Here is a 72089-nt window from a genome sequence, read left to right on the forward strand (position 1 = left end):
ATACTTAGTTCACTATAAACATTGCTCTGATACCAATCTGTCACACCCCCAAACCGGAACGGCGGAAACGTTCGGGGGCAGATGACTTCATGTGGTAACGTAACAAATGAATACATAGTAAAGAAATCAATACAACCATCATATATATAATTGAAACCAATTACAATATGATGTCAAAATATGAACGTAAACTGGTGCCCCAGCGTTCCTTCTTCAAAAGCTGTTTAGTACCTGTAATTACTGAGTCCCTGGGACATACAAGTAGTTTTGAAAGAGTATATCAGCATTTAAGCTGGTGAGTTTCATAAGCATTTAATGATAGTATTTGTATGAAAATGAAATGGTTCATTTTCGTTTGTTAGTCTCTAGAAAATCCCATATTTCCTATTGGTATAAACGTAGCCTTAAATCAAGACCACTATATGTTAAAAAGTTGATGTTTTCCATCTCTGAGTAGTGGTTAGAAGTTCCAAACTTATATCACAATTGGGTTTTTCATGCATAAAGTAAATGAATTTATTTTCGTATAAAACCTCCATTAGATATGAAAACCCCCGTAAATCAATGTGTTTTTAATACTCTATGTGAATTTTATAACCATGCTATTGACAAGGAATGCCTATACACAACGTTCTTCAGGCATTGGAATGTTCTGACGTTTGTCACCCCAAATGGTGTACTGTAGCTAACAGTCAGGGTGCAGGGTTGTCAATCCCGTATAGATCTATACACAAACACTATGCTCCCCCTCCAAGGGATTCTGGCATATAATACAGGACTTGAAATGTGTACTCGAGCGTATGTGAAGTTTAATGTCTCACAAAACTTAGTATAAAACATATTTACGTGTGAAAATGTTCGTTTGTTCTTGTATATGAAAGTAGCTTCTTGAAATAGTATTTCCATGTATGTAAAAGTTTGTAGTATTCTCGTAAAACTATACCTATTATAGTTTCCTGAAAGTGTGTTTCGTTTGTATAATAAACCCTAGTGAAAATGTTCACTTGTTATGAAAAGTATAGTTTTTGTTGTGCCAAAACCGACACACATAAATATAGTATAAGCAGAGTGTCTGTTTTACATAAATACCTAAATCATTTCTCATTTCAAAAGATAAGATGTTATCGTGGTGAAATTTGCATATGAAAGTTTTACTACAATAGTTATAAATTCGCATATGATTCCGTTGATAAAAAGCGAATAATGAAACTTTATATAACACACAATAATAATCGAGTGTTTTACTTGTATTCGCCCCCCCCCCCCCCCCTTAAAAACATATAAAAGTACTCATAAAACATTTAAATGTGTGAATTGTAGGGGTATGAACTCACTTGAAAGATCGGAGAAGGCAGGATGAAAACCGGACATAATTTCAACTCGAGAAAGCGGATTTTCTCGGGATTCTCGGGAATCTTGAGAGCACAAACGACCCTCGGTACTTGAGCAATGTGACCGGGACTTCGGGATAGCACGGGCACGGAAAACGAGGCAAAAATGCAAGAGAGATGAGAGAGAATGGCCCTTTTCTTCGGAACCCTCGCATCCCTTTTATAGGGGGTGTGAACCGCTTCCGTACGTGGGGCGTACGGGCGTACGCTGGGCGTACACGTGCGTCATGCATGCACGCATCCTCGACTGCATTGGACCTCTGGATGGGACTGGACGTAGCTCCACATAGGGTACAACATGGACGATCCAAGGCCAAGGCCTTGAGTACGCTGGGCGTACCCATATACGCTGGGCGTACTCGCGTGACTCAGCCTTCAGATAATACCGAAGTTTTCATTAAAAATTATATATTTAATATTTAATAAACTTGAAAAAATCATATCTTCTTCATACGAACTCCGTTTTCGAAGTTCTTTATATTCACGCGTAGGTGAGACTTTACTCTACAACTTTCATTTAGATGCCATCGGAAAATTTTGAAATTATTTTTATTATTTATTTTTAAAAGGTCGCGGTAAGAAAATTTCTTAAAAAATTCATAACTTCATTATCTGACATCTGTTTTTGCTAGACTTTTTACCGTTGAAAAACCATTGTCGAGACCTTCGATTCTCATTTAGGTCATTTTGGTCAAAAGTTGCTCGATCTCTGTTTCGAGTTTTTAGTTGTCCGTTGCTAAGCCGAACTTGGAAAAATTCATAATTTTCTTATACGAAGTCAGATTTGGGCGTTCTTTTTACGTACGATCACGGTTTATTGACATCTAACATAATAGGTAATTTAATCAGTGATTTTTGGATATTTTATTTTCGAAGTTAATTTCATTATAATGAGCGTGGTTACAATACTTGACTTTTTAGGTCGTTTAGATAGAGTTCAAATATCAGGTTGTCACAACCCAAATGTGACTATATGTCTCTAAGCTTAATTGTGTTGTTCAACAATCTTTAATACTTCTGTTCTGTTCTAGAATGATATTGACCCCTTTGTATTGGTGAATGTATATGTATATACTTAATTAAATATTTTAGTATTTAAAAGTATATATTCTTGGTCAGAGTGTTTTAGTCCCGAAGTGTTTATAATTCGTATATCTTTTATGGGTTGATATACTTGATTCACTATAAACAATGCTCTGATACCAATATGTCACACCCCAAAACTGAGAACGGCGGAATACGTTATGGGGTGGAGAACGTCATGTACAGTATCATTACAATTGCATAATAGTAAAAACAAGAAACAACAACCATTTCATATATATAGTGATAATGATTATAATTGTGTTCTGTAAAGTTAATAAAAACCAAAAGTATAACAAAACAAAAGATGAGTCTTGTATATGCTCCATCTTCTTCCAAAAACTGCCCTGTACCTATCTATCTTTGACATGAGGATACAAGTTATTTTGAAAACGAATATCAGCATAAAGCTGGTGAGTTCATAAGAGTTTAGTGTCATTGTAGTGTAAAAGTGTTTGCAAACTTATAGTATAAAACTGAAATTTGTATTTATGAGTAGTAGAAATCCCTAGAAAATCCTATATTTTCTAGAAAAGTACATCTGTAAGTAAATCATTTAAGAGTATAAAAGTATTATCCTTAAAACCAATCAATTGTAAAATTGTAGTAATAGTTCTCACGTGAGTAATATGGATGAAGAAATGTTATGCCCGCTAACAGTAGTAGTGTTGTAACTTTAGTTAGTAATAGATCTTTAATTACTTCGGGATATTAGTTCAGACTTAAGTCTTAGTGGATTTATTTGGATTTAAGTTTAACTTCTCATGTGATCAATTGTGAAGTAGTAGAGTACCAATGACCTTCCCGGTCATGCGTAGTGAAGTAATGTAGTGCCACCCATGGGCCTAGTCGGCTCGGACTGTAGTTAACAGTCGGGACGTAATAGCGTTAGTTCTGTATAGATCTATACATATAGTGTGGCTTTCATTTTGGGAAGCCCTGGTCACATGGTGCAAGTACAGTAGAGTGCCTTATATATAGGTATAGAGAGGTAGTGTGATATACTTAGTATTAGTGAATTCTCTTATGCTTTAGTATGATAGACTTTTAGTATAGTAAGTAGAGTGTTCTCTCATGCATGCATTAGCTTGTAATATTAACAGTTTATGGTGTGTATAGTAGTAGTAGAGGTAACTAGTAGTAGCCTTAACTATACCTATTATAGTTAAATAGAGTATGTGAATTCTTGCTTCTGATCAACAATAGTAATGAATAAGATAAACACATTCATATCTAACACAAATATATATTATATATAATTAAGAATTCAACGACAGTCGGACGGACAACCAATACCCTAAAACCACATCAAACAAGAACAGGAAATAAGGCCAGCTATCGGTCCTAAGTCCTTCAAGTTTTATTTATATAAATATATTAATGTAGATATATTTTTAAAAGAAAAGTAATTGAAACATAGTTTTGAAAATAGTTTAACAACAATTTAACTTTAAAAGCGCATTAGATAATTAGTTAAAACAGTTTTATTGATAAGTATCTAAATTGTAGAGAAATCCCTTTTTGATGATAGATTGTAAACCACATATGATTTGATAATAAAACATGTAGTAATGTAATTGTATCCCCCCCTCCCCAAAACATGTAAAAACAATTAAAAGGTTCATTAAGGGTTATGAACTCACCGGACTAGAAATGTGCCGACTAGGATGTTTAAACGTCGAATTGAGGCTTGAAAACGTGCGAGGTTCCTATGTAATATTAAATGTTACACAATATTATCTAATTAGATTTAAATCACTAATTAATAGAGGATATACATTCCTAGTCGCGAAAACACTTCAATTCAAGTGTCTGGAGTGATCCGGGTGACATGTTTGGACATGTATGCTTTGGATAAGGAGTTTACTGTCCAAGAGTAAACTCTTTGGAGAGATTTTGGCCCTAAACACCTCATACCCATGAGTTTACGGTCGTAAACTCATGGATGAGGTTCTTGAGTGCCAAATGGCCTTTTACCAATTGAGGGATGATGCTAGGTTTTGTTCTAAGGCATTAGAAACGGACTAATTCAAACATATGGACCATTTGATGAGTTTACGGCAGTAAACTATGAGTTTATGGCCGTAAACTCTCACCTACACATTCATTATGTGTTTTGAAGGCCATAGGTTAATCAGAAGTGGTTCTACTCATTTTTACAAGTCAAGGGGTGAGTTTAGGGCACCATGTAACCCCTTTATAGGAGTTTACGGCCCAGGAACCCATGTATGAGGGGTTTACGGCTGTGAACTCCTTATGGAGTTGTTTTAATTGAGTTTAAGGTCCCTAACTTGTTGGTGGTTGCTTCTAGAATTTATTCCAAGGCTTATGAGGTGTGTAAGTGGCATTTTAACACCCAAATATGAGTTTACTCTCCATGAAGGTGAGTTTACGGCCCAAGTATGTTCTTGGGAAGTAAACTCATGTTTACTCTCCAAAAATTCGTTTCAAGGTGTTCTAAGTCCAGTATATTAAGTCATATAGCCATATCTAAGTTCTAAAGGTCCATTGGAAGGGTTTAAAGGCTCAAAAACCCCTTATATGTGTGTTTACGGCCCAAGCATGTTCGAAGGCCCTAAACACATGAAAATGGTCCTAATTGATTGTTTAACCACGAATTTGAAGGTCTAAGATGCTAATCTATGAGTTAGGGAAGTTACCTTAGTGATTTGAAGCTTAAAAAGTGTGATTTTTGGACCTAGATCTTGGAGTGAGGAGAGAGGTTAGAGAGAGAGTGAAAAAGTTTTCAAATGAGGCTTAAACCACTTTAAATATGGTTTGGATTTGAGACACGGTGGAATTCTACCCGATACTGATGTTAACCGAGGCTTTTGGTCGCACCCGATTAAGTTGTCGTCACCCGATATGGTCAAAACTAAAGTTTTTCTAATTACTAGTTTGAGATGTTTTCTTGTGTTTCTAACATGTTTGGATACTTACAAAGTCAAAATAAAAGTCTTAATTTAATTGACCTAATCCAAAAACGGAAACGGAATAATTCGCTTAAGATGAGTTTTACGGACGGAACGGGTTGTAGTGATGGAACATCTTCAGGTTGTCACAGAAGAGAAAACTTTTCTGGACTTCAAATGTTACCATTGTCAATGTCCATGGAAGTTTGGAATGTAGATCTTCCATTCATATTTTCTTTACCAGTGCACCAAATCATTGCAGATTCAGCAGCAATCAACAAATAGGTAAGATCAATAAGGGTCAGGTCGAGGTCTGTCATATAGTAGTCTTTAAGGAACTTACTATATGACTCAAGAAGTGATTGAAGAACTAAGTCAATAGCCAGCTTCCTCGAGAAAACGATACCTAACATTACTAGCCTATCAATATGCAACTTCATCTCCAAGACGTGAGCACACACAAACTTTCCATCTTTGTGTTTTCTTGCCAATTGGGCTTGAGTGATCTTGAACTTTTCAAGTTTACGAACACGTAGGTCGGGGAGAACTATTGGAGGAGGTAGAGGAAGTGAAGTATCATCTTCATGAAGAAAACTTTTTCCAAAAGATTCGGGAAGACCATAGTTGTCAGAACAACACATCTACAAGGGAGAAATTCAAGTTATTTGATTTAATCCTTAATATATAACCCAAATGAAATATAAAGGCTAGGATCCAAAACAATAATTCAGAATTTGGAAGAAGGATGTCTTAATCCAATTGTAAATTATTTGTCATTAGGTAAATGACGATTTACCAATTCCACTATGAAATTTAAACGAATTAGTTTTTAAATGAAACTCGTAGATCTTTTGAGATTCATTGAACTTTTCAAGGGCATGTTTAATCTCGATTATTCCCTTCATGTTTGTGACTAGAATACCGAGGATCACACACAAGGTGTGAATAACCAAGCAAATTAGCTTGGGACTCTCGAAATCCTCTATCATCTAATCAATGTGTCGGTTAGCCACACACGCTCAATCGATCTATGATAATCTTTGAGCTACCCATTGTCATTCTTCATTAGTCTCATATTAGTGTGCTGGTTAACTACACACACTCCACTAACGACCAATAAGGTGTAATGTGCAATTTCATGGGTTAGCATCAAATTCACATTTTTTCCTAAAGTAACTAAGATTTGGGAATTTTATAAAAACGTTCAGTTACTTCGTACTATCATCATAATTTTAATGGAGGTTTGTGTCCTATCCTACCTGTTCAGCTAACGACCTCCACTAGTCAAGGAAGCGGTGAGTGAGAGTGGACACCCATTCAATCTTCATTTTACAGGAAATTCCTTATACCCCCTTTATAGATCAGATTTGTGAATGAGGCCTACTAACGGTAAGACTGACCTTTTACGTATACATATATAATATATTCAACTTTTAATTTTATATAGTATAAGGGTATATTTTACACTTTTAAAATACTAAGTGGTTTAATCTATTAATAAATTAGACTTTTTATTTAATTAAATTCAAACCATTTTATTATGGATTTATTAATTCAATCTTTTAATTAATCACTTAATTAATTTAATAAAATCCGTAAGGATGTAATTTGAACTATTCAAAAATTACCAACTTCCTAAATTTAGGATTTCAAAATTAAAACTATTTAATAAAATTTCAATTATAAAACCATGAGGTGCACGTTTTAAACTTTTCAAAATCCTAAGGTTTAAGAATTTAATATTTCAAAATTAAAAGTTTTAATTAAATTTTAAATTCTGAAACTTGAGAGCAAATTTTGAAACTTTTTCAAAAACATCTAGATCAAATTTAAAATAATTAAAATAATCATATAATTTTATCTTTATCAAAAATTTGACCTAATCCAATCCTATTTGGTAAGATAATTCAAATCAAATTTTACAAATAACTAATATATCATATAATCTTGTAATTATCTTAAAATTTGACAATTATCCTTCAACTAGATGAGGATATTCATTACCATATCATAAAAATCAATTTTGATACGAAAAAACAATTTATGGTAATTATCCTTATCTAATTTAGCCATGAAACCCGAAAATCTACCAACAGACGAATCAACTTGTCGAGTCAGTGCATGGACTCGTCGAGTTGGCCCAACTCATCGAGTCCCACTATAGACTCGTCGAGTTCATGCTGCAGACTCCAGATTTTGACTTCTTCCAACTTTGGCAAAACACAATAGCATCACATGTAATAGAAAAACGACCTACACTCTGATACCACTGATGGGTTTTGAGCACTACAACATTCCTATGGAGTACATGCAACCATAATACTTTGGGTCTAGGTTTTTCTCAAGTTATACATGCAAATTCATATCCAAAGCATGAACCCTATTTCTAGGATAGATAATTTCGAAATTCATGTGTATGAAAGGGTTTTATCATTACCTCACTTTTTATGTAACAATAAGAAGAACTCATTAACCTTTGAAAGCTTAGTGCCCCAATTTTTGCACCTCTAATGGAGTCACATACACTCTTGCAAAGAATGAGTGAGGAGAGATGAGGAAATTTGGATTGGATTGGGTTTCATAAAATAAAGCATTCACCAAAGATCTCATGCTAGGGAGGGGGGGGGGGGAGTTATGGTTGAGGCTATTAGGGTTTTTAGGTGGAAACCATAATTTCCTTGCTTAGGCCTTAAGCAATCCATAAACCCCCATATGATATGCCTTGGACGAAAAAATCTATGGGTTTCCCATATATTTTCATCCACCGCTTATCAATAAGGTCCATTAGCCCAAATTACAACTATTAGTGATTTACATAATTAGTCCCTCCATTATTAATCAGTTCCTTTAACCCCAAAATTAATACTAGATTAATTTCTGATTAATTACTAATTAGTAATATGATTTTCAAATAATATATTAATCATACAATATATTAATAAAATCATTCTGAGTACCAATTTATTATTCATATAATAAATCCTACTCTCTCTCTCCACTTGTCATCATATCAAGTTACATGAGTGAAGGCAACCCAAAAGGACCATGCTCATAATTGAATCAAGTACATACCAAAAATAGTTATGGGCTTAAACACCTAATCCAACAATAATCTCATTAATAAGTATAATGATATAAAAGTACTAGAACCTTCTTTTAAGATCCCACTCTAGTTACTTTAGAAAAAGTGTGAAAAGTATGTTAATCCATGAAAATGCACAAAATACATTATATGTCGTTAATGGAGCGTGTGATTAACTCACACAATAATAGGGAATCTAAAGAGATATGATGGGAATCTCAAAGATTATCATTGTTGATGGAGCATATGTGGTGACCGACACGTCAATGTGAGATGATAAATGGCATTGAGATTTCTAAGCCGGTTTGTGTGGTTATTCACATCTTGTTTGTGATCCTTGGCATCCCAATCAAAAAAGTAAGAGCATAATCCGAGATAAAACATGTCATTGATCAGATTCAATGAATCTCAAAACATGTAGGAGTTTCATAAGATTGGAACTGGTAAAAGTCTTACCTACCTAAAATAGATTCGAAATTGATTACGTATCCCTCCTCAAAGCTTAAATCAAAAATATGGATCCTAGCCTTAATTTAAATTTTGGGTTAATAATTAAGGATTAAAATCAACTAACTTGAATTCTTTTTTTCTCCCGCTATTTAGAAGTCTTAAGAAGATAGAAATCATCTTCCTCATTCCTATGGAAATGGTTTTTGTCAATCTTCTGGAGATGGTCTTCTCATTTCAAGCAAGAGTGAAATTTTTTTCCCCTTCCTTAGGAAGGGGTAAATTGGACACCATGCTTCTTCAACTCTTCCACGTCCTCCTGTGACTCTCTCAATTTCACATTTCCTTTAATTTGAAAGATATAAGACTACTCTATCCCTATTAGATCAACATGGAAACTCTGTGTGAGCGCATGTTCTGGAAACAAAGTCATACATTGACAAGTTGGATAGGATGTGTGTCGTTTTCCCAAAAGAGCAAGTCTTTGATTTGGTTCTTCTCTCACTTTCAAATTCATATGATTAGATCACTGAGAACTTTTATATGTGGAACATCTATCTTACCCTAATTTAACCGACCCAAATGTTGATTGTTTTTAAAGAAGAAATACCTAAGAGCATATCTAAAGCAGAGATACTTATTGGGACTAATTCCAAGGTTTCCATGGACATTGATAAGGGTGATCCAGAAAATATTTCTCTTCCCAATGGAAAGGGGTTGCCCAAGATCAAACTGTTTAATATATGGTAAAGAGAAAGGCTTGTTCTGGAATCGTTTCATGTGTTAACAATAAATAGTCAATTTGTTTCTACTATCAATTTAAGGGACATTGGAAATGGAGTTGTCAAAATACCAGAAAGATCTTAGAGATAGTAAATTCAAGTTGAATAGACTCATAATACATGATGTGATGATCACATTTTGATGGTATAAAAGGAGCTAAGAGAAAGAAGGAAGCTTGAGTAAGGTGAGGTAAATCTGACCATGAGAAATGGACTTTGGTCACATGGTTCGAAGATCAGAACTTGGAGCTACTACTAAGGAGTTGGGATAATTTAATAGATTGTTATTACTTTGTAGAGATGTTTAGAAACATAGTTTTCATTTTATACGTTGTAAGAACAAGTTCCAACTTTTCGTTATTTTTCAATAAAAGTGAAATTTTGGTTTATCTAGTTCCCCTATTTTGTATTTTTTTGCAATGACATCTATGAAAGTGTTTGTTACATTTATAATATTAGCAATATTAATTATGGATATGATTTTTATGATTTCACTTGTGGTATTGTCATAATTAACCAAGTGAAAATAATTCTTATCACCAAGTTTCAAATTGGATAGAAACGTGGAGTCATGCAATTTGAATTGTGTGATGCACGAGAATCTTGGTCATTGGGAAAGTATGTCTAATTCATTGATCACATGTTTATTTGAGGCAAGTGAATGACTGATGAATCTAGTACATGTTGATATGGACTATTCAGATCCACTACGAAAGATAATAACTCTATTCATCATGATTTTCTAATGTTTCAGTAAATATGGTTGTGTTTATAAGATTAAACATAGTTCTGATAATTTGAACAAATTCAAAGAGTATCATAATGAATAAAAAGAATATATATTTGGTAGAGAGATAAAAGTTTCTCCAATAAGAAAGGAAAGCAGAGTACTTTAGCATCATGTTTTATGATCAACTTAGTGATTATGGACTTATATCACAATTAATCCTCAAAGAACATCTTAGTGCAATTGTATGACTAAAAATAGGAATCAAATATCGTTGGAAATAATTCAATCAAGAGACGAGTCATACTTCATTCCAAATCAAGTTTGCGAGTCATACTCTAATAACTACAAATCGTATCTTTAAACTCATTTCATATTAAAAAGGTTGATAACACCTTGTAACCTGTAGAGTAATAACATTATCTTACCCTAACACAATTAAGATTTGGAGTTTTGATGTTTTTCATTGATCAAGAAACAAAAAATAAACTGAGAACAATTATATGAAGTGTTTTCTTGTCGAGAATCCGCACAAACTTTTGAATATTTTTTTTAGCTCGTTAATGAATGTTCCTCGAGAGAAAAACTCAAATGTCAAAGGGTCATTGAGATTCATATTGATCTTGAGAGTTTCAAGAGTCAATCGACAATAAAACTTTTAGTTATCACAAGCACGCGACCTAAGGTTGATAACCTATTGTGTTTGGTTGACACATTCTTATTCTTGTGCACTTCTAGTTCAGTTTAAAATGCTTATGAGTTCTATATTTTTCATTTATCTACAAAATAAAAAGCGTGTTGGTTAGTAAAAGTACATTTATCAATATAGGTGAGATGCTAACAACATAGAAGCATTTGTAGGCCCTTGTGCTAACAGAGGGCAAGAAATTTAGAATATCGAAGTGTAGTACATGAAGGCAAGCTAAATTTGAATTTGGTTGTTTCCTAAACCTTGAATTATGATTATAGGATGGAAATGATAGATTCACGTGGATGGGAACGTATGTACCATAAAATCTAATTGGCAACGGTTTCGCTCTAGTTCACAAGAACGATTGTGAGGAAATACTTTCTCTAATAGATTATAAGATCTGATAAAGATCAATGTGAATGTTTGTTGTATTAGTTGCATTTTCAAATTCACAAGATGATTATAGCTCCCCTCTTCAAATTTGGAATTGTGAGGAATGGAAGGAATTGTTTGAACTTTCATGGCAAATGTTTACACGTTCTGAATGTGTCTAAACATACACATACTGTAACACAGTAAATTTCAAAACAAAATTTTCAATTTTTATAAAATATAATTCACTTAATATTCATAAAACAACCATGTTTGAAATTCAATCCAAGTAATACAAAAATCACAAGATCTCAAAATCATAAAATCCCATGCGTGTGTACTGATCAAGCCAGCACCTTCCCACGGTCGTCACTAGTACCTGAAACGAATAACATCAAACACTGTAAGCTCAAAGCTTAGTGAGTTCCCCAAAATACCACATATAACACATATTAGCCACTCGAGGCTATAAGTATGTGGGTCTGTACACCCAAACTCTGTGAACCCTCAGGTTCTAACTCTGTAAACATGCACAGCATAAATCACAAAGAATAATGCAGCGCAACACATAACAAAAATATAGCATACAAGCACGGTATCACATAACTCTAGTTACCTACTTAAGGTAAAGTATAGTGAGAAGACTCACCTCGTGTATCTCGATAGTTCACAAATCCCTGAACCCACTCGTACTCGATCCCCCGAGCTATAACACTCCTATAATACAATACATCTCTAATTAACATTTTCACAACTAAGGTTGACTAACCCCACTAAGCCAACACAGGTCAACTCTGGTCAACGGTCAACTTTGACCGGACTCGGCGAGTTCATAAGAGCGACTCGACGAGTCTACATGTGTTCGCTAACTCCCTCGGATTCTCGCTTGGCACGTCGAGTACTCCTCTAACTCGACGAGTTCCACCTGGCATGAATTGCGGGGCCACCGTGACTCAACTCGCCGAGTCTCAAAACAACTCGGCGAGTTCCAGTTTGACTCAGTCCACCTGTCAACCCTCTCTGACTCTCCCTGACTCACTGAGTTAGCCCTTAACTTGGGAAGACCACTCACTGAGTGGTTATGGACAATCTTCATGCCACTCGCCGAGTCTGTTCTTCGGACTCGGCGAGTCTACGCCATGCATAAGCTCAAACTCACTCCTGTGGTCAGATCCGTTCCAATAACTCCTAGATCCAGTCCTTCCAAGCACATTCATCACGTAAAGTCACAATCTTGGTGCTCATGCAAAGGTCCAAAGGCCTTATTTGATGACATGATCTCTAGAATGCTATTCTAAGCTCATGGCCTCCATTAACACAGGGAAAAGGGTCTCTGGACCTCTTTGGGTCTAGATCTAAAGTACTAACATAAGGAGAGGCCAATTACTCCATGGATCTCTTCCACAAAGAAACCCTAACTCTAAGATTCATAACAAGGACTAAGAAAAGAACGAATGGTTACCTCAAATGAAGTCCCTGAGCTCAGAAATCACTGGATTAGCACCTTCTTTGGTCTCCTCTTGCCTTGATCCTCTTCTATATGCAAAAATACCCACAAATAATCAAGGATCTTCCTCTTTTCTCTCAGAAAGTGCTCACAGGCTCTTTAGGGTTCTCTCTGGGTTTGGTGGCCGCAAATGACGGCCATAAACCCTTCATTAAACAGTGTGGACTCGCCGAGTCTACCCCTTGGACTCGCCGAGTCTAGAAGCGAACCCGCGTCCAAAATCACGATCCTACTCGGCGAGTTTGAGCTCCAACTCACCGAGTCCCCTCACAATTCACCAAAAATACAATAATAATAAATACCTGAGAATCCGGGCTATTACAATTCTCCCCCACTAGAACTAGACTTTGCCCTCGAAGTCTCGCTCTGCAAATAACTCCGGATGTTGCTCGCGCATCTCACGCTCCGGTTCCCAAGTCATCTCGGACCCCTTCTGATGCTACCACTGAACCAAAACCAAAGGTACCTCCTTGTTCCTCAGAACTTTGATTTTCCGATCTCTGATTGCCACCAGTCTCTCGGCATAATTCAGGCTCGCATTCATCTGAATATCCTCTAATGGAACCACTGCTGACTCATCGGCTATACACTTCCGTAATTGCGAAACATGGAAAGTGTCATGAATCTGCCCCAACTCTGCTGGCAAATCCAAACGATAGGCTACCCTGCCCACCCTCACGACCACCCGAAATGGACCAATATATCGGAGCCCCAACTTGCCCCTCTTCCTGAATCGAATCACTCTTTTCCAAGGAGAGACCTTAAGGAGCACAAAGTCGCCGACCTGAAAATCGAGTTCGGACCGGCGTCTGTCCGCATAACTCTTCTGTGGACTCTGAGCGGCCAATAACCTCTGTCTGACCTGATGGATCTGCTCTGTCGTCTAAAGTACGATCTCAGTGTTGCCCATAACATGCTGCCCGACTTCTCCCCAGCAAATGGGGGTCCGAAACCTCCTCCTATACAACAACTCAAAAGGTGGCATACCAATGCTCGAATGATGGTTGTTGTTGTAAGAAAACTCAGCCAAGGGCAAGTACGTATCCCAACTCCCCCCCGAAATCCATCACACATGCCCGGAGCATGTCCTCGAGTGTCTGAATCGTCCGCTCACTCTGTCCGTCTGTCTGGGGGTGATAAGCGGTACTAAAATGCAACCTAGTACCCAGCTCCTCATGAAACTTCTTCCAGAATCTGGAAGTGAAACGTACATCCCGGTCTGAGACAATAGAGATCGGCACCCCATGCCGAGATACCACTTCCCTCACGTACATCTCTGCTAACTTCTTTGCGGAAGAACTCTCGCAGATAGCAAGGAAGTGAGCGCTCTTCGTCAACCTGTCCACAATCAGCCAAATTGCATCAACTCCCCTAGCAGTCCTTGGTAATTTGGTGATGAAATCCATGGTGATCTATTCCTACTTCCATTCAGGAACCTCTAACGGCTGCAACTTACCATGTGATCTTTGGTGTTCGGCCTTAACCCTACGACAGGTTAAGCACCTCTCAACAAACCACGCAACATCCCTCTTCATACAGGGCCACCAATACTCCTTTCTCAAATCCAAATACATCTTAGTAGCCCCAGGATAGATCGAGAATTTCGACCGATGAGCCTCTTCCATCAAAATGGTACGCGTTCCTCCCACAAACGGTACCCAAATACGCCCCTGAAATGTCATAAGCCCCCGACCATCGGTAAGGAACTCCGATACCAACCCAACAACTCGCTCTCTCTTCTGGTTCTCCGACCTCACTGCCTCAGCCTGTGCTCCCCGAATGGTGTCCAACACCGGAGCCATCATGATCAATCGCAAACATACATCTCGCAACGGGGCGCTCTCCGCCCTACGACTCAGGGCGTCGGCTACCACATTAGCCTTGCCCGGATGGTACAGGATCTCACAAACATAATCCTTAACCACGTCGAACCACCTTCTCTGCCGCATATTTAGGTTGGGCTGATCCATCAAATACTTCAAACTCTTATGGTCCGTGTATATCGTACACCGAACCCCATACAGGTAGTGATGCCAAATCTTGAGAGCGAACACCACTACCCCCAACTCTAGATCATGGGTGGGATATCTCGTCTCATGAGGCTTCAACTGCCTCAATGCATATGCTATCACATGCCCTCTCTGCATCAGCACCGCTCCCAACCCCAAGATCGATGAATCACAGTATACAAAAAAGTCCTCCATTCCCTCCGGGAGGGCTAACACCAGGGCCTCGCATAACCTTTTTGCGAAGCGTCTCAAAGGAGGCCTGCTGGTCGCGGCCCCATGAAAAAGCGACACCCTTCCAGGTCAACCTAGTGAGTGGCACTGCGATCTTAGAGAAATCCCTGATAAATCTTCGATAATAACCGACCAACCCTAGAAAACTCCTGATCTCGGAGGGTGACCTCGGCACCTCCCAACTCATCACCGCCTCAACTTTGGCTGGGTCGACCAATATCCCTTCCTGGTTAACAAGATATCCTAGGAACTGGACCTCTCGCAACCAGAAATCACACTTGAAGAATTTGGCATAAAGCCTCCCGATCTCAGAACTCCGAGGATCTCCCTCAAATGCTGCTCATGCTGCTCTCTAGATCTCGAATATACCAAAATGTCATCAATGAATACAATCACCGACCGATCCAACATCGGGCTGCACACCCGGTGCATGAGATCCATGAACACTGCCGGGGCATTGGTGAGTCCAAAAGGCATCACCACAAACTCATAATGCCCATAATGTGTCCTAAACACTGTCTTCTGGATGTCCTCATCTCACACCCTCACCTGATGGTAGCCAGACCTCAAATCGATCTTAAAGAACCAAGATGCTCCCTGCAACTGGTCGAACAAATCGTCGATCCTCGGCAACGGGTAACGGTTCTTGACCGTCAGCTTGTTCAACTCCCGGTAATCAATGCACATCCAGTGTGAACCATCCTTCTTCTTGATAAACAGAATAGGCGCTCCCCACCGCGAGCTGCTCGGCCGAATAAACCCCTTCCCTAGCAGTTCTTGAATCTGCGAGGATAACTCTTGCATCTCTGGAGGTGCAAGACGATAAGGCACCTTGGCGATAGGTGCGGCCCTCGGGACCAAATCAATACCGAACTCTACTTGCCTCACGGGAGGCACACCCAGCAACTCCTCTATAAAGACATCTGAGAACTCACGCACTATAGGAACCTCCTCCACCGACCTCGGCCTCTCGGAATCAACCCGCGTATCCGACACGTATGCCACAAAACCCTTACAGCCCTGCTGTAGACACTGCCTCACCCTAGCGGCCGAACAAAATGCTGATCCAGAAAGGGTACCCTCGCCGTACATTGTAAGAACTCCTCCACTAGGGTCTCGTATGGTCACCAGCTGTCGCTCGCAGTCAATAACCGCACCGAACCTGCTCAACCAGTCCATGCCCACAATGAAACAGACATCCCCCATGGCAATAGGAACCAAATCAATCGGGAACTCAACACCAAAAATCTCGAGTACGCACCCACGGATCACCTCCGTGGAATATATCACCTTCTCGTCAGCTATGGAAACTCTTAGAGGCCGACTCAGCACCTCGCGACTAACACTGATGTGCTGACTAAAAGCCAAAGATACAAAATACCGACTCGTACTCGAGTCAAATAATACCAAGGCAGGTACATAATTCACAAGAAAAGTACCTACGTATAACATAATATAAGCATAATATCTCAACATTAAAATAGATACACGAAAGAACACATACCAGCCATGACATCGGGCGCTGCACGGACATCCTCCGCGGTCAACTGAAATGCTCTCCCTCGTGCCCTTGGCGCCTCGGCCTTTACTGGCCGACTCTCGGTAGCTCTCATGGTGGCAGGGGCAGATCCCTGGGGTGCTCCCTGAGCTGATCCCCGCAACTGCGGACATTCCGCCTTCCGGTGTCCGGTCTGGTTGCAGTGAAAACATACTGCAAACCCCCTGGGGTACACCTTGGCCATATGCCCCTCCTTGCCACATTTGTAGCAAGATCCAGCTCTACATACTCCATCATGAACCTTGCCACACTTTCCACATGTGCAGCCCTTCTGGCTCCCTGATTTGGGATCAGCGGGCTTGGCCCGCTTGGCTGCCGGCTGGAAATGTGCCGGTCGCCGATCCCACCTTGATGCTCAAATATCGGCTCATACGTTCCTGCTCAGTGGACACGTGCTCAGGGAAGAACATCTTCCTCTCGTGGAACATCCTGGTAATCACCGTAACAGACTCAGTGCCCTGCTTGATGGTCAGAAACTCCTGGGCCAAACGCTCCCTCTCCATCTGGGGAACGTACTCATCTCGGAACATGGCAATGAACCTCTCCCAGGTCACCGCCGCAAGCTCAGCAGGAGAGAAGTGCGCTGTCAAAAACTTCCACCAGTCCTTTGCTCCCAAGCAAAGCTGGTTCAGCGCGAACCGTACTTTCAAATGCTTAGGAGATGAGCAAGTGAAGAAAGACCCCTCTATGTCAGAAATCCATCTCATAGCCGCCACTGGGTCCTAGGTCCCATCAAACTCTGGTGGTTTCGTGTTGCTGAACTCACAGAACAGAAACATATCACCACCCTGCGGCCTTGCAGCAACAACAGCTGCGGTGGCCGCCGCAACAGCAGCCTCAGAAAGAGCATCATAACGCTCGTCGAAAGTCTCAATCAGCGTGGTCTTAATAGACCCGAACATCTATGGTATCTCTGCCTTGATGGCCGCAGCCACCTCCTCGTGAATGATCTGACAGATCTCCTCATCACTAGCCCCAACGCCCTCTAGCATATGACGTGTCCTCATCATGATCAACCTCTGAAATACAACATACGATAAATTAGAATCCATTCGAGCATACTCACACTCGACAACTCATCCCTCCTTGATCCTTGGCATTCCGAAGATTCTTACTTGGACCGTACACCGCCCCGGTGCTTTTAGTACTACGGGCCCAATACACCCCAAATCCTCCTCTTTGAATCCCAATTTCCAAGTACTTTATCACTTTCTAACAGATCTCTCATAAGCTCTTCGCTGCTACCTATTCACTCACAAGCATCTCATAGCAGCTCACTTCTCCCTAGGCTAAGGCATCACAAATCAGGGCACTCTAGTCCTAATAGGAATACCTAGCCTACTTAGCAAGAGAATACATCATAACAATCTCATAAACATATAATATAAGGGTATTTTGGGAAATCGCCGTTCGGGCGCTGACTGATCGTACACACGTTTCTTCTCTGAATTTCTCTAGAAATCTTTTACTTTTAGAAAATTTGATTTTCTTTTGAAAATATTTTCCAAATCCTCAGTTTGAGTTCAAATACTCCTGAAGGTGTACCCAAATCCCTCAAACCAAGGCTCTGATACTAATTTGTAACACCGTAAATTTCAAAACAAAATTTTCAATTTTTATAAAATATAATTCACTTAATATTCATAAAACAACCATGTTTGAAATTCAATCCGGGTAATACAAAAATCCGAAGATCTCAAAATCATAAAATCCCATGCGTGTGTACTGATCAAGCCGACGCCATCCCACGGTCGTCACTAGTACCTGAAACATATAACATCAAATACTATAAGCACAAAGCTTAGTGAGTTCCCTAAAATACCACATATAACACATATTAGCCACTTGAGGCTATAACTCTGTGGGTCCATGCACCCAAACTCTGTGAACCCTCAGGTTCTAACTTTGTAAACATGCACAACATAAATCAAAAAGAATAATGCAACACAACACATAACACAAATATAGCATATAAGCACTGTATCACGTAACTCTAGTTACCTACTCAAGGTAAAGTATAGTGAGAAGACTCACCTCGTGTATCTCGATAGCTCGCAAATCCCTGAACCCACTCGTACTCGATCCCACGATCTATAACACTCCTATAATATAATACATCTCTAATTAACATTTTCATAACTAAGGTTGACTAACCCCACTAAGTCAACACAGGTCAACTCTCGTCAACGGTCAACTTTGACCGGACTCGGCGAGTTCATAAGAGCGACTCGGCGAGTCTACACGTGTTCGCTAACTCCCTCGGATTCTCACTTGGCACGTCGAGTACTCCTCTAACTCGACGAGTTCCACCTGGCATGAATTGCGGGGCCACCGCGACTCAACTCGTCGAGTCTCAAAACAACTCGGTGAGTTCCAGTTTGACTCAGTCCACATGTCAACCCTCTCTGACTCTCCCTGACTCACTGAGTTAGCCCCTTAACTCGGGAAGACCACTCGCTGAGTGGTTATGGAAAATCTTCATGCTACTCGCCGAGTCTGCTCTTCGGACTCGGCGAGTCTACGCCATGCATGAGCTCAAACTCACTCCTGAGGTCAGATCCGTTCCAATAACTCCTAGATCCAGTCCTTCCAAGCACATTCATCACGTAAAGTAACAATCTTGGTGCTCATGCAAAGGTCCAAAGGCCTTCTTTGATGATATGATCTCTAGAATGCTATTCTAAGCTCATGGCCTCCATTAACACACATAAAGCTTGAGGGAAAAGGGTCTCTAGACCTCTTTGGGTCCAGATCTAAAGTACTAACACAAGGAGAGGCCAATTACTCCATGGATCTCTTCCACAAAGAAACCCTAACTCTAAGATTTACAACAAGGACTAAGAAAAGAATGAATGGTTACCTCAAATGAAGTCCCTGAGCTCAGAAATAACTGGATTAGCACCTTCGTTGGCCTCCTCTTGCCTTGATCCTCTTCTATATGCAAAAATACCCAGAAATAATCAAGTATCTTCCTCTTTTCTCTCACAAAGTGCTCACAGGCTCTTTAGGGTTCGCTCTGGGGTTGGTGGCCGCAAATGACGGCCATAAACCCCCTTAAATAGGTCTCATACCCCGGAAATTAGGGTTTCATTAAACATCGTGGACTTGTCGAGTCCACCCCTTCGACTCGCCGAGTCCAGACACGAACCCGCGTCCAAAATCGTGTTCCTACTCGGCGAGTTTGAGCTCCAACTCGCCGAGTCCCCTCACAATTCACCAAAAATACAATAATAATAAATACCTGAGAATTCGGGCTGTTACACATACACTATCAAATGAAGGTGTATAGGCTTTTATGGGAGAATGTTGATGATTCCCACACTTTTAGGGGAGAATGTCACAGAAGAAAAGTGTGTTCCTTATCAGATCCAACATTTAGGGGGAGAATGTTGAGTCAAGAAATATTGAATTTCATGATGTGACGTTTCTGATTAAGGAGGTGTGGAAGACAAAGATAGGGAAGTCGTGTTATCTATACTAAATGTGAAGAACCTTTTATATATGTATGTATTTTAGTGTAAAGATTGAAGTTGTACTTTATTCCTTAGTCACACTATGTATTTTGAGTCTGTTGAGGGGACTACTATAAATAGTGCTATGATCTGGAGTGTTGGTAAGAGAGAGTTTATACATTGCCAAACTTATACACCTAAGATTACCTTCTAGAAATCAATTAAGCTTAACATAATTATTTACATTTTGTATTCTTACAATTACTGTTTGATTCATGTTGATTGTTCTTAACATCTTAATGTCATTTCCATGGGATCCTACAATTGTAATTGTCAGCCTCCTCGCATACATTTTTCAACTTAAGATGTTTTGTTGAAAACGAGACTTCAGGGCCGAATTTCCAAAAAACGACGTCTTATAGTTTAATTTTTTTAATGGTTATTAAAAGTAAAACCACAAGAGGGGTGTTTCACATACAATAGATGATTCCACTAGATGAGAGGTCGTCACATAATGTGGAATGATTCTGATGTATACCATACAAACACATCTAGTGATGCTGTAGCACTTGGTCCCCAGTACGTAGTCCTTGCTATTTATTTCTTTATATATTGCCTTGGACTCGGCGAGTTGATGGGCCAACTCGCCGAGTAGGAGTGGGTCAAGGAGCGGGATTTGGACTCTGGACTCGGCGAGTCAGTCCCCGGACTCGGCGAGTAGGCCCTGGTTGGGCAAAAACCCTAATCCGGGTGTCTACACCCAATTTAAACACTCTATCTTGGCCTCCTTTGTCCCTAACACTTCCAGAGAGCATTAGAGTTAGACCCTAGCCCCCCTTATTGATCTAGAGAGAGTTTTTGGCCTTGTGAAGGAGATTGGAGCTTGGAAGGAGAAAGGGGTGGTTGAACAGTGCAAGGAAAGGATTAGATCCGAACTCTACGCAAGGAGAAGCTTCCATTCAGGTAGAAAAGTCTTTACCATGATCTTTAGATCATTAGTTGCCATTTTGGTCCCAAATTGGTGGTTTTCAAGCCCTGGATCACCAAGCTCCATGTGTGGTGCTTAATGATCCGAAAGGACTTCTGATTTGGACTTATTGGATGAATTAGTAGCATAAAGTTCTTGTGGTTGAAGTGATTAAGGTCCCCATTGAGTCTATGACCTATTGAAGAGCTTGGTTTTGGCCTTTTTAGCTTATAGGGCCATGCATGCACGTAAAGTTTGCAACTTTACATGATAAGCATGCTCAAGGGACATGGATCTATGGTTTTGAGGCGTTGCATGTCTCAGATTTGGCCTATATGGGAAATGGGTCATAGGGACCCGGTGAGTCCCAAGGAGGAACTCGACGAGTTCCATGAATATGGCCTTAGACTCGGTGAGTCCTATGAAGATTTCCTGGAACTCGGCGAGTTGTTCTTCAAACTCGTCGAGTCGGGTCATGAGTCAGTTCAATCGTCTCAAGTCATGAATGAAGAGCGATTCAGTGAGTGGGAAGAAGGACTGGCTGGGTAGGATCGGGTTACTAGGAAAAGGACTCGGCGAGTCCAAGTCATGACTCGACGAGTCCAGTCAAACGGACATTAACTTTGACCAAGGGATTGACCTTGGGCCAAGGGAGGGTCAGTCTTTTGACCTAATGGTATTTATGGGTGTCTAACCTATGTTTATGGTTTATAGTCGGAGGATTTGCGATCCCACAGTTAGACACTCACCAAGCAGATTTCAGCAGCTACTTTTAAGGTGAGTTACCCTCCAGTAGCGGTGGGTCTATGGCCACAATGCCGGCCCACCAGTAGGGAAACGTATGATAGATGATTGTCTTTGTGATATCATCTAGGTCTGCTACAACCTGATATGTTATATGCTAGCATGATATGTTGTATGTGGTAGTAGTAGAGTTCGCTTGTTAGGACCGAAGGGTATTCGGACACCCCAAATACGTTTGATAGTATGGGATGATATGTTTGCATGCTGGCTTGTTATGTTACATGCGATAGAGGTAATAGGAGGGGACTAGTCCCCGAGTTCTGTTGCTAAGACCGAAGGGTAGTTCAGGCACCCCAGATATGTCTGATATATGTTATGTTATGATATATGTGATAGTAGCAGTAGGGGGTGAAATAGTCCCCGAGGTTCGGTCATCAGGACCGAAGGGTAGTCAGCACCCCAGAATGGCTTGACATGGGTAGTCAGCACCCCAAAATGGCTTGACACGGGTTGGTCGGCACCCCAGAATAGCCGTACCGGGTAGGTCGGGCACCCCAGAAATGCCTGGAAAGATGTATTTTATGTGATTGTATGGTATGCTGTATGATGGGGGAACTCACTAAGCTTCTTTCTTACAGTTTTCAGTTTTGGTTTCAGACACCTCTTCTTCGAAGGGGAAAGAGCTGGTGCGGTAGCGGCCCATCACACACATGCTTCGTATTCCGCATCACGAGATCTTCCTGGGAAATTGTACTCTTACATTATTATGTTTTTATGAAATGTTTTCCAGACATGTGATACTTTTATTAAATGTTATGATCAGTAAACGTTTTAATTTGAATGCTTGCAGAATATATGTTTTTTTTTTAAAATGAAATTTTTGGCTCGTATTTTTGGGGCGTTACAAGTTGGTATCAGAGCCCTGGTTTGAGGGATTCAGACACACCTTCGGGGGTGTTCGAACTCAAATCGAGGGATTGAAAGAATTTAGAAAGAGAAAATGTTTTCTAAAAGGCTAAGTAAAGGGTTTTAAGGAAGAACAAAGTGTGTGATGTGCGCGACCGGCCGAGCTCAAGTAAGTATTCCCCAATGTACCCATACAAGTTTATATATGTTTATCAGTTCCTGTAGAACAGCATGCTAGAATAGGACTGAGGATCTAGGAGTAATGCCTTATGTGCCTGCTTTGTGTGCCTCAGTATATGAAATTGCATGCTAGGATTGAGTAGACAGCAGTAGGATAGCCTGTGTAGGTTATGCCTGATAGCATGAGCTGAGCGTTGTATGCTAGTACAGTTTTCCCATTACGAGCATAGAGTTGCTTGAGATTGTTTTCCTTATGTCCAAATGCTGCTTGCTTTGTGCTATGTGGGCTTTGAAGTGATGGGAGTTAGCTGTTAGGTGAATACGTTAAGGTCACATGTGATCAGGGTTGAATAATATTAGAGTGTTGGATTTGACTCTATTGCATAGCTCTTGTTTGAGTCCTAACCGTTGTAGAGATGAGTCCCTTACTCGAAGGATTATCCGAGCCTTGTCACATGTGATTGTATTCAGGTAATAGTTAATTGGCATCACCAGGAGGCCTTCAGCAGCTGAGGACTGGGTTGGGTGGAGTCAGAGGTTTCCTAGGGAAAGCCTAGGATAAGAGTATCAGTGATTAGTGGTAGTGGAAGGGACCTGGTTGAGTCAAGGCGGTCTTTGGGGAAGGTACGGATAGATGTGGAAGGTAGTATGGGCCCGTACTACTGAAAGCAGAGGATCTGTACCCGAACCGATGAAGGCTAAGATAAGACCAGGGAACCTGTGGTGAGTGTGATCCCTCCAGGGGTATCAGTATCACTAACAGTTGCTATTTCTTTTGTATTTCAGAATGGTGGTACAACGTTCGAGGCCAGCAGTTGGCAGTTCATGAGAGTGATCAGGTTCCGAGCCAGTAGATGAGAAGCTGCGCGAGTTCATCGCGTTTGAGATCACCAGAGGTATCCTTGAGTCGACCCCCATTATCTTCGGGTCGATCAAGGAAGGGATATTGGAGATGATGGAGGATCGCCTCCGGGCATTCAGGAGCGACATGGCATCTGGCCAGTCGGGATCTCGCACGCTGTCCTTCAAGGAATTTCGGGGCAGTGGTGCGCAGGATTTTCATGGGGAAAAGGCCCCCATAGCTGCCAGACAATGGATTGCAGACATTGAGTCTGCACAGATGATTAGCTTCTGCCCCGAGGGGACGAAGGTGAGATATGCAACATGATGTTTACGTGATCGAGCTAGGGATTGGTGGGAGTCCGTGAGCGACTCGTTGGGAGCCTCGGCTGTCGAGGCTATGTCATGGTCGGACTTTGCGACCAGGTTCAGGGCGGAGTTTGCGCCAGCTGTCGAGCTGCAGCAGCTGGCCAGAGAGTTTTTGGACATGAGACAGACGACGGAGACTGTGGCGGAGATCACCGCCAAGTTCCGGGAGAGGGCATTGTTAGTGACCCAGTATGCGGGTGATGAGGACATGAGGAGGACCCGCTACCATGACATGCTCTGAGCTGATATTCGAGAGCATGTCAGTTTTTCAGCTTGCCCTACCTTCGACTCTATGATTGCTAGGGCGAGGAGAGAGAGATAGATCTGGAGCACGTCTGGAAGAGGAAGACTGAGGAGGGACAGACAGGAGGGGCTTCAGGGAAGAAGCCTAAGGGATCAGATGGTAGGCCGAAAGGCCAGTCAGGACCGAGCCGCTGCAGGAAATGCGGCAGGCCTCATGAGGGGGCACTTAGATTGAGATCGTCGGGCTGCTATAAGTGCAGGAAGGTGGGGCATTTCAGCAGGGATTGTACTTCCCCTGCACCTGTGATACAGACGTCTGAGTTGCTGTGTTTCAACTGCAACCAGAGGGGCCACAAGAAGGCCAATTGCCCCCAGTTGACATCATCAGCACCAGTTAAGGCGCCAGCTCCAGCTACCCTGCGGATTACAGATGGTCGTCAGGGCAAGACAGAGGCTCCAGTGGTGAGGAGCCGGGCATTTCAGCTGACTGCAGAAGAGGCACGCGCCGCACCCGATGTGGTGACAGGTATGATTCTTTCCCTCTACTTTATTTTATGATGTTATGTTATTGATATGTGCTCTGTGTATATGCATTAGGATCGTTCCATGTGAACGGTATTCCGGTTCAGGTGTTGTTCGACTCGGGTGCCACCCGGTCATTTGTTTCCCTTGCGCTTAGCAAAAGGTTTATTGAGTCCTCGGGCATGTTGGATTACCCTTTAGAGGTAGAGATTGTCGATGATCGATCGGTGCGAGCATCAACAGTGTTCAGGGATTGTGTTTTGAGGTTATTTGAATAGCGTTATCTGGTGGATTTGGTTCCCATACTGTTGCGGGGAAACAAGGTTAGTATAGGCATAGATTGGTTGAGCCCTAATGGGGCGGTGATAGATTGCGCATAGCAGCTAGTGCGAGTCAGGACCCCAAGTGGGGGGAGAGTTGGTGATCCACAACGAGAGGCCACAGCGTGGACCTATAGTATGTTCAGCAGCGAGAGCTAGGCGCTACCTTCAGCAGGGATGCACGGGGTATGTCGCGTACATTATGGATACCCGGGAGACGGGTAAGGCGACAGTGAGCGAGGTTCTGGTGGTGCGAGACTACGCTGATGTGTTCCCGGAGGAGCTTCCTGGAATTCCTCCGGAGCGTCAGGTAGAGTTCAGGATCGACCTAGTTCTTGGTGCGGCTCCGATAGCCAAGGCACCCTATCGGTTGGCTCCTCCCAAGATGCAGGAGTTGTCTACGCAGCTGCAGGAGCTGCTAGACAAGGGATTTATTCGTCCGAGCAGTTCACCCTGGGGAGCCCCGATCCTATTTGTGAAGAAGAAGGATTGGTCGCACCGGATGTGTATAGATTACCGGGAGCTGAATAAGGTAACGGTGAAGAACTGTCACCTACTCCTAAGGATTGATGACCTCTTTGATCAGTTGCATGGAGCATCTTGGTTCTCCAACATCGATTTGCATTCAGGCTATCATCAGATGAGGGTTAGAGAGGAGGATATTCAGAAGACCGCGTTTCGGATGCGTTATGGCCATTATGAGTTCGTGGTGATGCCGTTTGGGCTCACCAATGCTCCTGCCGCGTTCATGGACCTCATGAACCGTGTATGTAGACCGCTGTTGTATCGGTCTGTGATAGTTTTCATTGATGACATCTTGGTTTATTCCAAGACTCAGGAGGAACATGTGGATCATCTGAGAGAGGTTTTGGAGACCCTGAGGAGGGAGAGCTTATACGCCAAGTTCTCTAAATATGAGTTTTGGTTGTGCGAGGTGCAGTTTCTTGGGCATCTCGTCAACCAGAACGGGATTTTAGTAGACCCGGCCAAGATGGAGGCTGTGATGAGGTGGGAGGTTCCGAAGTCTCCATCTAAGATTCGGAGTTTCCTAGGATTAGCAGGCTACTATCGGAGGTTTATTGAGGATTTCTCCAAGATAGTCGTACCCCTGACACGGTTGACTAGGAAAGCCGTGGTTTTTTGATGGGGGCCTGAGCAGCAGGCAGCGTTCGAGACTCTGAGACAGAGGTTGTGCGAGGCGCCGATCTTAGCCCTGCCCGAGGGCGTGGAGGATTTTGTGGTATATTGCGATGCGTCGATCTCAGGTTTAGGCGCAATGTTGATGCAGAGGGGGCATGTCATTGTTTATGCCTCGAGGCAGTTGAAGCCTCACGAGGCAAACTACCCGACACATGGTTTGGAATTGGGGGCGGTGGTTTTCGCCCTCAAGATATGGTGACATTACCTTTACGGGGTTCGTTGTACCATTTACACGGACCACAAGAGTTTGAGATACCTCATGGATCATCCAAATCTGAACATGAGGCAGCGTCGATGGTTGGACGTGGTGAAGGATTATGATTGCGAGATCCTTTACCATCCGAGGAACGCCAATGTGGTGGCCGATGCGCTTTGCCGCAAGGCGGCACCGATCAGGGATGTTTGCATGAGGATGACTGTGGTGACTCTCCTGTTGGAGCAGATTCGGGAGGCTCAACAGGAGGCTATGAAAGAGGAGCATCGTAAGAGTGAGCGTATAGTGGGGGAAGTCACCTCCTTCGATTATGATAGCCGGGGATTATTGACACTACACCGCAGGGTGTGGGTGTCGTATCATGGAGGCGTGCTCCAGATCTTGATGGAGGAGGCACACAAATCCCGATTCTCTATTCATCCAGGGGCGACGAAGATGTATCGGGATCTTCGCCTGGACTATTGGTGGCCCTGCATGAAGCGGGATGTGGCGTGGTACGTCGAGCGGTGCTTGACCTGCAGGAAGGTCAAGGTCGAGCATCAGAGACCGCACGACAAGATGCAGCCGTTGGATATCCCGTTGTGGAAATGGGAGGATATTACGATGGATTTTATCACAAAGCTTCCCAGGACTGCGCGAGGAGTGGATTCTATATGGGTCATCGTGGATCGATTGACCAAGAGCGCCCATTTTATTCTGATTCAGGAGAGCATCTTGGCCGAGAAGTTGACCGATATCTATATCAGAGAGATAGTGGCACGGCACGGGGTGCCAATGTCAGTGAGATCAGACAGAGATGTGCATTTTACTTCCAGGTTTTGGAAGAAGTTTCATGATGAGTTGGGCACTCGTCTGCATTTTAGCACTGCCTTTCACACGCAGACGAATGGCCAGAGTGAGCGGACCATCCAGAACCTTGAGGACATGTTGCGGGCATGCGTGCTGGATTTCGGTGGTAGTTGGGATACCTATCTTCCTTTAGCTGAGTTCTCATACAACAATAGCTAACACGCAAGTATTGATCGTCCTCCCTTCGAGATGTTATACGGACGAAGATGCAGGACCCCAATATGTTGGGGAGAGGTTGGCCAGAGGGTGCTGGGAAGCACTGAAGTGGTGCTCCAGACGACGGAGAAGATTCAGTAGGTTCGGAGCAGGCTTCAGACTGCTCAGAGTCGGCACAAAAGTTACGCCGACAAGCGCCGTTCAGACTTGGAATTTCAAGTTGGAGATATGGTTCTTCTGAAAGTGTCGCCATGGAATGGCGTCATCCGATTTAGAAAGTGGGGTAAGTTAGGCCCAAGGTACATCGGGCCATTCAGGGTTGTAGCCCAGGTGGGCAAGGTGGCGTATAGGTTGGATCTACTAGCCGAACTCAGCCAGATCCACAACACTTTCGACGTCTCTCAATTGCGGAAGTGTTTGGTGGACGACTCGGCAGTGGTGCCTTTGGAAGATATCTGGGTCAACGACAGTCTAAATTACATCGAGCGGCCTATGGGAATCCTCGACAGGAAGTCGAAGGATCTGAGGAACAAAAAGGTGGAACTTGTGAAGGTGAAGTGGCAGCACAGGAAGGGTTCAGAGTGGACTTGGGAGCCAGTGGAAGAGATGATGGAGCACTATCCCGAGCTGTTTCGGGATCGAGTAGTAGACTTCAAGGATGAAGTCTAAGATAAGTGGGGGAGATTTGTAGCACCTGGTCCCCGGTACATAATCCTTTCTATTTATTTCTTTATATATTTCCTTGGACTCGGCAAATTGATGGGCCAACTCGCCGAGTAGGAGTGGGTCAAGGAGCGGGATTTGGACTCTAGACTCGGCGAGTCGGTCCCCGGACTCGGCGAGTAGGCCCTGGTTTGGCAAAAACCCTAATCCGGGTGTCTGCACCTTATTTAAACACTCTATCTTGGCCTCCTGTGTCCCTAACACTTCCAGAGAGCATTAGAGTGAGACCCTATCCCCCCTTATTGATCTAGAGAGCTTTTGGCCTTGTGAAGGAGATTGGAGCTTGGAAGGAGAAAGGGGTGGTTGAAGAGTGCAAGGAAAGGAGTAGATCCGAACTCTACGCAGGGAGAAGCTTCCATTCAGGTAGAAAAGTCTCTACCTTGATCTTTAGATCATTAGTTGCCATTTTTGTCCCAAATTGGTGGTTTTCAAGCCCTAGATCACCAAACTCCATGTGTGATGCTTAATGATCCGAAAGGACTTCTGATCTGGACTTATTGGATGAATTAGTAGCATACAGCTCTAGTGGTTGAAGTGATTAAGGTCCGCATTGAGTCTATGCCCTCTTGAAGAGCTTGGTTTTGGCCTTTATAGCTTATAGGGCCATGCATGCACGTAAAGTTTGCAACTTTACGTGATAAGCATGCTCAAGGGACATGGATCTATGGTTTTGAAGCGTTACATGTCTCAGATTTGGCCTATATGGGAAATGGGTGATAGGGACTCAGCGAGTTCCAAGGAGGAACTCGGCGAGTTCCATGAAGATGGCCTTAGACTCGACGAGTTGGATGAACAACTCGGCGAGTCCTATGAAGATTTCCTGGAACTCGGCGAGTTGTTCTTCAAACTCGGCGAGTCGGGTCATGAGTCAGTTCAATCGTCCCAAATCATGAATGAAGAGCGATTCAGTGAGTGGGAAGAAGGACTGGCTGGGTAGGATCGGGTTACTAGGAAAAGGACTCGGCGAGTCCAGGTCATGACTCGATGAGGTCAAACGGACATTGACTTTGACCAAGGGGTTGACCTTAGGCCAAGGGAGGGTCAGTCTTTTGACCTAATGGTATTTATGGGTGTCTAACCTATGTTTATGGTTTATAGCCGGAGGATTTGCGATTCAACAGTTAGACACTCAGCAAGCAGATTTCTGCAGCTACTTTCGAGGTGAGTTACCTTCCAGTAGCGGTGGGTCTATGGCCACAATGCCGGCCCACCAGTAGGGAAACGTATGATAGATGATTGTCTTTGTGATATCATCTAGGTCTGCTACTACCTGATATGTTATATGCTAGCATGATATGTTGTATGTGGTAGTAGTAGAGTTCGGTTGTTAGGACCGAAGGGTAGTCAGACACGCCAGATACGTTTGATAGTATGGGATGATATGTTTGCATGCTGGCTTGTTATGTTATATGCGATAGAGGTAATAGGAGGGGACCAGTCCCCGAGTTCTGTTGCTAGGACCGAAGGGTAGTTCAGGCACCCCAGATATGTCTGATATATGTTATGTTATGATATATGTGATAGTAGCAGTAGGGGTGAAATAGTCCCCGAGGTTCGGTCGTCAGAACCGAAGGGTAGTCAGCACCCCGGAACGGCTTGACATGGGTAGTCAGCACCCCAGAATGGTTTGACACGGGTTGGTCGGCACCCCAGAATAGCCGTACCGAGTAGGTCGGGCACCCCAGAAATGCCTAGCAATATGTATGTTATGTGATTGTATGGTATGCTGTATGATGGGGGAACTCACTAAGCTTCGTGCTTATAGTTTTCAGTTTTGGTTTCAGGTACCTCTTCTTCGAAGGGGAAAGAGCTGGCGCGATAGCGGCCCATCACACACATGCTTCGTATTCCGCATCGCGAGATCTTCCTGGGAAATTGTACTCTGACATTATTATGTTTTTATGAAATGTTTTCCAGACATGTGATATTTTTATAAAATGTTATGATTAGTAAACGTTTTAATTTGAATGCTTGCTAAATATATGTTTTTTTTTTTTAAATGAAATTTTTGGCTCGTATTTTTGGGGTGTTACAGATGTACCCTCACATAAGGAAGATATCATTGAGATTTCTTGGACATATTACCAAAACCTACCATTACCACTTAGGCGTACGCAATGATAGACACATATTTCGATTAGGTTAAAGTCTCCATGTGTATAGATGTAAAATAAAGGAAGTAACTGTGTATACCCATCTTTTTTGGACTATTGCGTGGACGGAAATATTTACACGCTATATAAGAAGTGCAAACTTTTGATATTGTTTGCTCACTATTATCTTGTCTATCGGGTGGTGATGGATATTATACTTTTAAATGGGGAAATTTAGTACTGTTTGTTAGGTTGTGATGTAAGTTATTTATATTTGGATGTTATCATTATACAATAAACAATTACTTAGGTAATTTACTCTCTTTTATTCATGTGTCATCGACAACAAAATATGCTATGGATATCTTTGCTTCTAGAGAGAAGGCCTGATAATGCTCCTGGGATAGTTTTGCCGCCAGCTGCTTTCAGCACCGACGTAAAGAATCAACATGAGATGGCTGATATAAGCCTTTACCGGGTATGGTCTAAATGTGATGCGGTATACGTGTGTTTTTATCACATCACATAAGTATTAGCATGTTATAGCGAAATGTAGTCTAGTGATATGTTATTTCCAACCATTTGTGCAGATATACATTTCCATAAATGTAAAGAATGCCCATTGGTTTTTTAGGGTTTCGGATTTTCAGTTGTTCACACTCGCTGTCTACAATAGTTCATGGTTTAGTGATTATTGTTCAGAAACCGCAAACTGTTTTATAGCTATACAACCGTGTATCCAGAAAGTAGCATCAAATATGACAACACAGGTAGTTATGGTTCGTCGGAGTTAGTAACAGTGGTAACTAGAGTAAGTTTCTTTGTCAGAAACAGTGAACATAGCATTTGAGGTTCTCCGATAAGAGAAATGTATCGCGATGGAGGTTAGAGCACATTCCAAATATGAGGGTTCGGTGCTACTAATTAAGCAAGTGTGGGATACATGGAGGCTAGAATTTGGAAGACATTGGAGGCTAGAGTTTGAACACGGCGGCGATTTGTAAAAATGAAGGAAATGGCTAGGGTTGGTACATGTCGGTCACCGGTTATGTGAGGAAATTGGTGGTAGTGGCATCCTGCCGAAAAGAGAAGGGGACACATGGAAGAGGAAAGACGGGGCTGGGTAAAGGGGTTGGGGGGTTTTTTAGGTTAATAATTTGAATAAAATAAATATACAAATAAAAATCCAAAATACAGTGCAAAATAGTAACATTTTAACATATGTACAATAACAGCTGTTAAACAGAGGGACGGAATTCACAACCAAGCCTGATGAAAAGGCAAAATTTTTGTAATTTTGAAATCACTAGTGTTGGAACCGCAAAAATCAGCAAACAACTGGAACCAGACTTTCATGCTTAGATCATTCGAAAATCCCCTTTTATGAATACAAATAAATAGTTTACAAATTTGTTTTTAATTATTCAGAAAAGAAATGAGATGAAGGTACTCCGTGTTGCCAATATTGAAAGTTTCAAACTGTTTAGCAACCCACAAGTATATTCAAGTTCTTAAACATGTACCATATATATACATCTAATTACTGTTGAATGTCTTATCCTAGGGCATCTAAGAAGCTTATTTAAGTCCTCAATATGAGCAGAAATTTAATGGCCATAGCACAATTTTATAATACTACTTAAACTCAAGGCAACTTAACACTGATGTTGGGTGGTAGTTCATGGTGGGGTTTCGTGGCGGCAATTGCCGATGACAAAGACGCCTAAAGCAATGCAAAAATCATGAGAATCATGGAAACTCTGCAAAAATATCGAATATATATAAAGCAATCTGTACAACACAGAGACTTACATCATGTTCCTCACACATGTATTAACTGAAATCAATTTATCTTCCTGTCTCTTTACCCTTCTCATTATACACACATATAAAATACAAATTACAAAGAATGGGCGAGATATGCAAAGGGCCGAGACATAACACACATACAAACATACATTTAAAAACTAATATAGTAACATTAAATATTGTTTATCACCTATCTTTCGCAATCAAAGATAAATAAAAAAAATATATGAAAACAAAAGCCCAGAACATTTCACATATGGGCACCAAGTGTGACAACGAGCAAACTATCTTAATTCTTGTGGAAAATTAGGATAGAACTCATAGAGTTTCACATGATTGATTCAGAGTAGTTCGGTTACATGCATGCAGCCTCTCTTTCTCAAGCACTTTCAGGTGAATAATGAGACGTTGAAGATTCCCCCTTACCCTAATGATCAATAAAGGAAAAGTAAAAGTCAACTAAGTATATGGAGATATGATGTAACATATTTGGTTGTGTACGCATTTTTATGCTGTGATGATAGAAATGTTTGGGTGTGAAAAAAGCATACCTCACGTCTGCTACCAATTAATCCAGGATTCCTTTGAGATAAAGCTCTAAACCAGGACCCTTTCTTTTGTCCTGAACACAAGTTGTATTGAGCATAAATATATTTATATGGTCCAGCATATCAAAAGACATAGTCAACTACATAACAAATCAACCCATTTAGACGGATTATTACTTTTTCCATTCATATAAAAATTAAAAGTACAACTTTTGGTTTTTATATTTTATAAAGACAAAATCTTGTCTTATAGGTCAATAAAATCGATAAAAAAAAATGGGTGGATTTGGGTCATAAGATCCATTTGCTTAAAAGATTTAAGTTACGATCCATATATTAAAAAAGTTGGGTCATGGATGAAATCATTATAAATGAGACATGACAATAAGAATATATTTAATAAAAATGACATCTACCTTGATAGTCGGGGCCATCCGTAATGAATTTACGGTGATAGGGATACAATTTTATGTAAGGAAGAAAAAATCGATAGTAGTTTAGGATGTATTGTCCTGTTGTTGTTTGAAAATGAGAGAGATCTCCACCAATTATGTGATTCCATGATTTGTAATAACCCAATGCATCTTCTTCATCATTGTTTTCTCCATTAGCATATACAAGACTCACCCCACACTCCTTTACAAATTTAAAAAACGGCAGGGTAACAGTAATAGTAACATAGTCACCAACGTCCATCTCATTCATCCCAAACATCCAATGACTTAACAACACCCAACACTTTCCATTTTCCACAATTTTTTCCAAGTGACGTTCGTATATCCACATGCGGTTCTTTGTTATATTACTAATTGTCATTATTGGAGGAAAAGGGAGCGGATTATCATCTGGAAGTAGAGGCCACTCATCGGTAGGTTTCTCTGTGTGCAGAGAGCAAAAGTTGATTCCTGTAAGGAGGTTGTTTGGAGATGATGATGATGGGATGGTAAATAATATTGATGGACCCATGCTTCTATGCCTAAACCAACTTGGTATCTCTTCTGCCTCAAACATTGTGCTGAATATTCCAAATTCATAAAACATCGTCTGCCAAATACAACCAGCTTAATTAATATCCATAACAATTACATTATACATATTCACATAAACATGGACAGTTAACTGAACAAAACCTGGATTCCAAGTTCTGATGAAGAATTACTTCCCACGCACTTTTCATTATGGAATTCTAAATCAGCCCAACCCAATCTATGTAATACCTTTTCCTCAACACCTACTATTTCTTGGACTTTCACAATGCCCTCAATTTCATACAACCAATGTTCAACAGTTATCAAGGTAAATGGTAACTCTAGTGGGGACATTTCCGGATCAAATAAAACTTTTTTTACATTAACCAGATCATTAGAATCGAACAACAATGCTCTTAAAGTGCGTGGAGGGCACTCAACTAACTCCAATTTTGTACAATTCTCCATACTAAGTATCTCAAGTATAGGAAGGGTTCTCACACAACTGGGCATGGAATCGAAGGGATTGCTATCTAAATATAATTCCTTTAACATGGATAGACAACTGAAGTCCATGGGAAAGGATTCAGTGAACAAATTGCTATTTACAAGTGACAACCTTACTAAAGTCCTCGGTAAAGACATTGCAAAGAACTTCAAATCACTTGGTATGGCACCCTCAAAGGTAGAGAAATAGGTCCTTTTGTTTATGCTAATGTTGTTACCTTTGCACAATTCTAGTGAATCCATATCCCTAATCTGGATACGAGATTTACCAAGACTACAACCATCTAGCAACATTGTCTTAACACTCTTCAACATGCTTATGATTCTCGGAAGTTTTTCAATCTTTTTGCAGTAGCTAAGATCGATGAAGGCAAGGTCAACACATTTCTCAATTGATTCACAGACCTCAACCAAACTAATGCAATTTCTAACTATTAACCTCTCAAGTGTAGGAAGTTGCTCAAATTCACCAAGACTACGAAGTTCTTTACAGAAACTTAAATTAAGAATCTTCAATGATCCAAGTAGCTTATTGTCTTTTAAGCGTGATCTGTCCCACTTCAAAAACAAAGGAAATAAGTTAGAATAGTAGTGAATTTCATTAACTCAACATGGAAGAATAATGAGTGAAGATAAGTTACCTTTTGCCTCTTGTCAAGCCGTGGATTACTATCACAACCGACAAATGATTCAATATTGCTATATGACATGTCAAGAGCAACCAAATTCATCATCGGTAAGTCTAAAGATATAGACTTTAAAGGAAACCCATGCATACACAAGCCTCTTAATTCCTCAGGAAAGTTCTCATAAGACCCATTCATATGCACATAATTAAGTTGTAGTAGCATCAAATTATCCATGTTACTAAATGCATCCGTTTTCAGCTCAAATGATGCACCCAACTTCTCTTTCTCAATCATGCGCATGTCAAGAGCAAGGCCTAGAACATTTCCCTTTCCCTAAGAAGTAAGAAGAAACACATTGAAAAAAAATAGAAAAAAATCAGATAATACAAAATCCTTTGAACATGCACAATACTACAAGCATAAATGGCCTCTTACCTTTTTTTGTTTTAACACTCTAAATGACTCCTCATGACACCATAATCGACTTCGCTTCCATGGTTTGTCAAGTGACTCTTGACGTACTTCCCATCTTCCCATCTCTTGAATCAACTGATGCATCTTCAATTCATTATTCAGTCCTATACTAAGAAGGCATTTGTCAACGAGATCTGTGATCCCAGATCTTGTATTTATATCACATGCATTTAATATTGTTTCACTAACATCTTTATCTATTCCAACAAAAAAACAAGCAATGTGCTTAAACAACTCCTTATCATTGTTACATGGTAAAGCATCAAAGCTCATTCTCAATACATTATTTATACGAGAATTTGTTTCTTTCATTAGACCTTCTATGCACCCTTCCCAGTAAGCTACATCTTGATTATGTAGAGACTTACCCAAAACTTTAAGAGCTAATGGATGTCCTTGACAATACTTCACTAGGTTATCTGACACCTCTTCATAACCTGCCTTGGGATAGTTGCACCTAAATGCATGAGAACACAAAAGCTGTTGTGATTGAATCTCATCTAATCCTTCAAGGAAATGCATTGCATGGTTGGGTTTAATGTTTGTTTTGAAAAGTGCACAACTTTCTGTCAACCATGAGTCCTTTGTTATTATTATAACTTTGCTTCCGGGATGAAAACCTTTGCTTCCAAGTAATGAATCCAACTGATCAAGAGTGGTGATATCATCAAGAACTAGAAAGACCCTTCTACGGGCTAGTGCATTCTCTATCCTTGTGGTGTATATTGATACATCATGAAATCTTATTGAACTTGTTTTGGAAATTTCATTGAAGAGTTGTTCTTGTAAATCAAGCAACCCATTAAAATTTCCATTACATTTCCTAGTGATATCATCAATATAGCTGCTTCTCTGGAATTCATGACAATATAGCCCATATATATGTTTGGCTAAAGATGTCTTCCCGATCCCGCCTATGCCATAAATAGTGAGTATATCCGCCATATGTGAGGATCCATCTTTCAACCATGAAGTGATGAAATTAATATGATAGTCCATCCCAATAAATAGAGGTTGAGCACTCCGTAAGTGTATATGTAATCTACGGTGTATGTTCTTCACAATTTCTTCAATGAACTTTTTCTCTGGCCTGAAACTTGAATTAACAATAACTTCAATACACAATCTACAACCTAAAGAACAAGATTTGAAGATTTAGTTTATCCGAAGATCAAATCAAAATTATACCATATTATTGTTATGAATTAAGATATTCACATCAAAACCATGTTGTATTTTTTACTTCTAAAAATATAGTCATCAAATGTGTAAGGTCATAATATTTATGTATGATAAGACGAAAGCTACCAATGTGCTACAATATTTCACATATCGGCCACATAACTTTACTATGTTTATACAAGACCATCAAGCTTAAATATCAATGTGGTTTTGCATGTGTCTAAAAAAAACCAAGTTATCTTCTCTAAGTGTCATTCTCTACTACTCACAGATACAAGAAGTTATTCTTATTTATTAGAGAAGACTGTAAAATAGTTCAAATTTATGTTGTTTTCTTTGGATCAAGTCCAAAAGGCTGTAATTTTTGCAACAATCGTCCTCTGCTAGGTTATCTTTGTGGCTTTGGTCACTCACTATGATACCGTGAGTGCTAGTTCATTCAATCCCTATGAAATGACTAGTTTGACCTTTCATACTAAATTTTTAATTATTTTAATATTAGTATTATTATTTTTATCTAAATTAGCAAACAAAAAAACCTTATCCCCATCCTTTTCCGAGAAAAACATCTCTATTTGAATAGGATATGGACCAAATCTGTTTCCCATACTATTCTTGTGTACAAAGTATATACATACAAATATTATAGTTTAGTAACACGACTATTATAAACATTACAACTATTATTCATGTGTACAAAGTATATAGATACAAATATTACAGTTTGGTACCATGACTATTACAAATATTACAATATATAATTCCTAGTCTTAATATACCCCCTTGATCCAAAGGAGGAGGATGTCGAATGCTTAGCCTGGATCTATATTAAATAAAACTCATGGTAATCCTATTGTGAAAATATCGGTAATTTGATAACATGCTGGGACATGCAAAACCCTTATATGGCCTCATTGAACTTTCTCTCTGCCAAATTGAATGTCGATCTTGATATGATTAGTGCGATGATGTTGAATGGGATTTCCCGACATGTATATGGAACTAACATTATCACAATATATGAGAGAAGTACTCTTTCATGGACAACCCAACTCTAGAAAAAGATTCCGAATCAAGCAAATCTCAGCAACATCATTGGCAACACCTATGTTCTTTAAAAGAAGACTGTAGTTTGTCGTTTGGAAGACCATTAGAGTAAGTTATTACCCACGAAGACACATTATCTAGACATGGAACAACGAGTGTCTGGGCAACCCGCCCAAATAACATAAGATAAGGGTGCACAGTGAACAGTGACACATGTATAAACCCATATCAACATCAACAGTGGCTTTATTGTACCGGATAATGAGTTTAAGAGCATTCATGTGAGCCGCACGGAGCGTACATATGTATGCAAACTTGTTGAACAACATATGACATGTCGGGACTGGTAAATGCCAAGTACATTAGGCTTGAGGGTGTGGTGCGGTTCCAGGGAGTGTGGTTTCGCCACATAAGCAGTGAACACCTCCCCCTGGGTGCGGTTTGGTGCGGTTCAAACCGCAGTGCGGCAAAAAATGGTCGCGGTTTGTGATTGGGTGTGGCTAATTTGACTGGTTTGTGATTGGGTGGGGAGAAATTAAAGTTTTTATTTAATTTTTTTTAAATAAAGTGTGGCACCACTCCTTAGGTGTGGCAAGGAACCGCACTTTTGTTGTAAAAATGACGTGGCGCTTACGTGACAACGAAGGGAGTGCGGTTTCGATGGCACGACACCCTCCAGCCTTAGAGAACTATCGAAGCACCTATAAGCGGTGTCATCATCTATCAATTATTTGACATAATAACTAAGATAATCTCAGTGATGTTGGTGTATGAACTGAACTGGACTACAATCTTTCGTCTTAACGCGCAAAATAATGCCAATAGAGTTACTCTACTTGGATAGAAACATTTCGATACAATCTCTACTCTCTGGTGACAGAGTGATACGAGTATAACCCACACCCGACCCAAAAGACCCATCAGTAAACCCACCGGCTTTGCATATTAAAGGAACCTTGAAAACCAAGTAATATTGATCACTAAACTCGTTGCACGTGAATTTGAATGTTTCTTTATTTCCTTGTTTTTAGCTCCATTGGGTTTCCATGAATAAGTCAATGCATGGTTACTCCCGTTTCTAGAGCTGAGGAGATCGTGAGACAATCATTAGTCTTTAAATTGTATTTGCTTTTAGGAATGAATATATCAAAAATTGCTCTATCTTTTTTCTTCCCCTTCCTTGATACTTCTGTACAGATTGACTCTCTCAAACAAGGTCTACCAATTTGGTTCTTTCATTGCTCTGGTCCTCAATCATGCCTCAAAAACTTGAGACATTACCCACTCTCTAATCTTCCATGGCAGCCATGGTCGACAATATATCCAAACTAGTTACTTTTTCCACCGCCAACCAAACTACCACCCAGTCCCAACTCGACATCATCATGAAGCAGCTAACCGCCGAATACGAGCAAAACTTACTCTCCTGGCAACCCTAATCAAACCAGAAAAAGCATCCGCCAGTAAACAACCCAAACCTCTCACCACCAACACACAAATGCGCCCACCCAAGCTGACCTTGGTTACTTTTAATGGCTCCAATCTATTTGAATCGTTATTTTAGGCACACCAGTATTTCACATTCTATAACATCAATCTTCCGAAATGACTCACAATGGTCGCTTTCTTTCTACGTGGAGATGAACAAAGCTAGTATAAGTATCTTTTGAACATTGAATTACTTACCACCTGGGATAATTTCACTAGAGCCTTGGAAACTCGATTGGGTCCATCCACATATGATTACCATATATGACTACCCCCGCCACTGTAAGTTCCATCCAACATTTGATATAAAAGCAATATGTTGCCTCTATGCATGCACTTCGATTTGAACCCACTACACAAAACACAACACCTACACCCACGACTGACCGTATCATTCAAGCCCTACTCTAAGAATGCCAAAATATTTTTACCACACCCACAACCCTTCCCCCTAGCCGCCGACACAACCACCACATCCTTCTCTTACCTAACACACCACTGGTTAACATGTTAGTGTCGGTATCCACATTTCCAAAAACATATCATGATCGATCTCATCTCCACCACGTTACAGGAAGGCTTGATCCGCCCCCGCAATAGTCTTTTCTCTTCCCCAGTCGTACTCATCAGAAAGAAAGATGGAACATGGAGATTTTGTGTCGACGATCATGCTCTTAACGCCATCACCATTTAGGATTGATTTCCCTTACCAATCGTGGATGAACTACACGACGCATTTGTTTTTCCCAAACGTGATCTCCGGGCAAGTTACCACCAAATCCGGGTTCATGATGAGGATATCAATAAAATAGGGTTTCGGACTGTCAACAACCATTACGAGTTTTAGGTCATGCCATTTGACCTTTCAAATACTCCTTTATCATTCCAAGTGGCAATTAATGACATCTTTCTCACTGTACTACGCCACTTCGTGTTAGTTTTCTTTGACGACATCCTCATCTATAGTCGATCATGAGAACAACACCATGAACACTTACGAATTGTGTTCCAGACGTTGGCTCAACATCAATACTATCCGAAACTCTCCAAATGCATCTTCGGGGTATATGAAATCCAATACCTAGGGCATGTAATCTCTCTGTTAATTAGGAGTGTCCACCAGTCCCGAAAAATTGAAAGCCATTCATAACTTTGTGGCTGCCCAAATCTGAGACAATCACAGGCCTTCGGGGATTCCTGGGCTTAACGCCTACTATTGCCAGTTCGTGCAAAACTACTCTACCTTGGCCGCCCCACTCACGGATCTGCTGCGTAGCTCATCACTCTCCTGGATGGAAGACGCAAACACAGCCTTCGCCAGCCTTAAAGTTGCAATGTTACACCTTCCAGTACTAGCTTTACCTAATTTCAATGAATTTTTTGATGTTACCACAGATGCCTTGGCATTGGCGCCTTCCTCTCACAAGCTGATAAACCAATCACTTGCTTTAGCAAGAAGCTCTGCCCATGCAAGCAAACAGCTTCAACATATATCCGAGAACTCCATGCCATTACTGAAGCAGTCAAGAAGTGGCGCCAATACCTCTTGGGTCAACGATTCTGGGTCTTCACGGATCAAAAAAGCCTAAAACACCTCCTAAATAAATTGATAACTCAATTGATTAAGACCCAGAACAACGGGCTACAAAACTTTTGGGGTACGAATTTGGACATCTTCTACAAGCCAGGAAAAGAAAATAAGGTTGTTGATGCCCAAAGCAGACAAGAAGAATCGCTTGTGCTAGCCATCTTGTATCCCATATTTTTGTGGTTACAAACAACTCTGTGATTACTACACGTGTAACAGCCCGGATTGCCAGGTATCTTTATTGTTTTGATTTTTTTGGTGTTTTGAGAGGGGACTCGGCGAGTTGGAGCTCAGACTCGCCGAGTAGGGTTGCGATTCTGGACGCGGGATTCGTCTGGACTCGGCGAGTCCTGGATATGGACTCGGCGAGTCCGCGCTGTTTAATGAAACCCTAATTTCTCGGGTTTGGGACCTATTTAAAGGGCCTTATGGCCGTCATTTGCACCCAACAGTCCATAGAGAGAAACCCTAGAGTGCTTTAGCGATTTGAGAGAGAAAGGAAGTATTTCTTGAACTTTGTGTGTTGTTTAGCAAAGAAGAGGAAGGTTCTAGCCAAGAGGAGGCAAAGGAGATTGCTAATCTGTGGATTTGGAGCTTAGATCTTCGATCTAGAGGTATGATTTCGGCTCATCTTCTGTTTTGTGAAGTATATTTGGTTTTAGGGTTTCTTGTGATCCTTGTTGGGTTGATTGGATGGCCAAATAGTCCCTTGCTAGTGATAAGGCCTTGGATCTGGATCCATAGAGGTCCAAAGAGCCTTATTCATCAAGCTTTATGGAGAACAATGGAGGTTATGACCTTGAGTAGTGATATTTGTGGGTAATCCTTCATATATGGTCATATAGAGGTTGTTTGTGCACCAAGTCTAGGGCTTTACGTGGTGAATCAGTCTAGGAAGGCCAGATCTATGAATTGTTGGAACAGATCTGACCTTAGAAGCAAGTTTGAGTGATTGCATGGCATGGACTCGCCGAGTCCGATGAGCAGACTCGGCGAGTAGCTTGAAGATTGCTTTGGATCGGCCAGTGAGTGATCCAGTCGAGTCACGGGTTGACTCAGTGAGTCAGGACGAGTTAGAGAGGGTCGATAGGTGGACTGAGTCGAGCTGGGACTCGCCGAGTTGTTCTTGAGACTCGGCGAGTTGAGTCGGGGTGGCCCCGCGACTCTCCCAGGTGGAACTCGTCGAGTCAGGGGAAGCACTCGACGAGTAAGAAGGGAATCCTAGGGAGTTGGCGAATACGTCTAGACTCGCCGAGTTGCCCTTGTGCACTCGCCGAGTCCGGTCAAGTTGACCGTTGACCGTTGACCAGAGTTGACCTATGTTTGACTTCTTAAGGATAGTCAAACTTAGAAGATAAAAGTGTTAACAAGAGATGTATGATGTTATAGGGAGATTGTAGCTCGGCGGATGGAGCACGAGTTACTTCGGGATTTGCTAGCTATCGATATTCACGAGGTGAGTCTTCTCACTATACTGTACCCGGAAGGGTTTGACTGTGTGACCGGAAGGTCGGATATGATATGAGACATATGTGCTACGTGTGATAAGTTAATTGTTATATGTGCTATATATGATTTATGTGGGCCGGAAGGCATTATGTTATGGGCCGGAAGGCGAATATGTTATGGGCCGGAAGGCGTTGTAATGTGGACCGTAAGGTTGGCGTGGGTAGGACCGGAAGGTTTACCCAGCAAGGACGGAAGTCCCCTGAGACACATGGACCGGAAGGTCCGGGCCTGGAAAGGCGTATGTGCGTAAGTTGTATTTTTTGGAACTCACTAAGCAATTATGCTTACAGTTGTTGTGTATGTGTTTCAGGTACTAGCGAGGACCGTGGGAAGGCGCCGGCGTGATCTGTACACACTGATAGATGATTTATGATCTTGGGATTCATATGATTTGTATTATGATATGACACGTGGAATGTTTATGCCTTATTTTGGATGAAAACACTTTATTTTGAAATGAAAATTTTGTTTGAAAATCTACGTTGTTACAAATTGGTATCAGAGCCTTGGTTTGAGGGATTCGGGTGCACCTTCGGGCGTAACTGAACTCAAACCGAGGATTTGAGGAAAACTTTTAAAATAAAGGCATAAACTTTTATAAATGATTTTGTGGTAAACAAGAATGAAGCAGTGTGTACGATCAGTCAGCGCTCGAACGGTAAAGATCCCCAAAATACCTTACAATGTTATGTTAAGAGATATGATATGATATGAATTGTTATGCATGCTAGAAGACTAGGTATTCATGATAGGACTAGAGTGGCCTGATTTGTGATGCCTTAGTCTAGGGAAGTTTGCCGATATGAGATGCTTTGATAGCGTGCGGGTAGTTAGTGCATAACAAAAGCAGAGTAATCACTATCCGGGGTTTGGGGAGGAAGACTTGGGATGAATGCTGATGCGGTGTGGTCGGTAGTATTGGGCCCGTACTACCGAAGGCACCGGATCAGTGGGCAACCCAAGTAAGAATCCCTAGATATCGGAGACTGAGTAGGGTTGCGTTATCGAGTACGATTATACTCGATAGATTCTCTGATAGTTTTATGTTGTATTTCAGAGACATCATGGTTGGACCACGCCACAGACCGAGTACGAGCGGTGTGAGTGACGAGGAGATTCGTCAGATGATTCATGAGGAGGTGGCTGCAGCGATCGGGGCTGAGATTCCGGAGATGTTTGGGTCTATTAAGACCACCTTGATGGAGACTTTTGATGAGCGGTACGCCGCATTGACTGAGGCTGCAGCTACCGCAGCTGTGGCCGCTGCCAGGCCACAGGGGGGTGACTTGTTGCTGTTTCGGGAATTCAGCAACACGAAGCCACCCGAGTTTTATGGGACGCAGGATCCGATCGCTGCGATGAGGTGGATCGCTGATATTGAGGGGTGCTTCTACACTTGTTCATGTCCGGAGCATCTGAGGGTACAGTTCGCTTTGAACCAGCTCCGTCTAGGAGCGAAGGATTGGTGGAAGTTCGTGACGGCGAACTTCACTTTGGCAGAGATTTCAGCTGTGACGTGGGAGAGGTTTACCTCTATGTTCAGAGACGAGTACGTTCCCCCGGTGGAGAGGGAACGGTTGGTTCAGGAGTTCTTGACCCTCAAGCAGGGTACTGATTCGGTTACGGTGATCACGCGGAAGTTTCATGAGAGGGAGATGTTCTGCCCCGAGCAGATGTCCACAGAGCAGGCTCGGATGAGCCGGTACTTGGGTGTGTTGAGGAGCGATATCCGGGAGTTTGTGTCAAACTCCACATATCATACCTTTGCTGAGCTTCAGGAGAATGCCAGGAAGCGTGAGATCGAGTTGGAGACCCAGGCCAGGGAGGAGCCCGAGTCTCAACGGGTGGACCGGCAGCCGGCTCAGTCTCAGCCGGCAGCCAAGCGGACTAAGTCTGCCTATTCGAGGACGGGAGGTCCGAAGGGCCGCACTTGCGGAAAGTGCGGCAAGGGTCACGAGGGGACATGTCGATCTGGTGCTTGCTACAAGTGTGGCAAGGAGGGGCACATCGCTAGGGATTGCCCCAAGGGGTTTATGGTTTGCTTTCATTGCAACCAGACCGGCCATCGGAAGGCCGAGTGCCCCCAGCTTCTTCAGGGATCTGCGCCTGCTGCCAGGGCTACTGAGACTCGACCGGTGAAGGCCGACGCCTCGAGGGCTCGTGGGAGAGCCTTTCAGCTGACTGCGGAGGAGGTCCGCGCTGCGCCCGACATTGTGGCAGGTATGCTTTAATTCATGTATTTATTTTGATGTTGAGATGTGATGCTTATGTTATGATATGCGTAGGTATTTTCCTTGTGAACTCTGTGCCTGCTTTAGTGTTATTTGACTCGGGTGCGAGTCGGTCATTTGTATCTTTGGCCTTTAGTCATCATATCAGCGTTAGTCGTGAGCCATTGAGTCGGCCTCTGAGAGTTTCTATAGCTGACGAGAGAGTGATTTGTGCCACGGAGGTTCTCCGGGGATGTGTGTTAGAGATTTTCGGGGTTGAGTTTCCGATTGATCTGATTCCTATTGCGATGGGTGATGTCTGTCTCATTGTGGGCATGGACTGGTTGAGCCGATTCGGCGCAGTCATCGACTGCGAGCGTCAGCTGGTGACTATACGAGACCCTAGTGGGGGAGTTCTTTCGGTGTACGGCGAGGGTACACGTTCGGGATCAGCCTTTTGTTCGGCCGCTAGGGCGAGGCAGTGTCTACAGCAAGGCTGTAAGGGTTTTGTGGCGTATGTGATGGATACGCGAGCGACTTCCGAGAGACCGAGTTCAGTTGAGGAGGTACCGGTGGTACGTGAGTTTCCAGATGTCTTTCCCGAGGAGCTGCCGGGAGTACCTTCTGTGAGGCAAGTGGAGTTTGGTATTGATTTGGTTCCGGGGGCCGCGCCTATTGCTAAGGTGCCTTATCGTCTTGCATCTCCAGAGATGCAAGAGTTATCCTCGCAGCTTCAGGAGTTGCTGGGGAAGGGATTCATTCGGCCGAGCAGCTCGCCGTGGGGAGCACCTATTCTGTTCGTCAAGAAGAAGGATGGTTCACACCGGATGTGCATTGATTACCGGGAGTTGAACAAGATGACGGTCAAGAACCGTTACCCGTTACCGAGGATCGGCGATTTATTCGATCAGTTGCAGGGAGCATCTTGGTTTTCCAAGATCGATTTGAGGTCGGGATATCATCAGGTGAGAGTGCGGGATGAGGACGTCCAGAAGACAGCATTCAGGACGCGTTATGGGCATTATGAGTTTGTGGTGGTGCCTTTTGGGCTCACCAATGCCCCGGCTGTGTTCATGGATCTCATGAACAGGGTATGCAGGCCGATGTTGGATCGGTCGGTGATTGTATTTATCGATGATATTCTGGTGTATTCGAGATCTAGAGAGCAGCATGAGGAGCATTTGAGGGAGGTCCTTGGGGTATTGAGATCAGATAAGCTTTATGCAAAGTTCTCCAAGTGTGATTTCTGGTTGCGGGAGGTCCAGTTCCTAGGACATCTCGTTAACCAGGAAGGGATTCTGGTCGATCCGGCCAAGGTTGAGGCGGTGATGAGTTGGGAGGTGCCGAAGTCACCATCTGAGATCAGGAGCTTCCTTGGGTTGGCAGGGTATTATCGGAGATTTATCAAGGATTTCTCCAAGATCGCAGTGCCGCTCACCATATTGACCCGGAAGGGTGTCGCATTCTCATGGGGTCCCGAGCAGCAGACCTCCTTTGAGACACTTCGCCAAAGGTTGTGCGAAGCCCCAATATTAGCTCTCTCGGAAGGGATGGAGGATTTTGTAGTATATTGTGATGCATCGATTTTGGGGCTGGGTGCGGTGTTGATGCAGAGGGGTCATGTGATAGCATATGCATCGAGGCAGCTGAAGCCTCATGAGACGAGATATCCCACGCATGATCTAGAGTTGGGGGCAGTAGTGTTCGCTCTCAAGATTTGGCGTCACTACTTGTATGGGGTTCGATGTACGATATACACGGACCATAAGAGCTTGAAGTACTTGATAGATCATCCCAACCTAAATATGCGTCAGAGGAGGTGGTTGGATGTGGTCAAGGATTATGATTGTGAGATCCTGTACCACCCAGGCAAGGCTAATGTGGTAGCCGATGCGTTGAGCCGCAGGGCGGAGAGCACTCCACTACGAGATGTATGTTTGAGATTGACCGTGATAGCTCCGGTATTGGATGCCATTCGTGGGGCACAGACCGAGGCTGTGCGACCGGAGATGCAGAAGAGAGAGCGGGTCGTTGGTTTGGTTTCAGAGTTAGTTACGGATGGACGAGGGCTTATGACGTTTCAAGGTCGGATTTGGGTACCATTTGTGGGCGGTACGCGTATTACTTTGATGGAAGAGGCTCATCGGTCGAAATTTTCGATCCATCCGGGGGCTATGAAGATGTATTTGGATTTGAGGAAAGAGTATTGGTGGCCCTGTATGAAGAGGGACGTCGCATGGTTCGTTGAGAGGTGCTTGACCTGCCGTAGGGTTAAGGCCGAGCACCAGAGACCGCATGGCAGGTTGCAGCCATTGGAGGTTCCCGAATGGAAGTGGGAACAGATCACTATGGATTTCATCACCAAATTGTCGAGGACTGCCAGAGGAGTTGATGCAATTTAGGTGATCGTGGACATGTTGACGAAGAGCGCTCACTTTCTTGCCATCAGTGAGAGTTCTTCAGCGGAGAAGTTGGCGGAGATATATGTGAGGGAAGTGGTATCTCGACATGGGGTGCCGATCTCGATTGTTTCGGACCGTGATGTGCGCTTCACTTCCAGATTCTGGAAGAAATTTCATGAGGAGTTGGGTACTAGATTGCATTTTAGTACCGCATATCATCCCCAAACAGACGGCCAAAGCGAGCGGATGATTCAGACGCTTGAAGACATGCTTCGAGCATGTGTGTTAGATTTCAGGGGTAGCTGGGATGCGTATTTACCCTTGGCAGAGTTTTCCTACAACAACAGCCATCATTCGAGCATTGGTATGCCACCCTTTGAGCTGTTGTATGGCAGAAGGTGTCGGACCCCCATTTGTTGGGGGGAGGTTGGGCAGAGAGTGATGGGCAGTACAGAGATCGTGCTTCAGACGACAGAGCAGATTCAACAGGTCAGACAGAGGTTATTGACCGCCCAGAGCCGACAGAAGAGTTATGCAGACAGACGCCGGTCCGAGCTTGAGTTTCAGGTCGGCGACTTCGTTCTCCTGAAGGTCTCTCCTTGGAAAGGAGTGATTCGATTCAGGAAGAAGGGCAAGTTGGGACCCCGGTATATTGGGCCATTTCGTGTGATTGCTAGGGTAAGCCGGGTAGCCTATCGTTTGGAGTTGCCAGCAGAGTTGGGGCAGATCCACGACACTTTTCATGTGTCGCAATTGAGGAAGTGTATAGCCGATGAGTCGGCAGTGGTTTCATTAGAGGATATTCAGGTGGATGCGAGCCTGAATTATGTCGAGAGGCCTGTGGCCATCAGGGATCGGAAGATCAAGGTTCTGAGGAACAAGGAAGTACCTCTGGTGTTGGTTCAGTGGCAACACCGGAAGGGATCGGAGATGACCTGGGAGCCGGAGCGCGAGATGCGGGAGCAGCATCCGGAGCTATTTTCAGAGCGAGACTTCGAGGGCGAAGTCTAGTTCTAGTGGGGGAGAATTGTAACAGCCCGGATTGCCAGGTATCTTTATTGTTTTGATTTTTTTGGTGTTTTGAGAGGGGACTCGGCGAGTTGGAGCTCAGACTCGCCGAGTAGGGTCGCGATTCTGGACGCGGGATTCGTCTGGACTCGGCGAGTCCAGGATATGGACTCGGCGAGTCCGTGCTGTTTAATGAAACCCTAATTTCTCGGGTTTGGGACCTATTTAAAGGGCCTTATGGCCGTCATTTGCACCCAACAGTCCATAAAGAGAAACCCTAGAGTGCTTTAGCGATTTGAGAGAGAAAGGAAGCATTTCTTGACCTTTGTGTGTTGTTTAGCAAAGAAGAGGAAGGTTCTAGCCAAGAGGAGGCAAAGGAGATTGCTAATCTGTGGATTTGGAGCTTAGATCTTCGATCTAGAGGTATGATTTCGGCTCATCTTCTGTTTTGTGAAGTATATTTGGTTTTAGGGTTTCTTGTGATCCTTGTTGGGTTGATTGGATGGCCAAATAGTCCCTTGCTAGTGATAAGGCCTTGGATCTGGATCCATAGAGGTCCAGAGAGCCTTATTCATCAAGCTTTATGGAGAACAATGGAGGTTATGACCTTGAGTAGTGATATTTGTGGGTAATCCTTCATATATGGTCATATAGAGGTTGTTTGTGCAGCAAGTCTAGGGCTTTACGTGGTGAATCAGTCTAGGAAGGCCAGATCTATGAATTGTTGGAACAGATCTGACCTTAGAAGCAAGTTTGAGTGATTGCATGGCATGGACTCGCCGAGTCCGATGAGCAGACTCGGCGAGTAGCTTGAAGATTGCCTTGGATCGGCCAGTGAGTGATCCAGTCGAGTCACGGGTTGACTCAGTGAGTCAGGACGAGTTAGAGAGGGTCGATAGGTGGACTGAGTCGAGCTGGGACTCGCCGAGTTGTTCTTGAGACTCGGCGAGTTGAGTCGGGGTGGCCCCGCGACTCTCCCAGGTGGAACTCGTCGAGTCAGGGGAAGCACTCGACGAGTAAGAAGGGAATCCTAGGGAGTTGGCGAATACGTCTAGACTCGCCGAGTTGCCCTTGTGCACTCGCCGAGTCCGGTCAAGTTGACCGTTGACCATAGTTGACCTATGTTTGACTTCTTAGGGATAATCAAACTTAGAAGATAAAAGTGTTAACAAGAGATGTATGATGTTATAGGGAGATTGTAGCTCGGCGGATCGAGCACGAGTGACTTCGGGATTTGCTAGCTATCGATATTCACGAGGTGAGTCTTCTCACTATACTGTACCCGGAAGGGTTTGACTGTGTGACCGGAAGGTCGGATATGATATGAGACATATGTGCTACGTGTGATAAGTTAATTGTTATATGTGCTATATATGATTTATGTGGGCCGGAAGGCATTATGTTATGGGCCGGAAGGCGAATATGTTATGGGCCGGAAGGCGTTGTAATGTGGACCGTAAGGTTGGCGTGGGTAGGACCGGAAGGTTTACCCAGCAAGGACGGAAGTCCCCTGAGACACATGGACCGGAAGGTCCGGGCCTGGAAAGGCGTATGTGCGTAAGTTGTATTTTTTGGAACTCACTAAGCAATTATGCTTACAGTTGTTGTGTATGTGTTTCAGGTACTAGCGAGGACCGTGGGAAGGCGCCGGCATGATCTGTACACACTGATAGATGATTTATGATCTTGGGATTCATATGATTTGTATTATGATATGACACGTGGAATGTTTATGCCTTATTTTGGATGAAAACACTTTATTTTGAAATGAAAATTTTGTTTGAAAATCTACATTGTTACAACACGACAATGACCGAAGGACGAGCCTGGATCAACAGGGTGACCAGTAACCCTACCAAACTTCCAAGATACCAACTCAGCGATTGGTTACTATACTTCAAGGACTGTTTATTTATCTGAACAATTGAATCCCTCCGACTAGCATTGTTACAAGAATTTCACTCCTCTACATTGGGTGGTCACTCAGGTAGCAACAATGCATCAGATAAACACTTTTTTTTGCCACATCTTAAACGGGAAGTCACCAAATACATCAAAGAGTTTCTGGTATGTCAACAAACCAAATACTCTACTCAACAACCCTATGGCCTTCTTCAATCACTTCTAATCCCGAACCAAGTGTGGGAAGATATATCTATGGATTTCATCACTCACCTACCACTTTCCAACGAAAAAACATCAATCTGGGTCATTACGGATAAGCTATCCAAGTTCTCACATTTTATAGCCCTGCCACCACAATACAACACAACAACACTAGCGACATTGTTCCTTTATCACATTTACCGGCTCCACAGGATTCCAAAAACTATCGTCTATGATCGCGATCTACTCTTCCTTAGTCAGTTCTAGAAGGAACTATTTAGCAAACTCGGAAGCAAACTCTTACACTACCACCCCCAAACATATGGTCTAACGGAGGTAATCAATTGTTGTTTGGAGTCTTATCTCCGTTGTTTTGCAAGCGATGAACCAAAGCATTAGAACAAATACCTTTACTTGGCAGAATATTGGTACAATACAAGCTATCACAGTGCCATTAATATGACATCATTTCCGGCTCTATGGACGACCGCCACTAGATTTTTCCTCAATACATTATAGGCTCTTCCAAAGAAGCTTCTATTGACACAACATTAGTAGATCATCAACAACTACTTACCAACCTTAAAACCACCTTACAACGCACATCACAAAGAATGATAGATCAGGCGAATAAGCATCGAAAAGATTAAGAGCTCCAAGTTGGGACTAGCCCACTTGGCTAACATGGATGTTATAATCTAACTACTAAATAGAAGGTCATGGGTTCAATCCCAGGCAGAGGAGATATATAGCTATTTACCGTTCAAAAAAAAGACAAAGAATTCTAGGTGGGAGAGCTTGTTCATCTCTGGTTACGCATTTAGTGACAATCATCTGTTGCAAAACGCACATCTCACAAACTTTGCAAACACTTCTTTGGACCTTTAAAAATTATGGAACACATTGGCAAAGTAGCATACCACCTTGAGCTGCCACCGTGAATGCGTATTCACCTAGTTTTTCACGTATCACTCTTAAGAGCATGCCTATGAAACTCTACTCCCTCACATTTGTCACTTCCTGAGACTTTCATTGAAGACCTTCCAGTTCATGAACCTGAAGCTATTTTGGATAATCGTATGATCCAAATAAACCACAGAGTACTAAACAAGTTCTTCTCAAGTGGAAAGGGCGTGGCATATTAGAAGCCACATGGGAAAATAAGAATGAATTTGACGATTCCCAACTACCATCTGACATTGAGGACAAGGTCGTTCCTAACCGAGGGGGTATTGATACGGTTATAACCCACACCCGACCCAGAACACCCATCAGGAAACCCGCCCGCTTTGCAGATTAAAGGACCCTTGAAGACCAAGTTAATCACTGAACTAGTTGCACGTGAAGTTAAATGTTTCTTTATTTCCTTGTTTTTAGCTCCACTAGGTTTCCATGATTACTACCGTTCCTAGAATTGAGGAGATCATGAGACAATCATTAGTCTTTAAATTGTATTTTCTTTTGGGAGTGAATATATTGAAAATTGCTCCATCTTTTGTCTTCCTCTTCCTTATACTTCTGTGGAGATTGACCGTCTCAAACAAGATCTACCACAGAGATTCCCAAGAAGTAATGTAACATGCCTAAATCTTCCATTGAAAAAGTCACAAGACAGTTGAAACATAATTTTTTATTTTAAATAGAAGGACAATATGGTAAGGATTATGTTGTAGACATAAAGTAATGGATATGTTGTGCCATGTGGATAAATAATGAATGGTCACAAGCACTATGATGAAATCCAAGTGTGGTGATGAAATCGGTGAAACGTGGCTACCACGCCTTGGGTGTCTGTTTAAGACCATATAAATATTGTTTTTCAATCGACATACATGGTGAGGATAGGATGGGTGTTAAAATCTTGCAGGTTAATGCATATAAAAAGTTTCAGCCAAATAGGATGGGTGTCGAAATCCCATAGGTTAAGGCATGTAAATAGTTTCGCCAAATGTCCATGCAAGATTGTGTTTTTTTCATCTGACTATTTAATCTCCCACCTATGAAATAAAGCAATGCTAAACCTATACGAATGATTTCCAGTTTAACAACCAGTCCAAATGTTTCATCACAGTCAACCCCTTTTTGTTGAAATCTAGCATCATAACCAAGTCTGGTTTTATGTTTAAAAATGCACATATACCTTATTAAGTTCATGTAGGGATGACGAGGCGCTAATTCATAAGTGAGATTATCAATAAGGGCATCATGGAACGTTTCCAAACTAAATTATGTAGGGCTTCTGTCGGGTTTCGGAAAATAGGCTCAAAAGGAACAACAGTGTGTATTTTTAATGGGTGTTTGGGTTTAGAATTATCTATCATACTGCGGGTTTGCATGGTTCGTGGTGGGGGAGGAACCGGTACGCGTGATGACGATGACGTAGTAGGTTGTAGTGGGGCAGTGGAAGCCAAAAATGGGATATGAATGGAGTTGGTAGTACGGTGAGGTGTAGTTTTGGGTCAGCGACTGTAGGTTTTGAAATGGGAGGGGTGTTCAGTTAGGTCAGGTGAGTTAGGAAGGTTGTAGGTTGGCTATAGAGATACGGTTTGGGTGTGGTGAGTTGTATGCTTTTGGTTGGGGTTGGGTAGGGGGTATCATGGTAGATGGTTCTTGTGTAGTGGATGATGTTGTTGTAACAGAATGCCAACTAGCTGTGTAGATCGTGGATAGGGTGGAGTGAAGGAAATCATAAGATGGGGGAGAATAACAAAGCTAAGCAAAAGAGACGACATGTCAACCGAAGGCAACATGTTGAGATACAATGATCTTAGGAAAATCTTTAGAAAAGTCCAAATATTTCGGGTCAGCCTATAAAATAGTCCCAAATTATTAGTTTTTTTACAACAAAGTCCTAAAAACCTGTAAAAGGTTGCATTCTGACCTTTTTTTTCCGGTTCAGTCGGTGACAACTTAATTTGCGACTATTTCGTAAATTGACTCAAAAATATTTGGACTATTTCCAAAACAGACCCAAAATATTAAGACTTTTCTGTAAAACCTTTATTTTTATTTTTATTATTTTATTTAAAACTCAAAAAAACATATTAATTTTTAAATTTGTCATTATTAATATTATTAAATAAATGCAAATATAAATATATTTGAGTACATATTTATACTTAGAAAAATGTATTTATACGTAAAAGAATACGTATAAATATAATAAATATACATGAAAAACATTGTAACACGCTCCGCTGTGATACCATATTGGAGTAGGATGTGGACCAAATCCGCTTCCCATATTATTCACCTGTACAGAGTATATAAACATTACAACATATAATTCCTAGTCTAATAGTGTCCCCTCCCCGTTTTACCCCCACCATCACTATCCTTCATCACTATAACCCCGACCAATGATCCTCCCCCTTCATCCACCTGCAACATTTTTTCACCCTCAAGACATGGGTTTTTGAGGATTTAGAGATGGTGATTGGAGGTGGGAGGAGAGAAGCGGATTTTTTGGATTTCTGGTTTGATGGAAGAGAGAAACATAATGCAATTTTAGGGTTTAGGATTCAATCAGCTTCATTTTCCGAGTCTAGCTTCATCTTCAACTTTTTTTTGGTTTATTGTTTGTGAATAATCCGCTAATTTCAATTGTGAATTAATGTGCTAAATCCACCACACAAATATTTGTATGCCAAAAAGGCAAGAAGAGAAATTCAGATAAGCCACAGTAGCAACATTCAATAAACTCAAGAAAATCATGACCACAGTTCCTATACTAGTAATGCCTAATTTCACTCAATTGATTATATTGGAAACTATCTAGTTTTGGAGTTGGGGTGGTGCCGATGCAAAACTCAAACCTGATCACATACTTCAACCAATTATTAGGCAGACACAATCTGCTTAATCCTATGGCCATAGTAATGTCAGTATAGAAATGGTGTCATTAACTCCTAAGGAGGCACTCCCTTATACATACAGATCAAAGAAGTTTAAAGGTTTTGGTCAAACAAAAGTTGTTGTGCAAATTTATAAGTTTTGACTTTGAGATCGGGTACAAAATGGGAGCTTCAAAAAAAAAAGTGGCAACCCCAAATATTTACAGATGAAAACTATAGCCGAGATCTTTTCTGTCGATAATTAGGGTTTCCTTGTAAGCAATTTACACAGAAACTGTAGTTGATCTATTTATTCAGAATATCATATCCTAAACACAGACAAACTATTGGCAAGATTTACATTGAAACAAGGAAGGTTGTTGTACAAATGACAGTTGGTTATTCCTAAAACCTCCTCCCTTATTCCAAATGACAAATTAGCTTATGGCCCTTTTGCAGTTTTTCAGTGAATCAGTTAGGTAGCATACCAACACTACCATCATTCATCAGATTATTGATTCCGTTTACTGTTTGTGAATCTTAAAATTTTGTTTCTGATTCTTCAAATTTATTGATTTGGTTCATTGTTTGTGAATCTTCACTGATGGGTTATCGTACTAGATTTTGGTTATTGTTTTACTTTAGGGTTTTAGCTTTCTATTTTCGTTCTACTGGACAAATAAAAGTGTCAATATGGGAGGGAAGGGTGTTCACACATGGAGTAGAAACAAGGTGGGTATGGCAGGGCCCACAATAATAACCATATTAATAATAATATAAGAAAGATAAATTGGACATTTTCTTTGTCCTAACGCACATGTCAATTTATAATAAAGCTTAATCTATTTGATATGAATTGATTAAAAGATTACTTAACAGGAAACATAGATTCAATTTTTTGCATTTTCTTCGTCCTAATACATGAAATGGAGAAATATTTGATGATATTGAGAAAACTTCTTGAAATAGAAAGGGATAAGATGATACGAAAATTTTATTCCTTAATCGAAGGCGTATGGAAATATGGGTAAGAAAGTGATTACCTTCCTTTTACGTCCTTTCCTTTTAAATTAGAAACTTCTATAAGCGCTTTATTCCATCGGACTATCTTTTGAGCCCATTGACTTCTTTTATATTCATTTGTCTCTTCCTCCATTGTCTCTTTATGCTTAGCCATTGCATCACCGAAGCTACTTTGTTGCTTTCTGACATGGGTGGGCTCCACCTGATAAAATATAGGAATAACAATATGGTTGGATGTGATATGCTGTTCAAGGATCAACACCAATTCATCGAGGCACCATGTTGATGAAGCATAATTTTTAGACAATACGATAATAGAAGCCTGAGATGCCTTAATTGCACTCTCCAGTTCCGGTTTCAGATCTTCCACAGTTTCATTCTCTTCATCATCCAAGAAGGTATTGATACCGGCATCAATGAGGGCCTTATGAAGGTGATTAGTGAAACTATGACGAGTGTCAACACCTTTAAAACTTAAAAATACATCATATCTTTGATCATGAGTTGATGAACTATGAATATGAGTTGATGAAGAAGATGAAGATCCTTCTAAGAGGAGTTCAGAGAGAACAACCATTATGAGTTATGGGTTGATGAAGAAGAAGATGAAGATCCCACGATTTTGTGTATCTTGGTAAGCTTTGAAACTCTATAGTGGTTAAATGTCAGGATCTGCTACAGAAAATTCAAATTATTAATATTTTCAATATGCAACTTGAGTAAGAGAACATATAGGAAATTTCAAGTTTTTACTAGATATCAGCAAACAATTGAATCTAACAAAACAAAAAATCTCAACATGGTTGTTTATGAATCTCAAAAATTAGAAACAACAATCTTCTCAAATTTATGTTTCTATATCACTGGATCTTTTATCAGCATACATCTTATCTAAAGTGTTTCGACTAACAATGATATGCTGGTTCCAAATAATATGTTTTTGAAACTAACAGGCCATCCCCTTTCTAAGGGTTCAATTTCAAACTCTACTAGATTAATAAGGTAAATGCACTTTGTATTCTGTACAAAGGCAAATAGATATCATTAATAGATTTGACTTCGATGCCAATGGTAAGCAAAACACACATTATGGCAGTCGAATATTGAAGCTTGTTCATTAAGGAGCAAATGACATCATTCAAAAAGGATCAAATACAAAAATCGTCTTAAGAAGTAGAAAATATAAAGGAATTAAGGAAGCAATTTATGATTAATAAGATGAAATTGTCTAACAATATCTGAAACTAACTTGTAAGAACGGCCTTTTTAGCTACCTGCCTACAGGGAAACACCGACAAAGCTGAGAAACTACAGAGCGAACGGCGGTAGGTCGTCAAGGAAACGGCGAGTCAAGGAGGAAGGGAAACGGCTAGAGAGGAGAGTCAACGAGGATGATCGGTTTTCCTTTTGCCTGACGTTACGATAGAGAGGCTTAGGGCTGTTGCTTTTCTCGCCATTCTTTCAAAGTTAGCATATAAGTAGGTGATAATTTTTAGGAGGTAGGACAAGGTGAATTTCAAGAAAGTGCAAATATTTATTAGGCAGATTCCATGAAAGTGTAAATTTATAAGTAGGTGATAATTTTTTACAATTAAATTTCAGAAAGGAGTGATATATAATAGGGTTAATATTATAAGACAACTTATATTTTTTTGTTTGAATAAAAAATAAAAAAATATATTTATTAGGACGTGGCAAATTTCAAGAAAATAAAGATATTATCTGGCAAATTTCTGATAATTTTAAGTTTTATATTTATTTATTACGGTGTATCTTAAGTAGCCATTATAGTTCATGCATGATATTATCGGAAAACTTTACAAGGAAACATACATATTTAATCATATTATTAAGACAATTTTAAAAAATAATGATATTTGTTAGCAAATATTATATATATATATATATATATATATATATATATATATATATATATATATATATATATATATATATATATATATATTACAAAAATTAGGACAAAGTTCAAGAAAATAAAAGATTTCCATACAAGTTAGGGAAATTTCAAGAAAATACAAATTTTAACAAAATATTATCTTGAAAAAAAATAAAAATGAGCATTTCTTGAAAACAAACAAAACAAACAAACAAAAAAGCTTGAAGTCGCGATATTTTAATTGCATAACATCACTTATACTACTCAATAAGGATGGGTACAGATATATCAAGTTTTATGTTCCAAGTTCGATGATTAAAAATCTATCCTCAACTTTCCCATTACAATGTTTTGAACTTTTATGAAAAATAACTCATATATACATATTAACCAACAAAACAAAAAACTAATATTAATCACTATAATCAGTTAATGTCTTCAAACACCAACAATAATATTCAAGTTTACAACATAAATCATTTGCTAAGAAAAGAAAAATAAATAAAAAAGAAAAACATAGACATTAAGGCCATGTTTGGTGGACTAGCTGAAAACCTAGCTGACGACTGAAAAACTAGCTGTTAATAAAAAGCTAGCTGATAGCTGAAAAGCTAATTGATAAAAAGTAACGTTTGGTAAAGCTAGCTGAAATATATAAAATTACATAAAATGACATGTAAGAATATATGTTTCTATAATTAATTAAGGGGTGTATTTGGATAATTTTAAAAAAGCACCTAAAAAGCTAGTCTAAGTAGGTTTTCAAAAAGTTATCTTATAAGCTACTTTTTAACTTACCAAACACGACAACATAAAAAAGCTCGAAAAATAAGCTAGCTTATCAGCTAGCTATGGCACGCCAAACACAGCTTAAAAGTCATCCAAAAAGTGTGATTGTTGAAAAACTTCGCTTTGTCTACTGATTTCCGTTTATGCATTATGATTTATGAATTGACTAAAAAAACATTATATATATATATATATATATATATATATATATATATATATATATATATATCTCGAGTACCCATTAGAGTCGGTTTTGGGTATGGATATGGGTAACTGGCAGGTAGAACCAGCCTAATCCCCGCTTTTTACATTAGGGTAATACTCATCCCCGTCCCCGGTTAACTCAAGGGTTTATCCTGTCAACTCGGGTTAGGGTTTCGGGTACCCATCGGGTAAAGGTTTTTTTGTCATCTCTACCACTCAACTAGTTTATTATAATAGTTAGTGTTAATATATTTATACCATTGTTATTATTTAAAAAAAGGTATAAGTAAAACCTATGGTGGAACTCGAACACAAATAGACATTGTTATAGTAGTAACGCTTAAAACTCGATTATGTATTTGACTAATGTTAGCATTCTTTTGATATAACTCAATGATTGGTTTTTATTAGTTTTTAGAATAAATTATACATTTGGTCCATGTGGTTTTCCCTAATTCATATTATTGGTCATACTGTTGATTTTGTAACATGGATGGTCCTTGTGGTTTGCTTTCAATGCATCAGCCGTCCATGTTCCATATGAAAAGATCATCTTACCCTTTCTAATACCTTTTCCTTTTTTTTTTTTTTTTTTTTTTTTTCTTTTTACATATTTACATATTTTAATAAAATTAATATAGAAAAACCTACCCACACCCGATACCTTTCATCACACACATACACACACGTGAAACCATCATTATCTACCAAAGACACCCGAATGTGTCATTCTTGGAAATCAATATTTAAGCCAACTCCTTCCCATTAATCCAATGACAAAGTGGTTCATGTAAATTCTTGTATAAAATTATACATATGTAATATGTCATCGGAAATGATGGAAAGAAGATATAGTTTCAGATGGAGGGGAAGGTTCATGAATTAGGTCAGTAAAAGGATAGATGGTGAGATGAGAGGTAGGAACCACCGACATTGTCACAAATATTGTTTGCTTGACATCCACATATGTAAGAGTGCTTTTCTTACTCCTCTATAATGCTTTCTTTCTTCAAATTTCTTTTCCTTAAGCACCACATTACACTACTCGATTTCTAGAAAAGATATATTCATTGATTAAAACTAATGTTACTAATTTCTTCGGTTCTTTTCGATGAACTTGATTAAAGCATCAGTTTTGGTAAATTAGGGTTTTTAACCCTCATCGTCCAGATTAAGTATTTTGACTATTAGATATATCTACTGATCTTACTATCTAGTTCGTAGGAGCATCATATCACAAACTCTCGTAACACTTTCGGGTCTAACAACCCTCTGTAATTTATGCTGTAATTTATGCTATAAAATACGATAAAATAAATCTTATTGTGGCACATTAAAAATTAGTCATTTTCCCGATTTGATCACTATTTTTTTGGAGCATTAGGCCATTAAACTTTTTCTTGACATGTCAATTAACCCATTATTCTCAAATATAATAGGTTTCCCGGTAACAATGTTGATGTGTCATTACTAATAAGTTTTTCTTTGTTTTTCGATAGCCACATCTGTAACAGACAGTTAATCTATTTGGGATCATCTTCGTCGAGCACCCTTCTTTTATGCTACACTTTCTTTCTCGATAATCAAAATAATACGCCCGCAAACAACAAACATGATGTCATCGGACCACCAATCGACCACTGACGACCCACCTGTAACCACAACTTCAATAACTCTTTACCTCTACATCCGCAAACAACAACGACGACTATTCCATTTCCAACACTTCGTCCACTCAAACCGTAGTCTCGAATCGTTTCTTCCGCTTAAAAATTAAACCCTTGATTTTTCTGGAACAAACCTAGCTCCAAGAAGATTCTAATCTCCACAAACAACAAGTTCATATATATATATATATATATATATATATATATATACACACACACACACACACACACTAGCCGTTTACCCGCAAAGCGGCGGACGACAAATAGTTTGTTTCGACAATTAATTTCTTTTCGATGGAGAATGATTATTTTCAATTCAATCATTAGTTTGTTTTAGGAAACATGTCATATTAAAAATAAAAAAAATTCATGAAATGACCAAATTATAGGGTGTTGAGTATTTATTTGGATGAAAAAAGATCTGGTCAAAACCTTGGAAGAGAAGATTTATAGGAGTTTGTTTAAAATTTAATATTATTTTATTAGTGATTAGTTGTACAATTAGCTTAATGATTTGGACGTCTTAAAAAAATATTATTATTTTATTTAATCTATTTTTAGAAATAGTGGGATTTGTTTTATAAGATAGTAAAGATATATATATATATATATATATATATATATATATATATATATATATATATATATATATATATATATATATATATATTACGATTTGTCACGAGGCTATGTTCGGAGCAGGTCCAGAGCCCATATATGGATTCTATATCATCGCCATTGTATCCGGTTAAATGACACTCTTTCTTGGAGATTCCCTTAAAGAAGCATACTCCACAGCTAAATCGACTCAATCAAATAAAAACCATATCACCGTCCTCTGTCGCAAACATGTCTACGACATCGCCAACAATAAATACAAGACCAAAGCAACTTCATTGGGAAATTTTCCCCCGAGAGATAACCATAGATTGCTACGGACGTTCACAGCTGAGTATTAAAGGAAGAAACTGATGACAGTTTCACATTGTTCATATTCAGATTCAAAATATCCGGATTCAATTACCATGAAGACGAAACATACTTATTTCAATTGAATGCATCTGGGTCTGGTATTTCTTGAATATGATCAAGTTTCAAATTTGGGTTTGAGATGAAGAAGATGAAGACAGGGATGTTGAAGTGTGAAAAAATCTTGTTGTCTTCGTCGTTGTCCTTGGCGTCCTCCGGCTGTGGATTAGTGATGGAATCAAAACGTCTGGAGGAGAATCTTCACTCTCAACTTTCGAGAGAGAGAGAGAGAGAGAGAGAGAGAGAGAGAGAGAGAAGGAAATAAAGTCATAAAGAGATGGAGAGAGAAGAAGTTTAATTGATTAAAGAGGGATAAAAATTTAATGACTTTTATTTTTGTTGTGGCATATCTCACGTGTCATCAGATTCGACAAAAAATAAATATTAATCGGCATATATACAATGCCAATCGGGAAACCGTTTATGATCAGTGAAAATGACTAAATTGACTGGTAAAACATGACATTAATGGTCTAATGTGTAAAAAGAAACTTTAATGACTAAATTAGACAAATGTCATAACTTTAATGTACTACAGTCTCAATAAAAGTATACCTTCAGCTTATCAATAGCTTGTGTCTCCGTATCTTAGCATCGACTCTCCGATTAAACTCCCAAGAACCATTTCTCTAGCTCTCTTCTGAAACAACTCTCTCAAAACAACTCTCTCAAAACTGCCAGATGAACCACACAACATCGTTTATATATATATATATATATATATATATATATATATATATATATTGATGGGTTTTATACGTGACAAAAATCTTATTTTTGTGGAAAAACATAAAACCTAAATTCACATACACCCTAAAGGATCTATGATCTCACTATGATTTGCAAACTACTATTAAATATGATGAGCCCAAAAACTACATTGCTATTTTCGAAATTAGTAAATGGTTATTAGAAAATACATACCTTAGTTTATTACTGAAAATAAACTAGTAATCCTTCCTTGTAGGTCATCATAAAGCAATCACCAAATGTCCCGTGCCTCTAATGGCTCACACCCAAACACTAGCAAATTGGAGGCTAAAGTGAAGAGAGGAGGAGGAAGGGAAATTTCAAAATTCTCTTTAGAATGAGGTGAATTTTTAAATTCATAACTCAAGGGGGTTTATATAGGTGATTGGGAGGCAATGGATAAAGTTGGTTTCGTTAGATAAACCGTTATCCCTTTTCTTGCTCCCTGAGGATTCCAAGGTTTCCTTAATGCCCAAGAAAAGTTTCTTAACAATCTAGAATCCCCCCCCCCCTTCATGGGAGGTTTTAGAATTAGGAAATGTTCAACTTTTAAATACTATCACCTTTAGTCCTTCCATTTTTAATTAAGCTAATTAATCCTAAATTTAATTCCAATTTATTTATGAATAACTTTTAAGTAAACAATACTATTTTTGATTAATATGTTATTCTCATAATATATTAATAAATTATTTAATTTCATTGCTAATTAATTTATTAATCATATAATCTATATTCTAATAAATGAATAGTTTTAATCTCCTTTTGCTAAGTGTCACCCTAATACAACCCCTCATTAATATTATGCAATGTGTAATGTAGATATATTAGGCAACTCATTTCAAAATTTAAATTTATATTTTCTAATTATATGTTAAATTTGAAGTTATAATAACTTTAAAATTTTGAAATATCTCTTAATTAATAATTTATTTAAAATGACTTATTTAAAATAACTGATTAATAATTATAAATTTTTATTATAAAAGTTTGATTAATTTTATAACCGTGGTTCCCATGGGTTATAAACTAGTAAATTAATAAATGAGTTGCTCTCTCCAAAAAGCAATCCAGTCAACTACTAGGCTTGAGGGTAACCAAAAAGGACTTTGCTAATAATTCAAGATTATACTAATTTAGTTATTGAGTTAGACACCTAATCCAACAGTCTCCCAATTTGATAAGTGTAAAACTAAATTACATGTATAACCTAAAAATTAAACAACAAAGGCTGCTTTCCAAATCAATTGTTGAACACTGATCTGTTTTCCTAATTTATGATGACTGAATTTAGACTACCAATTGAACATATCAATTCAGTCTAGGATCGATCAAGAACTTCAAATGTCAATATCAAATGATCGAGGGGCACAAAGATATCATTTTTCCCGTTATGGCAAAAGGAACGAATAAATTTCGAATCGTGTGCTTATATCTTATACTCACCAAATTATGCATGACACTATGTTTTATAACATCATGTTACTGATGAATTTACATAACACCAGTGCACAACCGACTTGTAAATTACAAGTCATATATCGCCATTTCAAGAATATGAGATATTAGCATCTCAGAATTACTTGTGATAGAATCCATGAAGTAATTCTATAAGCATGGGGTTATCCAATACTCAAAATCTCCATTTTCTAAGTACTCGTGAATATTGTAGCAACCATTGCAATGCCTAATCTCCATAGAAAATCTACACTTCAATTCAATAAAGTCTTATTTCACTACTTACTTCCAAAAGTATGAGCGACTGTGGAATTCGAATAATCAAATTATTCACGAAGTAAAACATGCAATGTGAAACACACTAATAAGCTAATTAATAATGGTCTCAACCCTATTGAATATAAATAAAACTCTTATTATGTAATCACTATAATAATTAAGACTCTATTTATTGTATAATGTTTCGAGTAATCAACTAACCACTTGAATTAAAGATTAGTCATAACATGTTATGAACATGCATACTATGCATTTTTATGTGGTCCTTCCTTTGTGAATGGATCGACTGGACACTGGTCCAATGACGCTCATTTCTCAATTCTAAATTTTTGTCACTTTCTAAAATGTATTGGAATTCCAACTTAAAATGCATTAATCTCCTATGATATTAGTATTCCAAAGTCTCAAAGACTGAGTCTTTGATATTACAGAATATATAATTAGAAATTTGTTATAAGAAACAATTCCATGGTAATGAAGTATCTAATGCGAGGTACACTCCTTGAACACTTTTGTTGCATTAAAGTTTCCAACTTACACGTAGACTTTTCAAGTATCTCCTATTTTGAAAATATTTCCATATTTACATGTGACTATCCATTATGATTAAGAATTATCTCAATATAAAAAACGCCACTATGGTTCTCCCAGTTAGTACCATACTTCCAACTATCCAGAGGTAACCAATCTTCAGTAAACCTCAAAATAGTGTTGACAGTTGTTTAACAACTCTAGTCACACAAAAAATTCTAATCATTTTCCTCTCAATGCTCAAGGCATTTGAAAAAATCAGAATAAGTTAATGTTATAACATATGTTATCTATCATATACCCGAAGCATATGAGACTCGATTCATTATGTCTTACATAAGGAACTAGTATTTGTTTTTTCTCTTACTATAATATATCAAAATATCGAATTTCTTGTGTTGAACCATTTCAACATGCTACTCATATATGTCTATGACTAAGTTATGTTAAAATATGCAATCTAAACCTTTATATTCAAAAAGAAGTATGAGTGCCCTCTCCCTTTAGTATATAATAGAGAAACAAATTCAAAACTTTGAAGTTTGTAAATTGAGAAGTTTGTTCACTACGAACTATATTGTCAACATGCAATACTAGCATAACAATTATGCTCCTACTAGCTTTGATATGTCATCAGAAATCAAGTGGACTTCTAGAAATCAATGCTCTTGACTTCCTTACTAAAGTTCAAATTTCTATTACGCGATGCTTCGATAAATCTAGACTTCTTAAGCTTATACACCTTCATTGGATAGATTATGTGTCTGTTCAAACCCTTGTAAAACTTATAACTATAAGTCTTTCAAAGTTCAAACAATTCCTTTCCATTGCTCACAATTCAAAATATGAAGAGGGGAGCCTTAATCTGATTATGAATTTGAGAATGCAATAACATAGATAATATCCATATGTGTGTGTGTTTTTGTGTCTATATATATATATATATATATATATATATATATATATATATATATATACACACACACACCTTATAATACATATTTTGTCAAATGTTGGTCGTCTAAACCATAATGTAATATGTCCAAACATTTAATGGATATAAATCTTATTTGGTGTGAAAAGTTAAAGGTAAGGTGGCCCTTTGAATTCGACTTAAATTACTTGCAGCCTTATGACTAACCCGTTAATCCAGAGTATATGTTGAATACTCATGTCGGCAAAGTTCTCTCCATTCTGGACGACTCCCCCTTTATTTCTCCTCAGCTGATTTCAAGAATTTCAACCCTCATTATTTTGAACATGTAACACTATAATATTTCATGAATTGGAAGCATCATGAGGATATGTCGCACCCTAAACAAACCCCACCGCTATCATCACTCAAAGTTGTGGTGATCACGTATGAAGATCCACCACGCCAGCACCCATCTCTTACTCCCGATCCCTCTTTCAACATTCAACCACCTATAGTCTCCCCACTTTTATCCTCTCTCTTCAGCCAAACAAATCAGATTATGTGGTTGATTGTATCGAAGTGTTATCAGTGGAAGATCCAATAGGCTTGGTTCTCTAGTCGTTTTGTTCCATCTCCAAGTACTAAAAACAAATTTGTATTATTCACATTTGGCTCAAATATCACTTCCTTTGGAATTCTTTCTCAAATTAATTGTATTGTCAATGGAACATTAGGTTTACCTTTTTTCTCAGGTAGAGTGAAAACCCTCAAAAATCATTTTAAGATCTCTATGTGGTTCGAAGACAAATAATTTAAAGAGGTAATTATATTTATTCTTTTTTATTTTCTTAATATCTTTATGATGCTTTTTTCTCTGTTTCCTTCTGTTTTCATTTCCGCTACTAACAATTCTTTTTCCGATTTTAAAGGTTTTTGTGTTCTTTCTTGTAGTCCCTACATTAGAATCAAGGTTGTCAAGATCGGGATCCTATGTAGTATCGTTTTTGGGTTTGCAAATCGGGATCGGGATCCTAAGATCCCATAAATTAAAGCATAGATTTAATTTATAATTTTAAAACATAGAAAACATTTCAAACATCAAATTTTCTTTCAAAAGTTATTAAAGCTTCAAAATATCAGTCATAACTTATAAGTCACAGCACAAAATGATAAATAGTAAATTGGTAAAGGGTAAAAGACATAAAGTGCTAAAAGATTTCATTCGCAAAAAAAAATCAATGGAAGGTAGGATCAGATCGAATTTCGATCCTACGATCCTACCTACGATCTTACGATCCTACCTGCGATCCTACCTCAAATACGATCCGTTTACGATCCGGCTCGTTTTTCATATATAGGATCGTAGGACGTAGGATCGTACGATCCTAAAATTAGGATCGTGACTTTGACAATCATTGTTAGCATGACGTGAAATTGGCTTCAAAAAAGTAAAATCAGTCCATTTTAAGGTTTTTTTCTTTCTAATTTTAGGGATTTCCAGCAACAACTTCATTGCTTTTGGGTTTCCTTTTCATCTTGAAATATTTTATTTGTGGGTGTTTGTAGGAACATGAACATATCTAAGGCTATTTTCTATATTGAGTAATATGTTTTATTAATTCTGGCTGAAAGGGGAATCAACAGGAAGTATCCCATGAATAGTTTAAAGTTAAGTTTTATGTTGTTTTTTATTCGGGCTTCTACGATCCTTTGTTACTTGGGAGTTAACAACAGGTTAGTTCCTTTAACTATCACTATATAGAGAAAAAATTATTAATTTTTTGATTTATTCTTGTATTTAAGTTATGGAAGAACCCAAATCTTATGGTGTTTGTGGGAGTCAACAGAGTTGGAAATCAACTAATCTTACGAAGGTAAAAAGATTAGAAAACTGAATCTTGGAAAGTCAATTGATCATGTTTTTTTTCTAGATATGGTATGAATATAACCAAATTGTATTGAGTTAGTAAGAAACAATACGAGTTCTTGTGTTTTATTCATCGATTTTAAGAAGAATTTGAACTAATTCAAGTTTGGAATTGTAATCATCTGTTATATTTCTTTTATTGTGAATTATGATGTTTACCATAAACATGTTTTCCTGTTTTTGTATTTCTTGGATCGATTAACTCCATAGGTTAGCTATCACCACCCTTTAATCTCTTTCTCTCAAACCTGTATAGGGTTAGCTCTTATTCCCATCCGGTTCTTATTTCGTTGAAAAGAAAATCATCAAGACTACGTCTAGATTGGCTTATGTTAATTTTGCAGTAGGAGCTACATGATTTAGGGCTCATCTCCGTAGACAAACCTTTCATATCTTATTGATTTCTGGAAAATGATGTAGTAAATGTGGTTTCTGGTGAGGGGTAGCAGAAATCCAAAAACTATGGTTAAATCTTTTTTAGCAATCATAAAAAAACAAAAAAAAAATCGTCAAATCCTTTTTAGCTTAGATATGGTTTAGATGTAGTAAATTTAATACTTCTGGTAAAAGATTTATGATTTTTCTATATGTGGATGATATGTTGATTCCTAGTATTGATTTAGAAGAAGTTTATAAAACCAATAAATTCTTATCATCTAGTTTTGAAATGAAAGACCCAGGGAAGGCTGAGGTAACTCTTGATATAAGAATTAAATAAGGAAATAATGCGATTTCAATTTCTTATTCTTATTACATTGAGAATATATTGAAAAAGTTTAACTTTGACAATTGTTCTCCTGTTAGCACCCATATAGATCCTAGTCTCAAGCTTCTACCTAAAAAAGGATCTTCAGTGTCTCAACTTGAATATTAAAGGGATATTGGTTGTCGAATGTATGTCATAACTAGGCCTGATATAACACATGTTGTAGGAAGGCTTAGTAGATATACTAGTAATCCTAGTACACATCATTGGCAAGCTGTGACTAGAGTATTCAAGTACTTAAAAGGAGCAATGAATTAGAGTTTAACTTATAGTGGATATCCTTCTGTTTTGGAAGGTTATACTAATTCCAATTGGAACATGTTATTATCCTCATCCCAATGTATGTGTTCAGTACTGCAAGTAAAGGAGGTTGAATTTATATTCTTAATAGTTCTTTTGAAAAATTGTATTTGTGGGTGTAAGACTAAAAGGACTACCTATATAAGCATGAAATTTAGCTTCTTCGAGAAGTTAGGACTTGGCTTTGATATGCTAATTGTAGGATGGGACACAAGCTAGTAAAATATAGTGTCATGATAGAACTTGTGGGAATGTAAATTGTTGTGGGAATGTAAATATCACCTGAACAAGTCTATGGGTCAAAAGTGTCAAGAAAATGGTTTAAGGGCTTAAAATGTCTTTTTTTTTATGTAAAGGACTAAAATTGTCATTTTTACTAAAGAAGGCCTGAAAGGGTTCAAACCAATATTTTTGAGTCAATTATTTTATTTTTAAGATACTGTGTCAAAAACACCAAACTACAACTTACGAAAATAGAAACACGAATATACATGTAATTCTAAATATCGCTATAAGTAACCGACCGGCCTCGTGTCGTTACGAATCTAAAAATCAATCTTTCCGACAATTATGCAATACCTAACACAATTAAATATTCAAATCTTTGGGATTGAAATTTCCAATCAAGCTTGTTGGGCCTTTGTGACCCATTAACATGACTTCTGGGCCCAAAGGATAATAATAAATGTTATTGGGCCTTCTATGACCTAATTTCATATTTAAGGGACCCTCAATGGCTTTTAAGTGCTATTGGGCCTTAGTGGCCCATTAGCATTGCTAGTAAAGTCCAAGTAAATCAAATGCAAAATGGGCCAACGTGCCCTTCGTATACCCAATAGCCATAAATAATACGTGGGATTAGTAGGGCCTTGTAATCCTCTTCTCCTCATTTATTAGGCCTACCTTCAATTCAGTAAACATATACAGGTTGTTAATTAATGGTAATCAAATTCATGTTAGATTTAGTGAGTAATAGCGGGCGACACCTCTTTGGGTCGTCTGTTGTCTGTAGTTATAATCAAAGTCTCCTAGAGGGAGAGCGAGAGTTTGTGTATACATCTATATGGGGGTGACTCCCCTACACCTCAGCTGTTCGCTAAAGTTAGCCTCGGCCAGTCTAGGGTGACAAATTCTTAAGATCAATTCCGGCGTTCATTCAAATGCCAAGACAGACGAACTAGTTATTATCTTGCATGGTTATAACGACTCACATAAACAAATCTAACACTATCCGTGTAATCAGGGAAAAATCATAATCATTCATTGTGACGATTTAACAATTTGAAACAATTATATCATCTGATCGGAAAACATCGTGTTTTTCGAGGAAATCAACACCATTCATTTTTACTTTTTAATAACTATAATGAAAAACGGTTCATTTATACACGCTTTGAAATCATTCATGCATAAACCTATGGATCTTCACACTTTGGTATATCAACAATTATCTATTTCAGAAAATATCGGATTTTCTGGGTTTTATAAACGACACAAAACATTTTCATAACAACCATGCTTATGAACTCACCAACTTTCAAAATAATTTGTATTCTCAGGTAACAGGTAAGCTGAGGAGTAATACCAAGTACATTAGGGTGTTATGTTTTTGAAAACTATCAAACAATTTATGTTATGGATATGTAATGTTTAAAAAATGTACTTGATGTGAACGATGTCAGTTGTAATATATTAATGCATGGTGATGTTTATGTTATGATTCATGTATATTCATTGTGATGATATTCAATTTAAATAACGCGAGCCCTCGGAAGTTTCCGCCGTCTGGTTCGGGGGTGTGACAGGTTGGTATCAGAGCTCTGTTTATAGTGAACTGGCATATGTAACCACACATTGATATGCAACTGTAAACCAAAAAGGGACTAAAACAGCTCTGAACAAAACAAAACAAATAAAACACAACGATAAAACACCTCTAGTTGTACAATAAAGGAAAATAACCTAATACCAAATCAAATAAGACGATGCTAACATGTCAGTTAAGTCGGGACTGTTCATTGTGGTATTAAGGGGTGAATGTAGCCTGATCAACTACATTTCCTCCGAAGTACAACTATCACATGCCCCGAGGAAATCGTGATGGTCGGTAAACCTAAAAACATACCCCTTTGATTTCCAAGAAGAGAACGTCAAATCAATTTACATGATAATTAAAACATCTTAGGAATAATAGTAAATTTATACACTCTCTCAGACAGTATGGCTAGCTTCCATCACCTTGGAGATCCGTATTTCCCTAATCAGGGAAAATAACGGATGGTTGGAGGAGGAAGCCGAAGAAGACCCCGAGGAGGAGTCTGAGGAGGAACCTGAAGCGGAAGTCGAGGGCGGACCTGCTGAGCCAGTGGTGGACCTGGAAGAAGAGGAAGTCAAAGAAGACCTCGAGGAGGAACCTAGTGATGACAATGACGGTGATTCGGACGCGGAGTCCGAAGTCATCAACCCCCTTACCCAATTATGGTGCCCGCTCACCGGATGAGCCCGACTGGCCCTACACCCCCCTGGGGTATCGAAATTTGGAGGTGGAGTAGGAAATAGGGACAAAACCCCCGTTTGGCATGGCACGTGAGTTTTTTGACTTGAGGGAGGGAGGACCGGCTGATTGCGCACTTCCAGTTATGGTGAGACGATTGCGGGATACTGGCGATCTGGCTCAGAGCACCGTTGATCAGATGCACCAGATGCGGACCAGGGTTGAACGGGTGGAGTGGGATACATGAGAAGTTCTTCGGGAATTCCATATGAGACAGGAAAGGTGGGAGGCCCGACTCCAAGACGCAGAGCGATAGGTGGCCCGCCTTCAGGGAGCATCCACTTCTTCAACACCACCCCTAGAACACCCTTCCATGGCTAGGACTAGTCGTAGCCATCTTTAGTATTATGCTTATGTGATCTATGCTATGTATCATTGACTCTACGTTTAAGTGATTACACTACTCGTAGAGCCGTTACGCTGCGGAACTTGCACCACTTATGTATGCTCTTTCAAGAAAATTGTCATGTATTAAAGTACGAATATTATTAGTGGAAAAATATATGTGTTCTATTATGATGTTGTTATCCATTATGTGTTATGTTTTCATGATTGTGTGTTAATATCTGAAACTGCTTGAGTACATGATTATACACGTACTCTATAGGACCACGAACTCACAAAATTATGGGCACTCAACATCTTTCCGCTCCATGACAGAAAGATGCCACAACGACCTGCTCGTGGGAACCCTGGGCCAACCCCACCAGAAATCAACTCAACAACATTTCAAGCAGCTGTATCTGCGACAGTCACAACAGCACTAGCACAGATCAACAATGGGAACAATGGCGGAGCCAATGGACAAGGAGATGGAAGTTCGAACAACAGAATAAATCAAGGACCTACCAAGACATGCTCTTACAAAGACTTCACCAATTCCAAGCCATGAACCTTTAATGGCACAGGCGGAATTATAACCCTAAAAGGATGGATAGAGAAAGTGGAATCGATATTTGGGATATGCGAATGCCCCGAGGAGATGAAGGTGAAGTTTTTCGCATGCACGTTCGTCGATCAAGCTCTCACCTGGTGGAATGGACATGTGAAAGCCATGACTCTCCCTATAGCCAACTCCATGCCATGGGCAGAATTGAAATAAATGATGATGGCCGAGTACTGCCCGCGAGGTGAAATTCAGAAGATGGAGCAAGATTTGTGGAACCTCACTGTCCAAAAATCTGACATTGATGCATACATATCAAGGTTTAGGGAACTGTCATTGTTGTGTCCTAGCATGATTAATTTAGAGGGAAAGAAAATCGAATAATTCATTTGGGGATTAACCTCCCCAATTCAAGGAAATGTGATAGCTGCAAATCCTAAAACCTTCGATAGTGCAAGAGGTTGGCCAAGAAACTGTATGACCACAACAACAAGAAAGGTGAGCAACCAGGGGAAAATGAAGGCAAGAAGGACAGTGACAACAAGAAAGGAAAGAATAACAAGAGAAAAGGGCGACCAGGCTCATAGTCGTCAAAGAAACAACAAACAGTGACAGTCAATGTTGTAACCACCCAAGTTCCCTCCACACCACTTGCTCCAGTCTCAGCTGCTCCAAGTGCCCCTAGGCAGTATTCCGGGAATCTCCCAATGTGCAACAAGTGCAATCTCCATTACCATGGCGAATGCAGGGAGACGCATTGTACCAGTTGCAATCGAAAAGGTCATACAGTAAAATATTACAGGACCTATCCTTCCCAGAACCAGCAGCAAGGAAACAACAACAACAACAACAACAACAACAGCGGCAACAATGCGGGACCAAGCCACACCTGCTATGGATGTGGAAGGACTGGACACTTCCATCAAAACTGTCCCAACAACAACAACCCTGGGAATGGTGGAACAGGAAGAGTGCTGACCATGGGTCAGGGAGAAACGGTTCAGGATCTCGTTGTTGTCATCGGTACGTTCCTCCTAAACCACACTTATGCATGCATCTTATTTGATACCGGAGTAGAACAAAGCTTTGTGAGTAATAGATTTAAACACTTGTTAAAATGACAACCCCAGAAGCTTAATGAAACCTTTATGGTGGAAATGACTAATGGGAAAACAGAATCCACTGGGGAAATCTACATCGGATGCACCCAAACCTTGAACCAACACGTCTTTCTA

At 40.0% G+C, this 72089-nt stretch overlaps 3 protein-coding genes across 3 annotated transcripts; all 3 read right to left on the minus strand.

Annotated features, from left to right (window-relative positions):
- Positions 1 to 32329: 32329 nt before the first annotated feature.
- On the minus strand, positions 32330 to 35114 carry LOC145070989 (uncharacterized). Its single transcript, XM_079017942.1, has 4 exons — positions 35044 to 35114; positions 33344 to 34960; positions 32931 to 33001; positions 32330 to 32806 (listed from the first exon to the last, which is right to left on the minus strand). Exons 2-4 carry the CDS (start codon positions 33966 to 33968, stop codon positions 32759 to 32761), a joined length of 744 nt encoding a protein of 247 aa, XP_078874068.1. The 5' UTR covers positions 33969 to 34960; positions 35044 to 35114; the 3' UTR covers positions 32330 to 32758.
- LOC145061772 (disease resistance protein RUN1-like) lies at positions 34043 to 36450 on the minus strand. The gene is made up of 3 exons (XM_079009337.1): positions 35467 to 36450; positions 35044 to 35364; positions 34043 to 34960 (listed from the first exon to the last, which is right to left on the minus strand). Exons 1-3 carry the CDS (start codon positions 36448 to 36450, stop codon positions 34043 to 34045), a joined length of 2223 nt encoding a protein of 740 aa, XP_078865463.1.
- Positions 36451 to 53237: 16787 nt separating this feature from the next.
- Positions 53238 to 56384, minus strand: LOC145071000 (toll/interleukin-1 receptor-like protein). The gene is made up of 3 exons (XM_079017952.1): positions 56176 to 56384; positions 54922 to 55573; positions 53238 to 53298 (listed from the first exon to the last, which is right to left on the minus strand). Exons 2-3 carry the CDS (start codon positions 55476 to 55478, stop codon positions 53295 to 53297), a joined length of 561 nt encoding a protein of 186 aa, XP_078874078.1. The 5' UTR covers positions 55479 to 55573; positions 56176 to 56384; the 3' UTR covers positions 53238 to 53294.
- Between the last annotated feature and the right edge of the window lie 15705 nt (positions 56385 to 72089).

Source organism: Lactuca serriola, chromosome 1 (genome assembly GCF_051521515.1).
Source record: "Lactuca serriola cultivar US96UC23 chromosome 1, Lser_US96UC23_V15, whole genome shotgun sequence".
NCBI classification, from domain to species: domain Eukaryota; kingdom Viridiplantae; phylum Streptophyta; class Magnoliopsida; order Asterales; family Asteraceae; genus Lactuca; species Lactuca serriola.

What these genes read in the sequence shown, in the direction of transcription:
- LOC145070989 (XM_079017942.1), bottom strand. Translation starts at nt 33,968, where the DNA reads ATGTTTTATGAATTTGGAATATTCAGCACAATGTTTGAGGCAGAAGAG. An exon ending in GGATGGCCCCGACTATCAAG is followed by an intron (nt 33,002 to 33,343) that starts GTAGATGTCATT and finishes ACTTGTGTTCAG; the next exon opens with GACAAAAGAAAGGGTCCTGG. An exon ending in TAATTGGTAGCAGACGTGAG is followed by an intron (nt 32,807 to 32,930) that starts GTATGCTTTTTT and finishes ATTGATCATTAG; the next exon opens with GGTAAGGGGGAATCTTCAAC.
- LOC145061772 (XM_079009337.1), bottom strand. Translation starts at nt 36,450, where the DNA reads ATGGCGGATATACTCACTATTTATGGCATAGGCGGGATCGGGAAGACA. An exon ending in GAGTGTTAAAACAAAAAAAG is followed by an intron (nt 35,365 to 35,466) that starts GTAAGAGGCCAT and finishes CTTACTTCTTAG; the next exon opens with GGAAAGGGAAATGTTCTAGG. An exon ending in GGCTTGACAAGAGGCAAAAG is followed by an intron (nt 34,961 to 35,043) that starts GTAACTTATCTT and finishes TTGTTTTTGAAG; the next exon opens with TGGGACAGATCACGCTTAAA.
- LOC145071000 (XM_079017952.1), bottom strand. Translation starts at nt 55,478, where the DNA reads ATGGTTGTTCTCTCTGAACTCCTCTTAGAAGGATCTTCATCTTCTTCA.